The sequence below is a fragment of the Corvus brachyrhynchos genome, unplaced genomic scaffold (assembly GCF_000691975.1).
Source record: "Corvus brachyrhynchos isolate BGI_N302 unplaced genomic scaffold, ASM69197v1 scaffold416, whole genome shotgun sequence".
Classification (NCBI taxonomy): domain Eukaryota; kingdom Metazoa; phylum Chordata; class Aves; order Passeriformes; family Corvidae; genus Corvus; species Corvus brachyrhynchos.
The window spans coordinates 375,559-447,647 of NW_008238439.1; the positions used below are offsets into that span (position 1 = coordinate 375,559).

Genomic DNA, 72,089 nt, shown 5'->3' on the forward strand with positions numbered 1-72,089 from the left:
GCAGCTTTGGCTCCAGCAGTAGTAGACCTCTGTAAAAACCCTTATCCTGCCAAATCTGACAATGATTAGCATCTTAGGCCCTAATTTAACTTTCCAAAAAGTACCAGACAGCCCCTACCTCATCTTGAGCCACATGCCTTCCTTTGGCGCTCTCATTCCTGCATCTCAGCATTCATATGCTACTGCTGCCCTGGTAGAACACCAAGCCCCTCACTGCTTAAACCAGGGTCCCCCCTATACAAGGGACATGCCAGCCTTTCCAGGGCCAACACTGCTGAGCTGCTGTTCTTGGGGTGCTGGAGTGAGATGAAGGCAGACAGCAGGCGTGGCTCAGCAGGACCACACACTTCAGCGTCTCTCACAGCGGTGCTCCAGCAAGCAACAGGTGCTGAGCTTCTGTGGGATTTGGAAATGCAGCGTTCCCCTGCCTGTCCTGCCTGTGTAACCCGATCCTGCAGGCATTCTCAAAACACAGTCTGTAGGCTATAAAACACACCTGCGTGGTTATGGTGCTCTCTGGTAGCTCACAGCTCACACCTGGGACGCCGTGGCAGACGCTGGTTTAGAACTGTTGGCTTCGCAGCGAGCTACAAAGCCCGGATATCTACCGCACCAGAAAAGCCCCCTCTAGCATAACCACCAAACACGAGAAGCAGAATTTCTGCCCTTTCCAGAGCCTGGGACTAATGATTTTAATCAGAAAAGCATAATTTGGATTAGGAATGAAAATTCAGTGAGTGCAGCGACACCCAGGCAGTTTCTGGGGAGCAGCTGATGCACTCTTGTCCACATTCTTGCAGTTACAGGGGTGTGTATATTTTTGGGTTGCCATTGATTGCAGAGCTATTAGCTGGATGTCTTACATATTCAAACTGACTTTTCCCCTACTTTCCCAAAAAGCATAATGCAAGTTTCTGCTGTTAAATGTGGGGGGTACTAACTTGGGAGGTAGGTTGATCCCTTGTAAACCAGAATGCTTGCTATTCCTGGAGGTTTTCTTAAGGAGTGGAGTGGGTCAGAAGGAAGTGACTCCTTATTTTTTTAATTACCCACCCCCCCGACATTGTAACACAGTTGTTGCTTTCAAGAATATGCATGGTCTGTTTTCTTCAGACTATTGGCTCATCTGGTAAAATAATTAGCTGTTAGGCAGACAGAGGGAAAGGATCACATCTGCACAAGACAGGAAGACTGAGACAGTAGAAAGAGGAAAAAAAATTCCCTGCTTGAATCACAGCTGCCCACCATGCATAGTAACAGAGCTTGCCAAGAATATTCAAATTGATTTAGGAAGAAAAGCTGAGGAAACTGTTTAACCCCAGCCTGCTTGGATCTGTGACAGTATCTCCATGGGCTTCTCTGCTCCCACTTTGGGCTGAAAGAAAAGTTTTCAAGCTGCCTGTTTCCCCAACCAGCCTTCCTGTGTCCCCCTCCCTCTTCTGCAACAGGAACACAAAACACAGACTCATTGCTGGGCATGAGGCTGTGAGCAGCTTTCCACACCAAGAAAATAACCAAAGGTGGGAACATATATTTCATATTGATGGGATTAAGTCGTAATTGGATCATGTGATTAAAACCAAGAGGCAGGCAAGTTTTTCGTGACTAATTTGGGGCAATGGGAACCTTTTTGCTGCCTGCTGTATACTCTGAATTAGGCCCCTTCTCAACAGAAGTGGTCAGCATGTGCATCATCTATAAACAACTTCTTCAAGTGTTCAAAGCCGAAGTCACTTGCTCAAGAGTTTTTGAGCACACAAATCCTTTGCAGATAATTTGCAAGCAGTTGAGAGAGTTTTACATCAAAAAATGGGTAGCAATACTTTAGACATGAGTCATACAGCAAATCCCTTTCCCTACTTAAATCAATCTACATCTCTAAGGATATACTCATTTAATGATTAAAAAATGGGGCATTCGGAGTATTTGTTCTCAGAACCTGTTATCTCTGGGATTGTCTTTTTCTGCAAGAATCCCAGGCTCACTCCCAGCCCTATCTTTGGGATAAATCCACAAAAAAAGATAATCGTAGAACTGCACAGAATTGTATCCAGATAAAATAAAAGTGCTATAATGCAGGTGTTTCAATGCTTGGTTTCAGGTGCTGTTCCCACCTAAGCTGTGGGTGGGCTTTCCTTGCCAGCTGGATCAGCCAACTCCAGCATTAAGCCCCTCCAAACCTCTGCTCAGCTGCAACCTCCCCTACAACAGAAGGCCTTGGCACATAAGCTTTTTTCCAGTTAAAACACAAGTTCCCTCGGTATCTAAATGTCTGTTGTGAGGTGAATGCAGATCTGTTGAGACCCTGACAGCACTGAACAGCTATGTGCTGTGTCCATGCCTAAACCACAACCAGCAAAGCATTCTCCATCAAGCTCGCCTGCGGAGGAGCCAGGCTGGAAGATGTGTGCTCAAGATGTTTTTGGATCAGGTCTCTCACAAAAAACAGCTGTGGGAGGAAATGGGCCCAGTAGTCAGACCACATTCACCATTAATATTCATTTATGCACAAATACTAACACAATCATAGATGACTTCTAAAGAAATGAGCCTAAATATCTCCAGGAAGAGACAGCTCTGTGCTCTGGACAAATGATTTAGAGGCCACTGAAAGGAAACCCAAACCCTCTTCCTCTATTCATGAGAAGGGCCTCTCTTGCAAAGAGTTCCTGCCTGTGCATCCTGATGAGGAGGAGACATCTCCTTGTAACACAGGATGAAGCACCTGGCTGGCTTCAAGGGGCCACACTGGTGTCTTCAACCTCTCCGATTTGCCACGGTTTGGCAGCTCCTTGCCCACAGCTGACCAACTCCTAGGGACACATTACACACCCTCCCACATGCACCAGCATGGAAGAGGTACTTGAGAGCCCCTAGAACTGGCAGCTCCCTCAGGCTGCAGAAAAGCCACATCCTTGCATAGACTCAGATCTCCAGTTGCTCTGTAGCTGCTGCTGGAGAGACATGATCCTCCCCTCCTGCAGCACCAAATCACTAAGCAGGGTTTGGATATAAATGTGTGTTGCAGGAAGGCTCAGATACAGAAGTAAATCAGGCTGTACCTGTACTCAGGTGGGTATGTTTGAGGGGACATGTTTAGTTATAAAAGGAGCAAAGAGAAGTAAAACAGAAGAGGGACAAGAGATGATGAGGAACTGAGGGAGGGAAGGCAATGAGATGGATACCACTGGCTTACTACCCATAATTTACACAGTCAAGACACTGTGACAGAAACATTTGCTGGCCCTTGCTGGTGACCACGCAATCAAGCATAGCCCAAGTATGCACTACAGAGTACGTGGTTTGTCACCCCTTGTTTTGTGTGAGGTGACAACAGTCAATGTGCAAATGTGTGGCACTTCTCTCAAGGTTTAGAGTACAGTAGATGCTCATCCCTGGTCAGATTCCTCCTGAAATTGATGAAATAAGCCCTGAATGGGACCAGAGGGGCATTGAACAGAGCTCTAGGGGTCCAAGAAAAATTTTCACTTGTTCTAGCATTGCATTTTTAGTTAAAGTACTTGATGCTTCAATTACTCCCTGTTGGAACCAGCTATGTCACAGGGAAAATTGAAGTTTGGGTTTTCCTCAAGGTTGCTGCTCCATTTTGAAGGGCAAAGCCTAGAAAACTGCACAAGAGGGAGGAGACATAGAAACTTCCTTCTCAAGATTTGCTCAAGTTCTCTGCTCATGCAGAGAAGATATTAAAGGGTAGGAAGTGTAAACACACTTAACAGCAGAAATACTTTTTCTTTCAAACCAAATTCCTCTGTAAATCAATGTGAAGGAGCAAACACCCAAGACCAAATCCAAACCCCACATCATTGCCTCATATAGACAGTTAAGCATCACTTGTAGTGTAAGATAGTCCATCTTGACTTTCAATATCTGCAAGCACAGGGCAATGCCTGCCAATTTCAAGGGAGATGTTCATGAGCATGACACACAGGATGAAGTTTTAAAACCACTGGTAGTTACACTTTTACTGCCTGAAGCAACATTTTAATCTAAGTATTGGCTCCTGACAAAGGCTGTATTCTGAAGTGCTCTAACATCTTTGCTCCATCTGAGTAATTGCAAATGCCTGTCTTTAATCTATTTTCAAGAATTGTTGGGTTTGGGGTTTTTTTAAAGTACAAAAGAAAATGTTTCTGTGTGTACATTCATGGCAACAGCTACACAGAGACATAAACTAGTGGAAGGTCCATATGTTGAGAGAATATCATGTGTAATGAGAACTGCTGCATTTTTGTAAAATGTAATGGGACAGATACACAGCAGCTGTGGGTTACTCAAGAAGCAGCTAATTTAGCAAGCTGAATTCAAGGATATTTCCCAGATCTCCCAAACAATGAATAGCAGTGTTGTTTAAGATTACCATTATGCCTTACATCCTCCTTTGACTGGAAGCAGGGGGAGGAAGCCTCTATCTGTGCTTCTGGGGCAGAAGTACATGATTAGTGCCTAGCTATCATACAAAGTCCCAGGGGAGCAAGGGGGTCTGGACTTGAAGGAAGGAAGGAAATTGTGTAGGATAAACAGAAAAAAGCCTCAGGAAAGCCGTCGAGATGGGCAAGACTTGGTGAAAAAGAGAAATAGAAATTAAAAAGGAAATATTGAAGGGATTGACTTGAGTTGTAACTAATATTAAACTTTAAAACAAACACACTGTCTTCTGAAACAGCATTAGAAATTTAATGGGTTTGTATTTTTATATATTTAGGTTTGCTCTAAGGCAAGGCATTACTCATTTCAAACATATTAATAGAAGTTTTGAGGCTTGATTGCCCTTAGATTTCACTTTTCCAGGATTTTACCTACCCTTCCCCTATAAAAAACCAGAAGATACAGACAACCTTGATGGAGTCACAGCTCCGTTTTGCTGTTCACTGAGGAGACGGGGTTGGTATGCTCTGTTCTCCTAAGCTGGCCAGTTTGCCAGCAGCCCAGGTACCCTGCAGCCACCCCAGAGAGTCAAAAATAGCCCCACAGTACAGCCCACTAGACCCAGATGCCCTCAATTCCCACTGCAGCTGGAGCCAAGTGCCTCATAGTGAAGAGGGAGATACACCACTGGACCCACTCCAGGTTCTGCTTATTCACATATTCAAACAGGTTATACACACTGCTTAAAAATAAAAAAAAGAAAACAAAAATTAAAAAAAAAAAAGAAAAAAGGGAGGAAAAATTAAAAATGGGTCTACTTCAAACTCTGGCTCCCTACATAATCTTTATTTTTGTGGGGAAGGTCTCTGCAGTGACAATGTCAATGGCAGCTTGCGGCCACCCTTCTGCAGCTGGGACACAGAGAGGATAGGGAACTCACTAACCTGGAATAATTTGTGGGAGGATTTACACATGTAAACAAAAGTGACCAGGCCTTCACCAAAGTAGGAGATTACCTGAGTGAATAGACTTTCTAAAGAATTTTCAGATATAGTAACTTGCTAGTAGTAAACTGCAAAGGACATTGTTGCATTAAGATATATTGTGTTTATCTGTTTCCTGGATCTGATATTAGAATTTCCTCTTGCTGTACTACTGAGATAACCAAAACCTCTGCTTCTCTATAGAAGAAAAATGCTTGATTTCCAAACAAATGGGACGAGCTTACACAACAGAAGTATGAGGAAAATCCACTTCTCCTGGCCAAGCTCATCTGTCTGCTCCATTGGTGGAAATCAGGAGCAAATGCCTAAAGCTCCAAAACTTGATGTGAACTCCTGGGGGTAGAGCAGAGCAGAGGTTCATGCTTAACTGATGGAGTCATTCCCACAAGTCCAGCTTTAGAAATTCATTATAGCAACAAGCTCAAGCTAAACCTTTTGCTTGGTTACACAGAGAAGGGATTGCTCCTGATGAAATGAATGTCAAAACCACTGAGTGGCTTATGTAATGTAGCGCTGGGCCTCCAAAGTGTTTTATGGCAGAGGAACACATCTGGAGTCAGCAAAAGGCTTTCTTGGGCTAAGGACTTTCCTCTTTGCCATATAAGAGCTACATGTGCAAGTCTGTGTGTAATTCTGTTCTGGAACCACAGCTGAAGTTAGATAACACAGCTAAAAGTTTGGGAACTACCTGAAATAAATACATTTTAAAATATACATTTTTTTCTTCTTAGAAGTTTTTGAACAGACCCTTTATACTTAGTGATACACAAATACCACTACTCTCACATCAGAATGCAATTCCCAGAGCAGTTCATTCCTTTGCACAAGGACAAAAGCCCAGCCCATCAGCAAGAGGAGCTAGAGTTTATTCAGGAGTCCATAGGAAACAGCTGTTGCTTTCAACCCAGCCTCTCCTTTATCTCCTTTATTGTTTATTCATGTCTCAGCTCATACTAGCCACTGTGAGCAGGTCAGGACTCTGCACTCCAAAAAGCTCCTCAGAAGCTGATGGAACTCAGCCCAGTGCCAGTAGGCTGGAGGAGCTGGGTTTTATATTATTCAGTTCCCAGGTGGTGACAGAGGTAAATTCCTGACTTCATCAGCTAATAGTGCAGACAACAGCCAGGCCATTGCCTTGGATTTTTGCAGAGGGGGGCAAACATTCAGTGAGTTGCATGAAAGAAACCAAATGCAATAAGACAAAAATGGAGGGTGCCTTTGGATATTCCTCCCCTTCTCTGAGTTTGTTGACAATTCCTTTGTACTGCAAAGGATGTTTACTCCCCATCTCTTCTGTAATGATGTAGTGAGTAGGTCTGTGCTTACAGACCTGCAAATGTTTATCTGTAAAGACTGTGCTGTGGTGTAACAGCATGCAGAAGTGGTCCAGAGCCCAAATAGACCAGGGTTATTTTCTGCAGAGAAGCAGGGAGTGGTGACCCCAATACATTTGCTGGAAATTTGCTACCAGGCAGGGGGAAAGACAGCAGTAATGAGCCCAGTGTGAAGAACAGAAATAGAAGGCAAGGCTCCCACCTCCTCCTTCTAACTGCCTTCATTTGTCTCTGTTTCCCAGTCAAAACGTGGGTGTAATTGTTCAGGCATAGCATGAAGCTTTAAAGACTCACAGTGGATATGGCATAGCGGGAGGACAGCATGATGTCAGCAAGAAGTGAGTTATTCTCCTCAGCAGTGAAAGAATGAGTGAACTAGAAATCCAGGGATGTCAGGACTTTAGTCCAAACTGGAAAGAACATTTTAGCTCACCAGATTGGCAAGAGACAGAGGGACAACCCTACATCTCCCCTCGCAGAAAAGCTTTCCTGAGTCACAAACCACCCAGAGCTGTATGTACCACTCACACCCTTCAAAGTGCTGCAAAACCCAAAGCAGTGTCCTCATGGAGAGAGAAACAAGAGTTTGCCACTTGGAAGGGGAGAGGAGAGGTGAATGCCTGCTTGTGAGCAGACCTCTTTTCATTTAACAGCAGATGACAGTGTCACTTATTTTCACAAACAGCTATTTAACATAAAGAAGCATCATGAATAGAGAACAGGAGATAAGGCATAAATTATACAGCTAACTCAAGAATATGGCTCCGACTCGACTTTAAAAGGCAGGCCAGATGTCTTCAGATACGGTCGGCTGTGAGTCGGTGTCGCAAAACCCTTTCAAGCTCAGCTAACTCAAGTCACAATGTGCACTTGATTTGCTTGGCTGAACGGGGAACTTCCCGGGCTGTGAGCAGGATCTATGCACAGCTGAAAATACGGTGGGAATGAGTCAGTTCCTTGGAGCTTGCGTGGGAGGCAAAGACAGAACTGTGGGTGGCTTCAAAGTGTTAAACAGCCTTTTAAATTCAGGCCCAGTTTCTCAGAGGAATAAGGAAACAGAGATATTCACCCAGTCTGGATATAGTTCCATGTCTTAGGTCAGCCTTGAGAAAATTGTTCTTTGATAGTAACAGCCACTTCCCAGGCACACAGATCCACTTGCTCCCAAGCCAGTTCAGCTTCGGATGTAATTCTGTGGAGTTTAACAGCAACCCAATTAGTCCCAAGGCAGCAAGCAGCTGGCCATTCTCTCTTAACATCTGCAAGCTGCCTCCGAGGCAAGGCAGAGCCCCACCAGCTCCAGGACGGGCATTTCTCTGTCCATCTCTGCTCCCTGCATTTCACCCCTTTTGCTCGAGCTGCCTGGGACAATAACTCTTCCGACACAGGCATCTCAGGTACCCAGTCCCTGTGATGACAGAGAGCTACTTCAGTCTTTCCAGCTCTGTCTTGGCAAGGAGTTTCCGCATCCTGAAGTCTATTATTCCACCAAGAACTTTGGGATATGGTCCTACCCACAACTGGTTTGCGCATATAAGGGAAAGGGGATGCTGTGGGTTAAATTACCTGGTGAATTGGAAATTCAGGCCCCATCCAGTTACCTCCTGCCAACTGTTTGCCATTCATTCTGGTTCTCCTATAGTGCAACTCGAGTCTGGTCAGCTCTAAAGAGGATTTATTGCTTTTACTGGATCAGTCTCACCCTTCCATTTAAGTGGATTAATGTGGGTTAGCTCCACACAGCATTAGCCAAGTCAACAGAAAGTTCCCTACTACTGGCAATGTTGTTGTTTTTTCTCTGTCACGATGAATTTTTAATGGTCTTTTTGTGCAAGAGCAGCTTTGCAAAATCTTAGACTCCTGCTTTCCAACTTAGATGATTTGGCATGTGAAGAATGCAATGAATATTTAAACCTGTAGCTTGGCATAGCCTCCACAGAGCAGCTAGAAACCTAGTCCTGGCCTTTTGGGGACTAGCCAGCAACAATGCAAAACCCCAAGCCTGGAAGAACAGCATGGGGAGCTTGTGAGGTTACATCAATCTTCGGTGCTCAACCAAAATCACTCTAACCCTATCATTCTTTAGATTCTTTTAATTAACCTCAGGATTCATATGGAGGAGCTGTATGTGGGTGGAGCTGTGGGTTATTTGATAGATGACTCAGATCAGTCTGCTGGTCATATTTTATTCACATGAGAGTAACTGCTGAGGGCTGTTATTTACCACTGGAACCAGGGTCCCCAACACAGCAGACAATGTGCAACCATGTGGCAAAAATCTCTGCCTGGAAGATCTTACAATCAAACCAGATTAAATAAAAGGATCAAAAAGGAAGGCACCCCTCTTTTGCCTTCCTTGTACACATGGGTGAACTGGGGGCTCACACACACATTCAAGCAGCCACCAATTAAGAGGTTACTGTAACCCCTTTGTACGCAACTTAGCTCACGGCAAAATCAAGGCAAATCAACTTAGCTTTATTGGCTGTAAAAGGGCACCCGGTTCAGGAGGCACCACCAGAAATCCTCCATCATCCGCTCGAACACACAAGGATAGATGCTGGAATTCAGCCAAGACAATGTGGCTTTCATCTTTTACATGAAAGGGGGCTCCCTTAGACATTCTGAGGCCCACTTTTTTAAGAGCTGTTATGCAAACTTCAGCTCACATGAGCTCGAACAATACAGAGGCACATACGACCGAAACCTTCAAGGCAAGCAAAGTTTCCGTGTGCTCTGCAATGATGTACGTGGGAACAATCCCATTGGCTGAACAACTCCAACAGGTATCAGTTTGCAACCACCAGCCATAAAGGATGGCAGTAGAAATAAATTTCTGGTGTCAGTGTCCCCTGAACCATGGTTTCAGTAGAGATATTAACACGGAAAGATGCACATTTCTTCAGAAGTCGCTGTTGCTCTCCTTCTCTCTGTGGCCTTCCTGAAATCCCAGATCTAAATATTGGCAGTTCTGTGCTATTTAACTCGTGAAGCCCTCCTGTAGTCAGTGGCCTTCTTCACACATGATTATATTTAGAAGGCTCCATAGGCTGGCATGTCATTATCTCAGTGTGTTAATTGATTAAGTCTGGCCCACATACAGTCAGCTGGACTATTCCCTTTTGGGTTGTTATTATTAGCAAGGTATTTTAAGTTATTTAAAGCCTTTTGGAGCACTGGAATCTCTCTCATCATGCAAGCAGAAGCCCACGGAAATCTCTTGGAATCACTGGCTTTCCAGCTACAATAATTTAGCTGCATGATGGAAAGATACTCATATTGATGCAAAAGAAAGTGGTAAAAAAAGGTGAAAGCAGACTTTAATCTGACAACAACAACAAAAAAATCATCCACCTACAGTCCTTCAAAGATGCAGCCAACACTCGCAGCTGAATTGACAAATTGTGAAGCAGACCCTCTAGCAGCTAAGAGTCAGACTGAAAAAACCCAGGACATTACTCGACATATTTATTTGCTCTGATTGGGAAAACATGTCACTTCCCTCCGAGATATCACTGGTATATGTTAAAACAAGTATTCCGCAAGCGATGAAATAAACAGGGCTTGGTTTCTAAAGGATGTGTCTGAGCACGACTGGCTGTTTAAGTGAGACCAGGTATGGTGTGAAAGCAAAGCTGCTCTTGTGGGGTGGCTGTTTAGTGTCCAGCAGGGCATGACTGCCAGCTGAGTTTAACCACAGGTAAGGCACTTGTAACAAGGGTTTTCCCACACTGTTTGCCCAGTGTCTAATCAGGGATGAGCTCAGCAAGAGTACTAAGAGCTCTCTGTTTTACTCAGCCGCCTACTTTTATTAAGCCTGTAGGAAATTAATGTCTCTGAGACCTCAGTCTGGCTTTCCCTGGACATGTGGCTCAAGAAGCATTACTGGAGCAGGACAAGCAGAAGATTAATGGTGCAAATACAAATCTGTAAGAAACCAAGCCAAAGATGAATTCGTGTGTGTCTTTTTACTCCAAGCTGTAATTAAATTCAATGAGGCGCAGAGCCTTAGGACCCACATCTTAGAAAGCTCTGTACCTACTATTTTCAGTGATCTGTGGCCTGGTTTCCGGAGGTGCTGCTCATCTGTACTTCATGTTGAAGTAATTAAAATTCACTAAACAACCAAATTAGAAGTCTCACATTAGAGTCCAAACATCAACCAGTGAGTTTCTGCATCAGAACCACCAAGTTTCTACTATTTGGCTGAATTGCACAACTGTCCAGGCCTTGTATTAAGCAAAGCAGTTCTTTGTGTTGTTTGTGACTAAGACCGAATAAATGAGCCTTAAATGCATTGTGATGGCAACTTAGGCTGCAGAATTTTCCTGTATTTCTTTATAGGTTTTGGGAAAATGCACAGACCTTTGCACAAAGAAATAAAGCACACAGAGGCATTCTGGTATTGTTCTGAGCATTAGCCAGGCTCTTAGAGAAATAGCTGCCAATAATTAGAGTGTTCTAACCCTGTATTTTGCCGGTGATTATACTTTACTAAAGTCAGTGGGAAGTTTGCCATTGACCTCAGTGGGGCCAATGTTTTACACCTACCAAGCTTATGGGTTTCAGAAAAAATTAAGACATTCAACACCTCTCAGAGCAAAGCCCATCGAGCCTAAATACAGACTTTACACCTTCCTGTCAGACACCCCGTTCATCCTAGTTTACATTCACAGCTACAGCACAGCTGCTTTGGAAAGTATCTGAGTTCTAGAAAACAAATATTATAAATCCAGCTCAATGTCAGCAATCTGACAAATAAACAAACCAATAAATTGCTGTGTTTTCACCACCTGCCTCACACCCTCAATCTGTTTTGGGTCTTTGATATACAGGAGGCTCCAGAGAAACTGTACAACAATAAGAACGCAGTATCATCCCAACAATAAGGAAATGACAATTACAGGATCCATAAAAGGGGATTAAATCTCTTGCCAGGAGAAGGATTTGGAGGAGGAGACACTGTCATTTGCAAAATAGCTGCCATAGGGCTGCAGCTCCTGAACATTGTCACATTTCAAGGGTGATCTGTACAAAAGAGTGACTGGAAAAAAGCCTCAAACTGTCACTTCAGCACTAGGAAAACAACCAGAGAAAATGGTAGAAGGGTTGCTATGTTATTTTAGAGAAATCAAACATATTTCAAATAAAATTTTGTTAGGGTTAATGAATAAACTCACATCACACTTACATTCAGCTGGATTTTTTTTAAGAGGCACATAAACTTTCCTGTTTGAGGGGATAAATCAATGACAAATTGTCTGATGTTGAGAAGAAATTTCCTCTGCTAGCAGACGATTCCAATACAGAGTTTCTTGTATTCTTTTCCTTTGAAGTATCTGGTACAAGCTGTGGTTAGAGACAGGATATCAGCCTGATGAACCCCAAAGACATTTTCTTGTAGCTCAAAGTTCAGATGGTCACAAACAGCAGTTGTTCTGGTTAGAAAAAAGCATCACGCATTTGCTCTAATTTCAAAAGCTCTCTGCTCAGCACCTGGATTTGCTGCTCTTCATGCCACATCTTTACAACCACTTCCTTCAGGAACTGGCCATAAAACGTGCTCTGATGGTGACAGCTCTTAAAATGTTATGTATGTGAGTGGGTTTGAAAACACAGTCCTTTCAGAGGTACTTCTTTGTTGCAGGACCTTTTGGTCATGAATGTTAGTACATAGGCATCCTTTCAGCCTTTTTTAAAATCTTTGATTGGAATTTCAACTTAATATCAGAAATAATTGCTGCCAGCTTGAAACCCTGCAAGCTGTCAAAAATGAGTGAAATGTGGCTGAGCGAATCTCCCTGCCAATTTGTCACTTTTAAAGTCAAAACTGCTTACTCCTCCTAGCTACATTTCTTTTGTGAAGGTCCAAGTAAATGACAAGTTCTGGTAATCAGACACAGGAAAAAATGGGTGACAAGCCAAGGTGCTAAGTTTAAAATCAATGATCCTAGGGTCCCACAAAACCCTTCCTCAGCTGTCACTAGGACAGTAGCTCCTTTACAGGAGCAGAAAGCGGCTCCCATTTCAAACAGTCCTTTTAAGACAGAGCTGGGGAGCTGGTGCACTGTGTAGTATAAGAAATCCCTTTTTGTGGATGTAGACTGCCATTGTACCTAGTGTCCCTGAGAAGGATGGGGGAAGGAGAACAATGGAATATCCTCAGTTGGAAGGGATCCACAAGGATCATCAAAGTCCAACTCCTGGCCCTGCACAGGACACCCCAACAACCACACCCTGTGCCTTAGAGTCTTGTCCAAAATGCTTCTTGAACTGTCAGTCTTGGTGCTGTGACCACTTCCCTGAGGAGCCTGCTCCAGTGTCAAAACACCCTCTGGATGAACAAACTTTTCTTAATATCCAACCTAAACCTTCCCTGACACAACTCCAGGCCATTCCCTTGGGTCCTTTCACTGGTAACCAGAGAGAAGAGGTCAGTGCCTGCCCCTCTGCTTCCCCTCCACAGGAAGTTGTAACCGCAGTGAGGTCTCCCCTCAGTCTCCTCCAGGCTGAACAAGAAGTTCAGCATGGGAAGTTCACCTCAGAGAGCTGCCAGTCGAGAAGGTATTTTGGGTGCCAAACCTTAAGATACTGGCATCCAAACCCTTCAGATCCCAGGAGAGAAATCCTGGCTTCATTTTAGCATATGGGTCTTTCGCCATTGACTTAAGTAGAGTCAGGATTTTACCGCAGGGAACTGGAGAACAGTCTCCAGTTGTCTCCTGCCTGTTGCTGGAAGCAGTCCATTTATTCAAAGTCTAGGGAAGCACAAATGCAGCAGATAGCATTGCATTGGTGATGGCTGCTAGAGTTTTGAAATTAAACATATGTGGTATTTTTTGCTACCTCTCTGGGACATTGCAGCCCTTCAAATCTCTCTGCAAAGATGGGTTAAGTGTGAGGACTCCTATCACCCTCCAGCCTGCTCCAGGCCCGTGGCATTTCTGGCCACATGTGGAAGTACAACTATGTCTCAGCCTTGTGGCAGAAACTGTATTTAAACTGTAGAACTGGCACTGTTGCAATGGCTGCCTTGCTCTGGCCAAATGGCTTGCCACAAACCCCTCCATTTCAGAGATGAATGAATGCACAGGCTTTCCTGCTTGCCAAAATGCCCATGGTTTCCCCAGAGCCCAGTCAATGGCCCCCAAGAAACAGCGTCCTTGACCATCCAGCACGTGACCCTTGAGCCACAGCAAAGCAGAAAACTCCTCTGAGCAGAATATATCTCTCTGCTTCATCCTATTGCTATTTTGCTTGCTATTTGGAAGCCTTCTCATTTCTGTGGCTGGCTCAACCACTTAATAGGGTTCTGGGGTTTTGCTCAAGATGAGGATGTTCAATGAGATCTATTCACTGAGCGAACAGAGAAATCCTGCAGCCATCCTCAAGACTTGGGGTCACTGCACAGAAAATCCCATTCATTGTTGCCAAGCCACCAAGGTCAGCCACACAGCTGGAGTTTTACCTCTTTATTTAGTTATTTAAAGGGTAGCTATCACTCAGGCTTTTAGATCATGTTGGTAGTTTTGGATTTCTGTTCCAAAAGGATATTCACATACATATCCGTATGTACATATTCATTACCAGTTCGACAGCCTGAGCCCCGGTGTTGGTCTGAACACTCCTCTTGGAGGCATGGACCATGCGCCCTTCCTGATAGGAATACATGGAAACTGCTGGGGGCACTTCAGCTTGAACATCAGGCCCCATACCCCATACATTACTGTGACAATGGGAGCTTCCTTTTAGGTATCCCTCAAAAGAAATTTAAAAAAAAGATTGTATTTCTTCTTATGTTCATATCTAGGATGAACCATATATCCTACATCTGCATTCAGTCCTAACTTACATTTCCTTTTTTTTTTTCAGCTGTTCAGAGTTTTCTGAAACAAGTTTATTGGGATTTGAATTTTGCAATATTCAGACTCCCGAACAAAACCAGCGGAGTACTGCTTCTTTTGGCTGCCCACACCAAAATACTCTCTGCTGTAAGTTGTGGCCAGCACTTTTGCAAAATGTGGTTGAAAGTTATACGCTGTAACCTGGCTTTTTTCATTGTTCTCAGGAAGTTGTAAAGAGTAAGCACTTTTGAAGTGAAATCACTTGGGTTCAGTTGTTCTGGAATTGGGCTTTTAAAGCTGGAAATTACTCTCTGGGGCACAAGGATGATAATACTTCAAATTTTAGAAGTGTCCTAGCTTTTAGTTTCTGAATCAGGTCGGAGCTAAATGTAATCTGCACACTGTAAATCTCAGATTTGAAGATAGGGTACATTTGGAAACATATCAGACTTGATACTTCAAGGGTCTCCCTGTATTGACAAGTTCCCTATCCCTATTCTTCTTTTCTACAACTGAAATGTCACATTAAGAGCTATATCAGTTAATAAGATAACATTGGCACAACACTGAAGTGGGGAAATTAGGAGTGTGAAAATCAGCAAAGTGCTTGCTCAAAGCACTAAGCCTGATAGTACTCCTGTCACTTGCCTTAAAATAGATGTTGGCCAATTCAGTAGTTCATCGTGACATAACCCCAGAAAATGCAAAAAAGGGAATGCCAGTTCGTGTGACATTTTCTATATAATTAATAAAAATTAAGTAATCTAGATAAGAATTAAGGCTGTGTATGACTTGGCAATGTCTTATCCATCCCAAAGTATGCATTAATTCTCACTCCCTCAGGCAATGATACTTACTCCTAACATCAGTGACTTCTTAGGTGATTACATGAATTACATTAAGTCTGAAAATCACTTTGTACTTTCCTCGCCACCTCAGATGGCTCACGCAGAGAGATGGGACGCGTTACAGTCCTCACAAACCTTTCTCTTTACAACCACCCAGAGCGCTGCCGTGAGATCCCGTCTCACGCGGCGTTAGGCAGCAGGCTTGGAATCTAACAGAAGCCAAACCAAAGTCTGTCAACTCTTCCTAAATGAATTTACAAGTGGGGAATGAGGGAATGAGATGAATGGCATGGGATGGTTGTGCATTAATGCAGGGAAGCAACTAAAAATATTTGTGGGGATCTAAGTATACGACCCCAAAAATACACACATACTTTCCACCATTGAAATATCTTGTCTCTGGGCGGAAGCCAAACATTTTTCTATTTATTTCCACGTATGTCATCAAGATTCTAAGGAATTTAATTGCCTAAGTACAAATGTTAAGAAAATACCAATAGACTGAACATCCTGGAAAAGGACAAGGAGTTAGGACGATGTTAACTCTCCTAACATCGTGCGCTGAACAAAGGAAAGCATCTCCTCATTGCTCTCACAGAAAAAGGCTGCATTTCTTTTATTACAAAAGACAAGTTCTTTCTGTGGTAAGAACTGAGAACACATGCAAAACCTCTTTGTTTCCAGGCATCCTGACAGCTACTTCAAATTTGCATTTTTAAGTGGAATTAGTAGAGCAAGGAGATTTACACACTCCTTGCTGGCAGCTTGGTTTATGCTCCATGCAGCAAGGCTCCTGACAAAGCCTGAACTTCCTGATTAATCTCCAGGATGACAGGAGAAATCACCTTTGGATGAAGATGGCGGTGAACTTGTGCTCAGGATACTCCAGGCCAGACTGTGTCACAAAACCCCCAGATGACTTTATGGAAGTCATTCAAACTCTTGGACGTGTTTTCTCAACAGGAATAAGTCTTTTTTGCCTATTTGAATTACAAGCTCTCCAAGCAGAGTGAGAAAAACTTCCTAATGAGTGATTAAAGGAGGCCAGGTGAATTCCTCTCATGCACCCTGCCCCTGAAGGCAACGCTAGGCAGCTGCATTCCTGAGAAACGCTTGTTACCTTGGTCCCCGTACAGAAGAACAGAGCTGGAGGGATCCAGACTGGTTTTCCCTTGCAGTTGCCCTCCACTCACTCTGCCATTCCTGACCTGATGCTGCTTCTATGAGGAGAGGCTTCTTAGAAGCATTTGTAGGCTTCCTGAGGGAGCAGTCAAGAAAATCCTCTCCTTACCCTCTGACTCCTCAGTTTCACAAGCTACAAGGAGAACAATTCACACAGGTGGAACTGTGTTTGTCTGAACCCAAGGATGCCTCTCCACAGGAGAAGCCTGGGTGTGAACGGGGTCAGCACAGCTGCTGCTTAAGCAGGGTAAAGAGATGCCTAGAGAGCCACTCTGACCCAGGCAATGGTAGCAGCACATTCGGTGTCAAGTCCCTGCTAGAAAATGCCAAGCTGCATTTGACAGGCCCTAAAACTCAGTCTGGGTAAGGACATTATTCTAAAATGTATTTTTTAATAAATTTACTAGTGAACTAGATTTATTAAACCATAAAATATTCAACATATGGTTGCAAGCTTACAGTATCTGTGATTGCATCCTACCAAGAGGCCGGTACCTGTCCCAGACAGACAGCAGGAGTAAATTACGTTGCAGAAAGTTGGTTGATGTTCATGGTGCCTCCTATCTTGATGACACTTGCATTTTCCACAGATCCAGTGCCCAAATGTAATATTTTCTGGTTCAGTTTAGAAACCTCCAGGCATAAGCAACACCTTTGATTCATGGATGAAAGGAAGAGGACATTGCAGGCTGCAAGAAACATGGTTTAGCCAGGCATTTTGTGGGACAAGCTAAATCCAAATGGCCAGGGAATAGGGTTGGAGTTCTTCTCCATTAGTCAAGAGAGTGTGATGGACTGTGAGCAACACTTTGCAGCTTTGCTGTGGATGGAGCCAAACACCAACACAAACGGAGTGATTTTGTGTGCACCAAGTCCTGAACACAGCACCATACCCACAGTGAGCACTTCTCATGAGGGCGGCAAGTCTTTTTAAAATCATGTAACATATACATACCATTAGTTGTATAATAAATGTACACAGAAATATTTGTTTATATGAGCATATAATGTTTCTAGGATTATGTAAACACAAATATAAAGGAATAAGAAGTGTGCTCTTTGCCTCCTCCCTTACATACTGCTTGAGGCAGCTTTGTTGTTCAACAGCAAAACAAGCAGCAGCACATAAAAAAGGAGCAACAGCTCAGTTAGCACTTACCTACAGAAAAATAAACCTGGGCTCTACAGATGTGGTCAGTGTTGGCCTGACCAAGCTGTTGGAAATAATTACAAAAATTCAGGTATACTCACTGGTTTCCCCCTGGTTTTCCCAGTCGATTGGCAGCTGCCTGGTATCCGTTTCAACTGGGTCCTTCTCTTTCCGTGCTAAACCTCTCTGAGCAGGGATGGCAGTGCCAGGCACCTCAGACATCTCTCCTTCCCAGCGGCTGCAAACCTGCTCCGTGGGCCCTCAGCAACTAGGACAGCCCTTGCTCGGCAGCCACATCTGCAGCCTTTCCCTGTTCCCCCCTTCTCCTTGGAGCCCTGCTGAGATGAAACAAGGTAAAATAACAATAGCCCTGCTGCGTCTCTAACTCAGCCCAAAGCTGTGTGTGGGGTGAGGCCTCAGGGGAGACGAGCAGGGAGAGCAGGAGGGAGCCTTGGCCGCTGCCATGGCTGCCAGGGCCTGGTGCCACCAGGCTGCATCCTCCTGCCAAATGTGCCAAACATCTGAAAAACACCTAAAAATCACCTGAAAAAACCCACCTGTCCTTGGCCTCCCTTGCTGTGTCCGCATGAGAATGGCCTGTGCCCAACGCTTAGCAGCCTTTGCCACCCAAAATCGTAAAATAAAGCAATTTTTTCCTTAGAAACCCCAAGCTCTGGAAATGCCCCCATTCTGTTTCCCCCTCACTTCCCAGCCACCTCAACAAGAATAAACAGCATCATTTTGACAATAAATGGCATCGTTTTGATATGATGTATTTATATTTACATGGTACATTTTAAAGCAATAGCTACACTGATCATACATATTAGAAACAATAAAAAAAGAAGTTAAGAACTAAAATGTACATCATACACTTGTATATATATTTTTTTTTACACAGAGGTAAAAAGGCTTATAAAAATCAATACAACAGGGTTTTAACTTTTAGTATATAGATACATAATGATGAGGCTTCAGGCACTTTAATTTGTTAACGTGAGCAATAGCTTGGAAAAAAAAAAACAAACAAAAAACCAAAACCTTTCCACAACAGGAAAAAAAAATTGGTTAATGTTTTTGTTACCACAGATACAAAAATAAAATCTGAATAATTTCTCTCAAATGATTGATGTCAGTATTGCAAAGCTGACTGGGAGAATGCTACACACTGTTCAGCAGCAGTGTGGAAATTAAGGAGAAATATTTACAAAAAACCACCCATTTCTATCCTTGTGCCCTTACACCACTGCCATCATGAACCAAATAACGTACGCAGCAAAATCTACAAGTATTACAAAAACCCAAGAGAAGAGGGAGGAAGGAGGAGGGAAAGAAAAAAAAATAAAAAAGAGGGACTTTTTTTTTATAACTTTTATTTTCAGACATACAGAAAGGCTTGGAGTATGTCTATTTTACTTAAATAAATAGGGGCACTTCAAGACCGGACAAAAAACTGCAAGATCTTTTTGTAGTGTTGTGCTTTATAGAGAGAAGATCTTACAGATGTTTGTTTACATGAAACAACTTTTGAGAACAGAAATAAAAGGAAAAGGTTGTTTCATTAATTATTTTTTTACGAGGCTGGCTTGATGTTTACTAGACACCATTGAGAGATTTGTCAACTGCTATTAGGCACAAAATATTTGTATTTCATTCAGCAAACCCAGACACATCACCCAGAGTGTAACACTCCATCCCTTTTCCACTATCATTCATTTTTTTTTTCTCCAACCAAAAAAATCCCCAGTAACTGCTATGAATTAAACCTACCCAACTCTATAGTGTATAATAAGCACATTGCATACTTAATTAATGGTTGACTAAAAAGCTGTGATTAACTCTCAGAGGAACCGTTGGGACATTCCACCAAGAAAGAATGGCAAGCGTTCCTTTTACATTTATTTGGCAAATTAATTCTTAAAAAAAAAATTCCTCTCTTTTAAGACTGATGTCAATGTGCAATAGAGGGAGGGAAAGGACATGCGTCCACTGGCAATTTACTGCAGAAAGAAATTATGGCAGGAACAGCAGTGCCAGCTTTGACAAGCCAATCCCTAGCTGCCTCAAAGTATTCGGATTGTACTATGCTAGTTAGAGCTCACTGCGCTAAATCATTTTTTTTATTTTTTAATAAAAATTATTTGGCTATTCCTTGTAATATATTAGAAAAATACTCTTTTTCCAAGCTAATTACAAGCCTTGTACACAAGACAACATGACATTAAAAAAAAAAAAATTAAAAAAAAATTAAAGTAGTATTATCCTGCTGTATGCACCTTATGCATCCACTTGATAAACCTGGGTGGTGAACTGGGGAGGGGGAAAGCCAGGCAGATGCCTCGGTCTGGCTCCTGCAAAGACTCACATGCTCCATCCCACACACAGGCTCACAGCAACGCCGGCCGCGTGCGCAACACGCTGGGACACGTGGAAGTATCTGGAGGATTGGGACCGCAGGTCACAGACTGGAAGTGGTAGTTAACATCCTGGCTTTGGATTTTTAAATACCTGCTTAGATTGCTAAATGTTGTTACTACAGTGGACGCGAATGTTCTCGTGCTCATGTATACAGAAAACAAACACACACGATTTTCCATACAATCCATCACTTAATGCAGCATTTCCCCAGAATTGCCATAATAGTGCTTTTGACATTGCATTGTTAGTAATTCTTTGCATATCAACAATCTTCCTCATCTGGAACCTTAGTGTTTTATTCACAGATCACTATGTTGCTGGCTAATGAAGACGTTCCCTTTCTTTTTGGGCAGAGCTCTGAAAACACAGTTTTATTTTTCCAATGTTATTTAGGGAAAAGAGAAAAGCCTAAATTTTAAGTTTCCCTTTCAAGTAGTGGTCTGAAATGATTACAGGTAAGGAGGACTACCAGATTCTCAATGGTTATGTGACTATGGTAACTGAGCCTTACTTTCTGTTCACAGAGGTTTACGAACAGAGAAATAATTTAAGATGTTTGCTGAAGGAAATGACGATGGACCCTAGAAGAGAAACTGCAGCTTAGATGGCTATTTTAGCTTTGGAAAACAGAACAAAAAACCCAAAGAAAACCAGTGACAGAAATACTGTTGTTGTGGTACAAGTTTGTTACTAGCACACCTTCTATACACGCACAATAGCTTGACGGTAAGTTAAAATACCTTCCAAGTGAGATTTCATTCACTACACCGCCCCATTTCTAGAAATGCCAAAGCTTGCTAACACACTGATGGTACCACACAAGCGGAGGCAAGACAGACACAACCTGGAGATGTTCTACAATCCACCACCATTTAAAGCAGTTCTTCTCTCAAACTCATTTTAAATGAAAAAAAATATATAAACATGTACAAGACAGTCTGTTTTGATTACAGATTAATAATACAAAAGTCTATGCTGTAGGTTAGTTAGTTAGAACAGTTGATGAGCAAATCAATGCAGTGTGAGCCCCAGATGACCCAATGTAAAGTGATCCAAACTGGTGGTTTCCGGATGCTGTCGGGCACAGTGGCTGCATTAAAGTGAGTGACCTCAGTGCTCCAAAACCAACGTGTTCCTTGAACTACAGGAAAAACCTAACACTTTGAATGCATCTGTAGTCATCCAGCAGCTTTGTGTTTTCCACCACAGCACCTGCACATGACCCCACAGTGGTAACAAGCCCGAAGCGGCAAGTAACAGCACATACATGGAGCAATGAAAGACAAGGCGATAAGGGCCATCCACCGGAGGCAAAACATTTCATCACTGGTGTCGCACGAGCAAGGATCTGTATAGTCTCCTTCTGGGTCGGACATACAGTGATAGAGCATAGTGTCTGCGCACCACATACAGCTCACTCGATGGATGCAAGTCTTGACGCGGTCTGGAGCATCCTGGCATTGACCCCGCTTGTTCTCCTCGTGGTTGAACATGTCCCTGCAGTACACGCACCGCGACCTCTCACCATCTTCCTTCCGCCTGGGCTTGAATTTGACAGGTTGAGTCTTTATCACAGCACCCTTGGTATCTTCACCCAGGTCAAAGTCTGAGTTGTCTACGTAAGGATAAGTGTATTCGTGTTTCGAGGCCTCGCTTTTGGCAAAACGTACGTAGGAGTCCATGTCATCAGGATCAAAGTTCTTTCCTCGTGCTGGGGCATGGCGATAATCCTCATATCCAGTCATCCAAATCTTTTCCCGAGGATTGATGCGCACTATCTCCTCATCATCGTCTGGAAAGTTGACGTGCCGGTAGGATCGTGGTACTGACTGTGGAAGTAGGAAGGAGGGAGAAAAAAGAAATAAGCTCACTTTGCTACTGGTAATCACTGTCCCCTTGCTTCATGAAGAGCCAATATTTAACAACTGTGTCTTTCCTTCTTTATATGCCCCTCACCGTGATCCATCACAGTTTCAGCCTTTGGCTCAGGAGGGAGCACAACGGTCACAGTCCTACACTGGCCTGTGTGTTCGTGGTACAACACAACATGCTAAACCTTAGTGTTATCCCTCCTCTCCTCCCCTTTTTTTTAATAACAGGAAGCCATTTAAAACTAACTGAGAAAGAAACAGGGAGAGCAGAAGGAGGGAGTTATCTCTCAGGCATGTGGAAGAAAACCAACCACCAGCCTTAGCTCTGGCAGACAGAGGTTGCAACACTGGGAAGAAACCTTACTTGTTCTAGATGGTAGTGGTCAGAGCTGTAATGGTCGTGAAGGTGGCCACGAGTGCAAATTCTTCGATGTTCGCAGGATGCAGGAGAAGCCAGAGTTCGCACAGGCTGTTCCCTCTTCTGAGAGGAGTTGGAGGAGCTATCTGTAGCATTCTGTTTTAAGCGGAAAGGGCGGAAAAAAATCGTCATACATTCAGCTGTTACCGCACAGGGCATTAAGAGATGTTTTGCTACTCACTGACTTTGCGCACACCTGCAATATTGGCAACACCTGACCGCTGGAGGCTTCATGAAGTTTCACATAAAATACTTGAAAGAGGCAGATCTGTTGCCAGGCCATAAAAGCTGTCGCCACACACATGGAAAAATAATATGCCATAGCCTGCCCGTGACATATTCACCAACACCACTCGTATTTGCTTGGCATGTTATTTGTTATCCTGGGCATGGTGGGATGATGAGTTTACACCAGGAGCTACCTCTGAAGAGCAAAGTTAAACCCTGGGAAATGACACAATCCTGCAGGTCCTGCAGGCTCAGACAGAGCATCTGTGTGTCCACACTGTACCCCACCAGTTACCCAGGCTACAAAAATACTGGCAATTTTGTTAACCTTTACACATTCTCCAAACACTCACTGAATTCCAGTTCATCACAAGCTACTTGAATAATCAGCTTTCCTTTAAAAACTTCAGGATTTTTTTTTTCTTGTTTTGTCACTTTTTAGCCACTCGCAATTAATGTGCAATAAATGTTACTTGTGTTTTTATACATTCCTGGCTTCCCTGTGAGCACTTTCTTTAGGTTAATTAACCACATCATTATGCAACAATGATCACAAAAGGTTGAAATATCACACAAGAACATGCTGTTGCCAATACCTGCTGCTTCTTAACAATCATATTTATCTTCCTGCAGAAACACACAGTGGGGTAATAATGTCAGCCATCATCTCTCCATAGCCCTTCCTTGGTTAAAACAGTTGCCATACAATATTCAGGATTTTGCCCATTAATTCTATTTGTAGGTTTTGGGCTTTTTCATATTACCATGAATATCAATGGACAGTTGTTAAATGCACCAGCAAACCAAGAGCAGGAAAAGGAGAGCCTCCATGCACAACAAACAAAACAGCTGTAGCACTGTACATGCCTGAAACACTGGTGCTTGAAAAAAAAAACATCTCCACCCCATCCCCATCTCAACAAACAAGATGTGCAGCAGCTACAAGTCCATGGAAAAGGTTCCCGATTGCCACTGCAGTCAGTTGAGACACAACCTCAAGAGCAGAGAAGAACTGTATCAGCAGTAGCAGAAGACTGGTTTTACCTGAAAAGCTTCTCTCCTTGTCAAGAATGCACTCTCTAAATACTATTTTCCAATAAATCATACTAGACACATTTCTTGCTCCAAGAATAAAAGAACCCTCATTGTGAATATTTGTTTATTCTGAAAACAGCACTCTGAAAGACTCTGTCCAAAGGTGAGAACACCTTGAAGCATTGCAACACAGAAATAGATGTTGGTTCTCTTTAACTCTTATAGCACTTTAAAAGCACCGAGCTCCCAACTTATTTTGTTGAAAGCAAATACACAGTTGTTTGCAGTGTGATGTAAAGCCAGGCTGGGTTATCTGAGAGGTACAACAAGCAGGATGAGTTTTGAATGGCTGACTCCCATTAAGAACAGACTTTTAATGCATGTGTTTGTTTTAGGTTTTTTTTTTTTAAACAAGTACATAGAAGCAGATCAACTCTAAACATAGTTAACAACACCTCTGAAGTGTAACTGCACCAATATTCAGGCTCTTTTAAAAAAGAGGTTTCATCAGCTCAGTCTTTGTAACTTTTATTAGACAAAAGCATTTCAAAGCTGGAGTTTAAACCTTTCCAAACTAATTCTTGTGCACTTAACTTCAGGTCCTACAGTATCTAGCACATTTTGGAGACATTTCAAAAGAAAATGAGCAGCTCCTACAAACATTTTGTAGTAACATTAAGCTTACAACCCTTTTGAAAACTCTGAGAAGAGTCAGGATTTAGTTACAACAGCCACGATGGCACTCACACAAGTACCTTTTTTCTATATGCGGTACAGACCAGGATGCTGAGCTGTGATTTAAGCTCCTCAGAAAGCCACACAACACACCCCATGGCCCAGGCAGCCCCGGCCTGGTCTCAAAGTTAAACTTTGACTGGCATGAAGCAAAAAAGAGGCAGGGCCTTAAAATGGTACCATGGCAGCAGGCAGGACCCTTCACTGTATCCACAGCTGAGCCCTGCTGGGACAAGCCTTTTGTGGATACACTTCGAAAACATTATGGGTGCTCATGGTCCAAACAACACAGCCTGGGGAAATTACCCAGCGGGAGGTCATTGCACATACTGTCCTGCAACTGCCTCCCTGTCCCAGATGAAAATAAAAATCCCACCCAAACTGGATATAACTCCTCGATAATCTCAGCAGGGCAGCTGGGAGCTATAACCAGCCCTCCAAGCACTGTGCTATTTGCTGCCTCTCCGGGAAGGCAGCATTTCTGCAATAGGCAACAGAAAAGAGCTTGTAGTGATTTTTATCTTGCCCGATTTGTATCTACCTTTGCTTTCCTCCACACCTTCTTCTCCTTTAGACCCGTCAGGGCAACCAAGCCTCTCCTCCACATGTGTTGACATGGCGACAGAACCTGTTTGCAGCATACCGGAGGCTGTGACACTGCTCTCCGCTTTCACCTTATTAAAAATTGCTGCATTTCCACATTCAATGTCCCCAGATTAGAGGGGCAGTTTGCCAACACAACTAGCACCCAGAAAGGGGAAATCAAGCTATCCAAGATTGGGTCTCTGCTCACCCGTCCACAAAGAAGTTTATGCTGACTCCTGGTTGGTGACATTAAAGGCAGTAGCTGGTTCACAAAGGCAGTATCTGCAGAGCTACCTTGCTGACCATCAGCTGGGATAAGCACTGGTACTTTCCACCAAGGTTCCCTGACTGAAGTTTCAAACTGACATAGGAGAAGAGTGCTCTCAACATACATGAATGTGTGGTCTGAGGATTGAAGAAAAAAAAAAGAGGTAGAAAATACCGGCCTTCCAAGCAGAAGGTCACCAGTGAACCCCACAGGCTCCTCACCTGTGCTGGTGGGCACACTCATCAATGATATGAGGAGAGAGATGAACAAGATGATGACACAGTTTTCTGATGGAACTAAAGTTATTCATGAGAGTCAAAATGAAAGCTGACCCTGAAAACTTATTTAAGAATCTCATGATGCTGAAAGACTTTTAACATGCTAGATATTAAAAAACCCCTGAACATAATTAACTCTAAACTGCAGTGTGACATAAACACCTTGGTCTGACACATGGAATGATGCCCTCTGAGCCAGTTACTGCTGTTCAGGAAAGAGGTCTTGGGATTAAAATAGGCAGCTCTGTGACAGTGTCCACTTGGTGGCCCAGCAACAGGTTAAAAAAACCCAGCAGCCACAAAGACAATCGCCGAGGCACTCCGTGTATCTGCTGTGCTTCTCCAAGCTCTCTGTGGTGCTGGCCGTCCTCCACACTGGTCCAATAAGGGTACTTCCACCATGGCAAGCTCACAGAGCCATGGCCAGGACCATAGAGGACATGGGATGGCTTCTCAACAACAGCTAACTAAATATCCTAGGTCTCTCCAGCCTGGGAAAGAGATCATGGAAGGGAACAAGAAGATGAGAACTCTACTGAATTGTGAGTCCCACAGAAACGTGAGCAGGAAGGGATTATTCTTCTAGCATCCTTCAGAAAGGAAGATCATGAGGCATTCACTGGAACAGGCTCAATAAGGTTCACGCAGAAGGAGGTACTTCTGATGGTGCCCACAGCTAAAACGCAGTTCAAGAAGCCAGAGGGAAGCCCTCAGAAGGAAGTAATCGACCAAAGATTAGAGGCATGATGATGCCTCAGGCCTCTGAAGCTGTACTCTTCTCTCAGTGCCACTCCACTGGGACTGAACCTGAACTTGGTGACCAGTGACAATCAGGAATGTTCTCAAAGAAAAGGCACACTCATCTTCAGCCAAGTGCCATTAAGAACAAGTGATGGCAAGACTTCGTCAGTGAGGGAAGCAGGGAACAATTTCTGTCCCCCACAACAACGCTGGGACTTGGCTGGGATTTTCTATCATCAGCATAGCACAGAAAATTTTGGGGAGGGGGGCGAAGGGTGGAGACATGAGAGGTTTGCTGCAAGTCATCCAAATACAACACACTCACCTACAGGAATACATCTAGAAAGGACATGGTCTCCAGAGCCAGGCTATTTCACTGATGGAAAAGCAGGTCCCAAACCACTGAGCCACTGGTCTTTCAGAGAAACACCATCTTCTTCTAAAACCTGTTGAAACCAATCCAGCTCCAGCATTTGGGTTTGAGAGGAAACTATTGAAAACATGCCCGGTAGTCACAAAAGAGAAAAGAACCCAAAACTAAAGTTGCTGGAACAGGGAGTCCGATAAGAAACTCTGTTTCAACATGCCCTGAAACGCTCAATTACGAGACATTTGTGCTGCTTGTACCAGAACCTTCTGACTGCTATAGCGGTCACAAACTCTTGTGGTTTCACTGCTTGGATAACAAAATCATTAATCACAACCATAAGAGTAATTTTATAAAACCTGTGCAACACATTTCCTGTTGCAAGCAAGCTGGACATATCTGAGCAAGCACATGTACTGCATGTGTGGTATGGCTGCTTTAAGAAACAACACTGGGCTTCTACTGGCAAATGGTGTCACTGTGGTAATTTAAAAAAAAAGAAAAACATGTCCTTGTTTCCCCCTCAGACTTTCAGAAGTGACTCATTAAATTAAAAAACCCCAGTCATTAGTAAAGAAGATTATGTTAATCATTTACTGCAGTTTATTTCTCATTGAAATGGATTTGTTACACAAGAAGGCTAATCAGATACCTAAGCAATAGGCATAGATGAGCATGTATGAAAAAAATATGAGAAAAAGAAGCATTCTCCTGCTTCTGAACTGGACTGATCACCTAGCCTCTAACGGCTTCACAGAATATGTTCACTCTGTGTGATGCAACATGCAAGGCTGACTACAAAAAAAAAGAAAGATTCCTCTCAGAATTATGAAGCAATACAATCTGTGGCAGCTTGTCAGAAATTGGTTGCCAGAGGGCAATTATAGAGTTCTGTCACTTAAAACTTCCAGAAGTGCTCTCTGCCAGCTAAAGGATTTACTGTCAAAAATAATTGTGGGTCAAGCAAGACAAGATGATTTTTTTCCTCTCTAGAATTTTAATGGCTGCATGAAGGGGGGGGGAACTGATGTACCATGTTGTTGAACAATTAGCTTTGCAAGTAATGGTCCTGAAGGAATCAAAAACTCATGCCAGCCTGGCCTTTATAAAGCACAAGGCAACCTGCTCTCTATTGCCCCCCTCCACTTTGCCCATCTCCCACTGCCATGCAAGCCCACACACCACAACATCCAGATCCAAGAGGGCCTCTTCACACGCAGCACAGAAAAGCAAAACTTGGTAGGGCTCACAGTCTCATCTTTACAGAAGGCATCCCTCTGCAATAGCCAAAGCTCATTGCAGCAACTCCTGGGTTCACCTGGAGAAGCCTGGACATGTTGAAGAAGAGCCCAGCATCACCTCATCTTTAGAGAAGGCATCCCCATCATTCCCAGGACAAGAAAACCAGCTCCACACCAACTCATGGCTTGAGGATGAGCCTGGAAAAGTGACAGCCAGAGAGCTGCATCCTCCTGTGCCACAGCCCGACCACCTCCGGGCCGAGACCTCTGCCGTGGGCTCCCCACTGGCAGCCGGAGCCCTTGGTGTGCTCTGCCCAGGTGCAATCCCTTCGGAGCCCCGGCACAAGGCAGCTCTTCTTCACTTGACCCTTTCCTTTCACTGGAACACGGGGAGGCACAGCTGTGCTATCAGTACGGAAAGGAAGAACGATAAAGCCAGCGAAACAGCACAGCAAGCGAGTGATACCGAGCTCTGCGCTGGCCTGGGGCTTATCTACGGAGCTGCTGTTTAGGAACTTCACAAAGAGGAAGTCTGAGAGTTATTTCGGATGCATGGCAAAGAAACATCCACCTTTCCAAAGAAATTAAGATAAAATATAGTCTCCCAGAACTCCCTCAGCTTAATCTTGCCAGACCAGGACAAGTCCTTCTGTTCTCCTCCAGCTTTTTTTTTTTTAAAGCCTAAAGAGATACAGCACTTCTGAGTTTCACGGATAGTGAACAGCACAAATCCTAAATTTTGTCTCAAAACACCTTTTTCTCTCTATTCAGGACATTTAGAAAAGGGAACAGCTGACATTTTCCATCCATCTCTAAGTGTGCCTTGTGTATTCAAGACAGCCCATTTCAAAGGGAGCTTAGATTATCCAAGTATTAAGAAAAAGATTCAGTGTAAAAAATCTTTTAAGATTTGAGACTCCTGTCTCCTAAGCACAAGCTTTTAATTTGTCATGGCAAGACAAAGCCATGGATGAAATGCTTTTGTCAAATTTCTGTTTGTTTCCTATCACTGAAGACAAGACAGAAATCATATTGCAGAAAATTGCTTCCACACATTTTGGAAACATTTGCCACTCTCATCCACTGGGGATGGCTGGAGCTGAACATAGTTCTACTCTGTTGAAAGTCTTGAAGGAAAAGCTTCATGTTAGATCATATTCCAGTTCAGTTCAAAGACTAATTGGCTGTACACAAGCATTAAAATAAGCATGAATTCAGGCTTGTCCAACACCAGAACAGGACTAGAATTTCTCAGATGTTTGGACTGTTTTCTAGTCATCCCTTAAACAAATGCCAATATAAAGTGCAGAAGGCTAGCAATTTTTCACTGCTACCTTTTTTTATGTTAAGTTTTTGTGGTTACAGCTTTTAGTGCCAGAAAGATGCTGGTGGCTGTGCTGGCTGAAGTCAGCAAAACTTAAGGAACATTTACAAGAATTCAGTGCACCAAGATCATCTCCATTAAACTCCTGCTAAACTCGACTCTGGCATCATTGGGCAGTTCTGCATGGACCACAGATGTGGCTTAACAGCTCACTTCAAGAAGTGAAAAGAATATATGAGACTCAGACACGATTAAATGACATGACAAACACTCAGATGTGGTAAGGGGGAAACCTCAGGGAGATTTTCCTGTTTCACTACTTGCCTCATACAAGCCATCAGACACGTCTGCAAAAGCAGGCATTTGAAGAGATACAAAGAGAAACTTTGTCTGCGAAAGTCAGAGGAGGACTGAAGCAAGTCAGTACCCCATTTTGCTCAGACTCAGACCTGGACCAGAGGCTCTGAGCAGGTATATACAACACTTCCTTCCCAGGATACCCCTCCCTCTCGCTGCACCACTGGGCTAGAGCACCACTTTGATGGAAAGGAAAGTCTTTGCATCAGGTACTTACAAGGGAAAACCAGAATGTTTTAAGGGGGGAAAAAACCCAAACCACAAGCCCAGCTTCTAGGGCTGCTTCCCCAGGCAGCACAGCAATCCCACAGTACAGTGGTGAGAGCAGAGTGGCTCTGTCTACCCACAAGGCGCTTGTGTCCTCATCCATGTGGAGCGCCTCTCCTTACCAGGACTCCCACGCTTCCTTCTTCATTCCTGCAACTCCTCCGTGCTGTGGCCTGATTGGATTTCTCCATGCTGAGACAAGCTACACTGCTTCAACAGGATCTTTTTACTTAAACCTGGCAACTGTTTAAGCTAACCAATTGCTTAAAAAACATCTAGGGGAGAGAGGGTGGCATTTTCTGTTTGCAGAGGCTTGAAAATGACATCCCGGTGCAGACTACAGCATTGTTGGGATGCTCCAGCATCCAACATTTGTGCTTGTACAGCTCGGCAAAGATTAGCAAAGCTCCTTTCTCTAACAATATTATCCACATTACCACAGCTGTCCTCTGCTAAGGCCAAGAGAATGGCCACCATGGTCTGAGCTGCTGAGGGGAGGCGATGGTCACTGCTTCTCCCCCCCACCAGTCCCATCACCTGCTCTGTGGGCATGCGTGGGTGCAGGACCACAGGAATGCAGCCCAAAATCATTTGTGCGTCAGCTCCCTGACCTCAGCTGACCATCCATGTGGTGGCACAGGAGGTACGGAGAGCAGAGGTAGGGGAGGCTGGAAGGGGTGCTCCTAATTTTCAGGTGCTGACAGGGAACTTAGCACATCCAATGCTGCCAAAAAGCATTCCTTTTGCAAGACGGATAAGGATGCTAGGAAATAAAGGAGGAAAGTTCACAAGGGGGTGTTACATACTGGACAGCTGAGCGCAGCTGGGAACAGATGGCTCCACAAAACTCACCACTGAATCTCAGCTCTTCTATACAGAAACTTTCAAGGAGGGGGGAAGTGCTAATGAAAATTAAATTAGCCAAGCTAAAAGAATTGATGCACCTAATCCATCATTAATGTCTCTGCTATGTACACTGCAGCCTCTAAATTCAGCAGTGGTCCTCCTGTATAATACACCAGGTCACAAACAGAGGAAGAAAAAACTAAGTTAAATGCAAACTTCCCACAGCAGACTGATACGATATTTTAAGAAGTCAGTTAGGGGTCCTTTATTCCCACAGTTATGAGCATCAATGATATTTTAGCTGGAATTTATCACCAAAATAGAATCCAACAGCTGATGAAAACTTTTAAAATACCCTCTTCATATGCACTGCAAATATGTCAGGCTCTGCTTAAAAATGTAATGGTACTTATTTACTTCTGTCTTTCCTTCTCATTTTGCAGAAAGAGCCAGAGACATATGAACTGCTTCCTACAATCACTTCTGATTTAATTTTCATGAAGTATTTATGAGATACAGGGCAAGCAGACCCTTAACAAAACACATTAGACAGGTGAGGGAAGGAAACAGGCCTATTTAGATGCAATTCTTTATAATGCATTTCTGTACTGGGCAGAGGTCCACTCTGAGCTCCCCAACTTGTGTTCTGCTGTTCATCCTCAGCTACTACCAAACACATCCTGGGGGCAGAGGGGACACCATCTTGCAATATTTTGTCAGTCAGAAGAAGGTTGTGGGGGTTCTTTACAGCTTTTCTTTTTTGCTTGGTTTTTTCTTCCTAGGGGTGGGAGGGGGAGTCTGTCAACTTAAAGGAAAACTTAAAACCTCATATAAAAGCATGTTTCATTGCTAAGCTTTACCAAACTCCTCCTTTTTTTTCCCAAACTCTCAAAAAAAAAGAAAGCCCAAACAAACAAACTAACAAATCCCAACCCTGACCATTTGAGAGGATCCAAAATTCAAGGCCACACTCCAGGCAGCCTCAACTCTCTGTTTGTTTTGGGTTTTTCTTTTCTGTCTGTTACACAAGACAACAGATTCAAATCAGACTTGCCAGTGTTTACACAGCAGGTGGGAATTACAGGTTCCTTCACGAAGGGAAGAGCAACACAGTCATTTGCCCCACAGTTCCAACTCAACTCCCTTCCCATCACTGCTCAGACAGATGCTCCAGCTCAGCACCAGGAGCCAAATGCTTTTCCCTCTCTCAGAGAGGCCACAGTCCAGCTTTGCCTGCTCGCTCCAGACCTGCATCCCTGCAGTCCCACGGCACTGCCGGGTTATGTGCCAAGCAGCCATTCCCTAATCCTTTCTGCAGCAGTACAGGAAGTTGTCAATCATCGCTCTCCCCCTGGCCAAGGCTGCCTTCTTCCAACAGTGTTTACACCCCGTGCTGGATCTGCTCTGCCTGTCACCTTCAAAGGCAGTGCCTGGGGCCAACCAAGACACCCCAAATCTAGCTGTCTCTGGTGCCTCCTCCTGCGAGTGCCCTGGGACAAGGCATTTTGTTCCAACACAGCAGCCAGTGAGACTGCAGCTTACAAATATAGCTGTGCTGAAAGCCACTTCCTCAGGTTGAATATGCAAGTAATGGAAAAGGCCATTTTCTGCCTTTGTGAAATTTTCAAGCACCCTGAAGCTGAAAGAAAGGCCTATACACTTCAAAAGATGACTGCATAGCCCAGATTAAAGAGGGAATCTAATGGAAAGCTACAGTCTTATCAACCATGTATTTTCAAGGTAAAAGCATTCATTTGGCCATAACACACCCCCATCAACACCGCCTCAGCTATCCTGGCATCTCCTTCTTGTCTCAACTGAAGGACGAACTTCAGAGTAGAAACATGAAGGAGCAACGCAGGAAATTAAGGAGGAAAATACCATAAATCCTAAACCAGACACAAGTGCAAGAACCACCTTACTTGTACCACCAGCACAGCAGAGGTCTTGCAGAAGGTGATGTATCCAGGGCCGGGGTATGCAATGAATTTCAGGTGGCACGATGAGTACTGGTGGGGTGGTAGAGGTTTTCTGCCTCCCGCTTAGCCCATCAGCTACAGTTTCCCTTGAGCCAGCACTTCTGCTTTTCCAGCCCTACAGTGAGCTGGCTCCAGAAGCTAAACCACCGGAAAAGTATTCGCTTTCTTTTATAGGGCTAGTTTTTGGTTCACTTCCCTGGGTTGGCTCAGCACAGGGTCAGCTGTGGTAGGACACATCAGTCAAGTTGCATCCGTCATCTGTGGTTTCACATAGGTGCTAAAATAACTCCTGCAACCCCAAATCCTGCTCCCCCACATCAATCATGCTCTTGGCATGATTGTGCTGCAAAAGCAAGGTGGGGGAACTGAGCTGGCTGGAAAATAACTTGCTTTTCACATGCATCTTGACTCAAATCAGGTCCCCCTTACATAATACCAAAGAAATGCCCTGGAAACCATGGCTGAACAAAAGCAAAAGTAAAATAAAGTAAAAAAAAAAATCCTTTCCCCCTCTGTTTTACTGTATGTTAAGAAAGGGCAGTTTACTCTTGGTTGTATTTTGTTTCTGACACATTTGTGCCTTAAACACACAAGTGTACTACAGCACTCAGCTCCCGATGAACTAAAAGGGAACACGCTCATAAATGGCTTCACACTTTAACTCATCACACAGTTTAAGTACATTACTTACACAGCCAAGTTATTTTTTCAGAAGACAAACATGCAGCTTGTTGACTGCAAGCATGAAATGTTGTTACAACACACTCTGATCACAAATTCACCATTTAGAAACTACAGCTAGAGAGGCACCAGTCAAGTCACCTTTGTACAAGGAATCCCACAGGCAGGTTTGCTGGTGACCCTTTTCATCTTAAAGGCTCATACTACAAGAAAACAAGGCCTTCAGTAATCTGAAGATTACTTAAATTAATGCAAGTCTGGTTACACAAAACAAAAATTAAATAGAGTATAAAATGTAAAGAGCTGGCACACTGAAATACTACAACATATCATCATCCAAGCACAGGGAAAGGGCAAAATTTGTGTTGAGAAGGAGAGGAGAGAATTAGGAGAGAAGGAAAGGAGAGAATTAGGAGAGAAGGAAATCTCTTTTGAACTGCTGGGGCAAACTGAACAAAACTGAGTACTTAACTGGTGCACAAATTACAACACAAGTTCTGGCAAGATGCAGCTATAAGGAAACTTCCACCACAGCAAAAGATCAAATTTCCGTTTCCTGTAGGATATATCCCAATCCCACTGCACAATCAACTGTGTTTGTATGTGGGAATGGTACAGAGCCAAAAAATACACTACAAAAAATGGTCTTGAGAGGAAGAATTGTGACAAGAGAAATTGCTTACCCTCAGCAAAGTAGCTCAACACATCCCAGTTGTTGCTATAATTAGCTACATAAAAACTACACAGCAGTGAGCCTTAGAATATCTGATAGCAATACAGATACTTTCCGTTTAATAATTTGTTCTTCTTATTTGTAATTCACTTAGAGTGAAACAACACCAAAGCAACTGAAATTTGGTCCATTTGGGAATTGTGTTAAAATGCCTACTCCTGATCTGCAGCAAGAAAAGCATGCTTTACCTATCAGAGAGTGACACAAAAACAAACCCCATAATAAATACAATAAAGCAATACATAAATTGTGCGAGACCCCTAGCCCCTCTCCTTTCTTTCAAAGGAAGGACATAAAGCTTCAAATTTACCCCATGAGTCTTTCTCCTATCAGCTCCCCTGAGCTCTTCACTTACATCTCATGAATCTGTTATATACACAAGAATAAATAGAGTTTATGTTCTGTGTACCTCCGCACCACAGTCATTTTTGTATTTCCTTCTGTCCAAATGACAAGTTATGAGTAAGAGTAAGCAAGGGCAATCTATAGGCTGAAGTACATGATAATTGCCCCTACATTTTTGAAGGACTTAAGGAAAAGAGCAGCTGCCTTTCCAGATGATATCACACTGTTCCAGTGACAATAATATTAAATTATCAGTTAGTACAGCTTGCTTGTATTTGCAGAAAGAGCAAGAAAATAAATGGGTTAATTTCCAGCACCACTTGAAAGAAGCAGGAGATCCTGAAAGAAAGGGAGAAATACAACACTAGAAAATAAACCTGACAGCCAGATAAAAAACTTGCCATTTGACCTTCCCTACTGAAAAATCTCTTTCAGCATTGGTATCCATTCTCATTGAGTGATGTGAATTTGTGTGGGCAAAGTTAACCTGAAGGCAGGAAAAAAACCCAAACAGATAAAGCGCAGCTAGCCTTAAAACTGCTAAAAAAAGCCAGGACCTTTTCAGTGTTTTAGTGGCATCTCTCCTGCTTTCTGACCCTTGGCAGACCAGCAGGAAGAATTCCACTGAAAACCTCCTGATACAGCCTGGGATTAATGGGATGAAGAAAAAAACCCAATTAAAACACAGATAAACCAGTAACTTCAGGCTCTGGGACTACCCTGGTAGCCAGCCTGTTGGAACAGCTCTAGGCAGCTTTTCTCGTGAGAAGAGGTGCGAAGAGCCAAAGCTGTGTTCAGACACGACAAGCACTGCCGAGCTGCTGAGGTGGGGCTGCACTGGTTGCTCAGGTGCTGGGCAGGGGTGCCCAGAGCCCTGTGCACAATGTGAGTGACCCAGCTGTATAAAAGAACATGACTAAATCTCAGTCCAGTTCATTGGTCAAAGCCAGCAATGGCTATTTTGTGTTTGCTTGTTTTTGAGGGAAGGATTTGAGCCTGCTGGTTTTTCTGTGTGTGAATTTCTCTCTTCTTGGCAAGTACTTTTTTTTTTTTCCCCTTTAAAATCTGAATTAGAATAGCTGTGGTTTACAATGCAAGCCCAAAATCCAGACATCAGAGGATGTGGCTAGCAGCAATGAACCCTTTGGCTGTTCACACAGAGCACAGCTGGCTCCTGGGCAGGAAGAAGAACAGAAGTAAGGCCATCATGTCCTGTCACTGTAACAATCCCCACGTTGCTCTGCTCAGCCTCACAGAGCAAAGAAGGTAGATTTGCTCAAGGTGACAACCCCATCATTCCCACAGAGAGCTCTGAGCCTCCAAAAGGCATTTTCCCCTTCTGTTACTCGAGGACAGCATTAAGAAAAAGGAAATTGCAAGCTCTTGTGGCTCCTCAATCCCTGAGCACAACTTCTGACTGAAACACATCTTGCAACTTGTTGTTCTACTCTCAGCAACATCATTTTCCATAGAGGGCTGGGATGAGAGATGCTCCAGCATCCCACAGAACTCACAAATATATTCCAAAGTATTTGGACAGGGTTTCTACTGTCTACTTTAAAGAAAAAAAGCCACAGTTATTCTTCAAAAGAACCAGCTGAATGTGAAATGACCAAGCCAGCAAGAAAAATTACATTTACTGTTTATCTAACTAACATAAATCTTATAAATTTTAATAGTGAGGCTGTAACATGCTTGAGGCCCAGATGGGAGATGAAAGTAGACAAAAGGTTTCAAGGAAAGGCAGCAGGGATAAATCTGTTTTTTTAATTAGGAAAGCAGAAGAGATGCAAGAGGGACTGTAATGCAAACATCTGCCCCAATATGCACCCTTCTGGTGGAGAAGAGGTAAAATTGTGTCTGTCTCTGAAATGACTGTCAGCAGTGTCCAAGCCACATAACAAACTTCCTAACTCAAACATCCCCAAGCACAGGAATCCACGTTCATGAGAATATTTCCCCCATCTTGCAGTCAGGGAACCAAGATAAGTAAGCTTTTAGCCAGGAGTCAACAAGAGAAGCAACGGACGGAGTGTGTGCACTTTGAAAAGCCACTTTTGCTCAGCCATGTGCTAGATCCTGCCTGCTCAACCTGCCAAACTCTGAAGGTCTCACATTGAACAAAAACTAGGATTTAAAAAAAATATTATTGATTATATAAAACAGCTGTGATTTTAACATGCGTATCAAACTTAATGAGGCTGAGTTTTGCTGTTTTCTCCCTTACATTCCTCTTAAAGCAAAAGGAGACTGCAGTCATTTTTAGAGTCACAAACATGGGAGCTGCTGCTCCTCCTGCCAGTGGGTGTCTTTTCTTTAGCACTAAAGCAGGCACAAGGCTGCAGATTTATCTGAAAAACACATGAGTGGTGTTTCAGCTGAACTGGTCATAAGGTTTCAGAACAAACACCTCTGCTTTTTCAGATGGGATGCTAAAAGAGACCATTTCAGGTACTCTGCAGACTCTGGAAGACATTGACCTTTTTTCCTTGGAATCAATTCACATTTTTCACTTCGTGGTCATGTGGGATTATTATCTGTAATTGAAAGTAGAAGTGTAGATTAGGGAAAAAAATTTTACACAAAAACTCAATTATATGGCAAATTCTGTGGCTGAGGAACTCCAGAATGCATTCAGTCTGTATCAAACCCTACTTCTGAAATGAATGTTAATTAAAGAAGGCTGAAGACGCAGGCTGGATGGATTAAGACAAACAGAACAGTCTCAGCCCATTGCAATGACAGTGTTTCCCCAATGGAGACAGAACGGATGGCCAGTCTTACTCAGATTGCATCTCCTGAGAGGACGATTTATAATGTACAAGACAGAAGAAATTTATTTGCTAACATATGGAAAACATTTATGGGCTCTTCAGAGGATCTGAAACTCAAGAAACACAACTACATATTGTTAAAACTCCTAAATGGAGATTTCATTCTAGAAATAAGCGTTTTTCAACTCGAGTCTGTGACATTTAGTTCCATATACTGTTGTTTCCTGCCTTGTCAGGTATGAATTTCAGAACAGGTTGTATGCTGTAGGTCTAAGCCACAGGAAAAGTGTTAGCTGGCAAAGCCCTGTTTTTAAACATATAACCCATGCTTCAGAAAGATGGATGGCGAGCATATGCCATAGGGATAGGGCAGGATCCTGCTGCCCAAGTTACCATCTTGGCTCTGCAAGTTACAGTCATGGGAGGAGACAACTACTGACACCAAGCGAATGTTCTCACAGCCACAGCTGCAGATAATTCAAAACCCCAAAAAAGTCCACCTTCTGATACAAGAAAATGGTCCTCCACTAAGCCATGCAAGGTCATAGCCTGCAGGAGAGCTCTACCTCTGGGGCAAACCTTCTCTTCTTTCCCATGGAAGTAACCTGCTGGATGCCTGGAAGGGCTGCACGCTGGCTGAGGAATAAACGAAACGGATGATGCACCAGTTGCACACACAAAACTACGCACATCCCATGGAGCCATACTGGAGCTAACAGGATCAGGGGCTTTATAAAAGCCCCGTGTCAATCAATGGCCAACAGCCGTATCGGGGTCAGGGCTTGTGTGCAATGAGGGGGGCTGCTCTAAAGCTGGGAGCATCACGTTGGTGCAAACATCTGCGCACGATGACGTCGGGGTGGCCGGCCACAAGGCAGCCTCAGAAATGTGAAGTTTTGGACTGCTGTGCTTGAACAGATTGAAACATCTTCAAGAAGAGCAGGACCTCGGGCCAAATATTTGAGGCAGCAGTGCAGCAGCAATGGCTGAGATTTTCAGAGACGGGTAAATGACTGATTAAATGACTCAATCATGCAGATGCTTTTGAAAATTCTGCCGCACGCAGTTAAGTTTATTCATGCATGTGTGGGAGAGGGGGAGGACTGTGAAGATTTTAATAACTACCTTAGGAAATAAAAAGAACAAATGTACTTTCTCTTTAAAACAGAGAAAAAACCCCAACCAAACCCAAAAAATCCACTGCTGTGGCTCGGTAAGAGTTTAGAGAAAGTTCTACAGAAGTTTAGCGTGGAAGGATGACCAAATGGACTATGATACACAAGTCAAAAATATGTGCAAAGAAAGAATGGAACAGAACGGTAAAAATAAAACATTTCACAGCCCTATCAATTTCTTCCAGTTTTAAACTGCTCCATGCTTCAGTAAGTTATTTCTGGCGTATGCAGTCTTCATACTCTACCATAACCTACCAGATAAATAGGAAGTTGAGAGCTTTGAAGAGCTTAAGGACTGCAGGAAAAGGAAAGACTTCATCCCAGAAAACCAAAGAAATATTGGGGAAGAAGATGTCCCCAAAGCCTTATTTTTGGAGTATGACAACACATCTGCCTGGTGTGCGATCTTGACAAACAGCACCATGCGAGGTCCCACCACCAGTGAGGTCCTTCTTGCACTCTGGAGATCAAGAAACCCTGCAGGGAGTGCTGCCAGGCAGGACACAACTTGTTCTCCCAGGTCCCAACGAGATGCCGATGCCGCTGAGGTTTCCCTCCTTGCTAACGCTATTGAGCAGTTTGTTCTTCCTTCTCTGTCAGGCATCCTACCCATAAATGTCTGCATGGCAGGGAGTCACCTGTCACCTCCCCAGGGTCAAGTAGGTGGGAAAAATCTCCTGCAGTTCTGGCTCTTCATTTTGAACACAGGAGTTTGAGTGATTTTGATACAACTGGAGCACCATTCATCCAAATTTTCCAATGTAAAACAACACCTACTTAAAGGCAACAAGTTCTTTCTCCTTGCAAAAAAGCATTCTTCGACTTTAAAAACCAACACAAGATTGAGCTTGTGGAGAAATTCAGAAGCACTCCCAGGTCCCTAAACATCAGCCAGTAGGATTTTAGCAAAAATACACTTTCCTGGTTCCACAGGCCACTCATCACTGTTTAAGCATTGAGTATTCCAATGTGTAACCCAGTTAGAGCTGGTACACACCCATCCAAGGAAGATTTTGACAGTCATCCCCTTTCCGATGAGCACAGAAGAGCCACACACACATCAAGAGTGACTGTCCACCCCCAGCAGAGCACAGCTCCTCCAGAAAATTTGGGAACAAAGCAGCACGTATCGGTAAAAGGCTCTGGCTCCACTGGTGCCTCCCTCGCCCCCCCCCGCCCCATCCCATCCCAGTGCCTATAAATCACTTTTGGCAGGTAGCTGGGAAGCAGCTGCTAATGATAGTTTTGCTGCAGAGTGCAGGAAGTCACCTTTTAACCCTGCCTGCTGTTGTTTGTCTCCCTGAGCGTGACAAAAGGACAGATGCGGACAACTCGCCAGCCGTTGGGAAGATCCGGTCAAAACTCAGCAGGGAACCTGACATGGTCCCATGCTGGCCAAACATCACCCTCAAAAACACCTTTTGGCTTTGGATGCTTCCTGGGACTTCTTTTCAAGCAGCATGATGCTTGTACTGATTTTTTCCTCCTTCACCCTAAAAATCCAGGGAAGTATCCCAAAGACAATTTTGAGTTTGCTGGTGCTGCACGGAGGATATCCCACCTTCCCCTTTCCTGCCCTCTGGGCCCCAGGGGACAAGGAGGGCACTTGTAAGGTAACTAAAGCATTTATATAAGTGCACACGGGGGGTTGAATTAAGGTTAGCAAAAAAATTTATTAAAAAAATGTATAAAATGTGAGCAACTTGTTTCCAGCCCATGGAATAGCCCTAATCAGTCACATTTTCACCTGACAAGTTTATTTTGCTTTTTAACTTTCCTTTTGAAGTGTGCAAGGTTAGCAGCTTTAGTTCCAGTAAAGCTCCAAAATGCGTTTTACACAACAGCACGAAAAACCTCCAACAGCTCATTCCTGTTTAAGTCACTGCTGCTTAGACAAACGCCACACTTCTGTGCCTTCCTCCACCCGAAGAACACCTGTCTGAACTTTCTATGTTTCCATGTACAGGTGAAACATCTTTTGAGTTGGCTTTTGTTTAAAACTGTGACTTTGATTTAAACTGTGTTTAAAACCTTATTTCCTTGAGTATGTACCTGAGTAGCAGTCACCTTGCTAAGTACCTGAGTTTGCAGGAAGCTTCTTAAGGACAGAGAGAAGTATTAGCAGGGGTGTGCACCACTCAGTCTAAGCCAAAAGAAATTCAAGGGTGATTATTTCTTCACTTCTAGCCCCTGACATCACCTGCTCTGACATGCCTTTCACGTGGTGACGGGACGCCAACAGGAGGCCTCACATTCTGTAGAGGATATACTTCCATCAAATAAAACACACCCAGTGGCCAAACATGATGGTGGCTGAACGCCAACCCTGAGGCATAAAAAAAAAAAAACCCTTCTAACCTGACCATGTAAACCCGAACATAAAAGAGAAGGACCTTGGGTGACAGGTACTTACAGTGAAGACATCATCATCGCCGACCTCGGCCTCGTTGTGAAGGGTGGACGAGGAAGTCGTAGATCCTAGAAAAAACCAAACCAACAGCATTTTAAACACACGACATTGCCATGAGACTTTTTTTTTTTTTTTGAGGCTGTTAAACATTTGGATTCTCACAGGTTTGTGTATTGTAGATACATGAAAGTGGCTCAAATTAAGGAAGAACAACCCATCTGCTGGTAGCTGGGTTGGAGAGGTAAAATCTGAAAGTATTTCTTGAAACGGAACGGTGTGGCTGCCAATGCTAATTAACAATGGTAAAAATAGCAGTTACAATTTCCAATTACAGAAGACTAATTTCTGAAGAATGGTAAAGCTATGTACTAATCATTGCTCCAGGCTGATTCTCAGCTGTCAAGAAACCATGTATGAGTTTTTCTTCACTTACTCCCTAAATCTGGGGGGGAGGGGGAAATAACCTTTAATTTAAAAAAAAATGAACCTCACATTGACAATGAAGAGTGAGATTGGGTTTTTTCCTTCTAATTTTGGAAGCTGTTATATCTCTGTTATCACCTACTTCTCAGAGAATCACCTTGCCCCACGTAAACAAAGTATTAGAAAGGAGCTGATATGTGTAAAACCACAGACAAGAGAAAAATATTGGGGTGCAATTTTCATTAGGTACATTCGACAATCTTCTGGAAAAGTAGGAAAGCATATCAAAAAGCTTTCCTCACCCCGCAGGTGTTCCTGTGGAGCCGCTCCAGAGCCTGGTGAGCACCCGTGCCACAGAAAGGCCTCAGGGAAGGGGGCACTCGCCATCGCTGGACTTGACACCAAGTTTATGCTGTACCTAAAAAGGAGTGACTCCTCTCCCTGTACCCAATCAAGATCCCAGACCCCCTTCCTGGCTGCCTAAGGCTGCCAAGGAGGAAGGATGCAGCAAGAGGATGTGCTGGGGGGGAGAACCCTCAAGTCAAAGGTCTATTTTTTTGATGGAAGCCCACTGCTAGACTGAATTATGGCCACATCACATCCCTGACCAACAGGGCAGAACAATTTGTACTGCCTTCATTCTGGAAATTTGTTAAAATAACGTGTTTTATATAATGCTATTGGCACCACCCTTGGCTGCTCTCAGTTGCATCACCACGAAGATGTGCAGAGCTAAGTGTGAAAGCCCACTTAAAACACTGAGTAATGTGGAAACATTTGTGCCATTTGCTACATTAGCTTTAAAATTAAAAAAGCTGAAGCTCTACGGAGCTGCATAGGGTTCTTGTACCTGTGTCCCAAACTTCTGATGCTACAAGGAATGAACTACTGGTTGAATATTCACAATAAAGCAGTGATTAAGTGAAGTTCTGAAAGCACACTTAGTTGTGCTTAATATTACCTGATGAATTTGATCAAGTATGTGAACAAAAAATGAATGATAAATGAAATCCGCTGCCCGACGCTGTGCGTGCATGAGCCAGTTATTGTTTTTCATTCAGAAAGCCTCATTTGGAATTTAAGGAGGAACACATTCATGAGGATCAGCCTGGACTGTTAATGGGATAAATATAGATTTGCTGATTTTGAAGTATCTGAGATACAGCAGAACTTGATTTTAAATACCTCCACTGTAAAATGGATCAAGAAGAGCAAAACAGGAGTTGCCAAGTATTGGCATCTCCAAAATACTACTCAATACAGCTGAGTTATTATCTCCTTGAAACTCTGCACAATCCCATGCCACTTACATAAAACATCACTTTTATGACTCAGAATGCTTCACAGTTTTAACCAGAAGAAGAAAGTCTGCTTGTAACTTCTCAGTGTTAATGGCACAGAAAAAAGCAAATGAATTGAGAAGATCCTTCCTCTAACTGACGAGGTATTTACCAGCAAGGAGCCCTGGGGGATTAATTCTCTCCCAGCATCTACCGTGTTCATGTTAAAGCAAGGACAGACCATCCAGAACATTAGGTTGTCTTATGGAGCTGATGTACTCAAAAAGAATATACATCTATACATACATCTGAGTTAGTATCTTCAGAAAATGTACCATCTGTGTATAAAAATACCCTGGTCACACTGGAAGAGAAGGCAAAAGGCTTTGGATTACTAAGCCCCTACATAAAATAGTATGGCTAAAAAAAAAAAAAAAAATCAAGAAAAAAATGTATGAAGAATCAAATTTCATTAAAATAACATACAACTGAATTATAGCTGTATTGTGATTGCCTGATTGCAATGAAATGTGAAAAGGAAAAATTTATGACAACTTCAAAGCAGACAATTCAAACGCATTTTTTACAGAATTAAAAAAACAACACCCCAAAACACAACAAAGTCTTCAAGAACTACCATTCAGCTTAAGAGGATGCAGACAAAACTAATTACTACAAAATAAAACCAAAAACAAACCGAAGTTTTATTCAACTCCAGGCAGGAATTAAATCCTATGATTTAACAAAGACTCAGTAAGATGAGATTTGACTGCAAATAAAGAGCCTGGGCTGTTTGAATTGCCATCACTAGTGTGAAACCCAAGCCTATCAAAAAAAGCAGTAACAACAAACTTGATAAAAAATGGGGAGAAGTCTGGACAGAGGATTGAAAAATACTTGAGTGAAACACCTTATCTCCTCTAAGGGATGAGGAAACTCAATTCTTAAAAGCTGGGGTTTGCTCACTGTGGGATAAGGGCTCCCCAGCTACACTTGGACACATGCACAAGAGACTCCAAGCCCAAGAACTGATTTTAAACACATCCCTGACTCAAACCCCCTGCCCACTCTTCCAAGGGTGGAAGTGTCCACCCCCACGCTACCTTCGATGAGGTCCTCGATGGCTTTCCTCACTCCTCTGTCGAAGGCTCGAGCGTCAGCGGGGCTTTGAAAAGTGAGCCCAAACTTTCTGTTGTCAACTTTCCAGTGGTGGAAGGTGGGGTTTGCCTTCGTGTACACCAGGTCCTTCTTCACAAAGCACTCCAGCACCACCTGGGAGGGCGTGAGCCCCAAAAGAGGAGCAAAGTCACTTTTCCCACCCCAAGGACACAGCCAGCACCGTCTCAGGCTGGACCCAAAAGCAAGCCAAGTCATGCCTCGCATAGGGGAACATCCTTCCCTACCAAATGATGACTAATAAACACCAGACACAGTAATTGTTCTCAAAACCATTGCACATTCATCTTTTGCTTGTGCTTTGAGTAGGCGCTCATTCCCTACCCCAGGAGCATGTTTTGGACCCAGTGTGGCACAGGTTAAGCTAGCGGGGGGTTCAGGAGGAAGGACAACCTCTTCCCTCAATAATTTTGCTCAACAGAAGTTTTATCCACCAGCAGCAGATTTAGGAGGTGCTGCAACACTCCCCTCACTGTTTTTAAATTGTTCACCCCAGCCAGACACTCATCTCAAGTGTGCCAAAAACCATCTCTAGAGTGATGCTCAGGGACAACAGGAATAGCTTGTCATGTCTTACTCCACCTCTCAAAACCATAAGCATGGCTCCCAAATAATGTCAAAAGAATCATCCTAAGCAAAACAGCATTGCAAAAGACAAACCATAATTGAAACAGCTTTAAAACACCAGTCTTTTTGAAAGCAAGATCATTTCTGACTCAAATAAGGTATTTTTTGAGCCTGTGGAGGGAGTGCTGTTTTTAAGCTAACCCATATCTTCACAGGAGTGCATTTCAGAAGAATCAAATATATAAAAACAAGATAGCAAACTATAACATTTCAAGTGGCCCCTGGAAATCAGGAAAAGGCTTTATTAATTTGATTTGTGCAGGGATAGAAGAGAGCTCCTTTTTAGATAAACAGCTACCAGGAGAAACCAAGTGTGTCAATTCATAAGAGACAACTTGTCTTCATATTCTCACTCAGCTTGTTCAAACCTTGAACAGCACACAGCATAAATAATTCATGGCCCTTTTAAAAGGCTTGCACTGCATTACTCAGTGCAATGTGACTGGCTTCATGGGCTCTTTACACTTCAATTCACTTCTCACTTACCCCCGCGCTAGGTCTAAGAAAAAAAAGGAAAAAGCCACAGGCCCTCTTTCATTCAAAGGGGATCTTTGCACGTGGATGTCAAAAATTTACCTGCTCCTTCCAGGTGGCATTATGCCAGCCTAGGTAGCAAAAGATGGCAATTCTAGATGAGGATGGGTTTGTTTTGTCCAATCTGGTATTATTTGCTTATGGCTGGTTTTTTTTTTTTTTTTTTTTTTTTTAACTTTATAGCAATAGAGTTTAACAGAAACTTACAAAGTTCATAAGGAGAAATAGTAACTGTAAATGTAACAGAAAGGTAATTTTAGGTGGGCCTGAAAATCCTCCCAACTGTGGCACAAGAATACAATAGCAACAGATTTGGGATAATTCTCATTATAAGAACAGACAAAAGTTGAATTAGGGTCTATTACCAGTTTGTCTTTCTGCCTTTCACCATGGATTAGAAATCCACTTCTTCCATTGCCCTCCGGGTACGTGACCTTGCAGACGCCAACTCTACTGAGACCGCCTCCTTCTTGCGGCAACCATCCCCCACTGGAGTCATCTCGGGTCATAACCACAGCTTTGACTCGCACAATATAGCTGTCACTGCAATGGCAACAAAACAAAAACAGAACCTTTTGTGAGCATCACAGTCACATCGCAGTGGTTTTTCTTGAGGGTGGTATTTAGATGGTGCTGTGCTGACCCCAGCGAAGAGTTTCTGCCCAGGATGGAAGTCCACCTCTGTCATGGATGGCCTGGAACACTCAAGCTACCGTAGGAAAGAGACCCACCAACCTGCTGGGTTTCCAGATGTCAACACACAGATCAAACAACCCATGGTCCCTGACACTCTTTGCCTCATGAAGCTACACACAGGGACCAAGAGAGCGGGGTGAACCAGGCACCACCCCAGGCCCAACTCCCACTTTGGGACATTAGGTTTTCAAAGTGCTGGAAGAACACATGGAGCTCAAATAACCCATGAACAAAGCGTTTCAAGGTTTCTGTGATCAAATTTGTGAAGTGGGCTTTGGAAGATGATGCTCAAATTCCTCCACATCTGGGACAGTTTTATGGGGAAAACCCCACAAATGTGGCTCCAGCTGGTACCTCAGATGAAAAGAGATGGGAATCAGCTCAGCTCAGGTCATCAGGACCATACCATGTCCCTGAAATAATTTCACCAGCATTTCAAGGGGCTGAGAAAGGCAGAGCGTCATAACCTCACAAGAAACTATTCTGGAAGCACCTAAAATCTGGGGATAATTCAGATGCTCACCACAAGGGCTCAGAAGAGCCCCCACAGTGGGAGACTCCAGGCCTCCTCCTGTACCCTTTCCACAAAGCAGTCACTCCATTATCTGCTGGGGACATCACCAGGGTCATTTGGAAGCAGAAAAGCCCCTACGGAACACAAGCAAAAGCCACACACCTTGCATGGAATATGCAACAGACTGCAAGCTAAAATGGGTTGTCCCCAGCACAGAACTGTTGGGAAATACCCAAATTAGCTTTTCTGTCCTCATGCTGACGCTGCATCAGTGCTGCCCATCACGTGCTGGACACTGATTAACACAGAGATGCTGAGGACAGCGTTGCCAGCTGTGATGCCCTGGCAGGGAGGTCACCACGACGTGCTTGGATGGCAGCCATGCACAACCATGGCACTGTCAGCTGCAGAGCTGCTGAGGCACCCAAAGGTGCCCACAAAGCTGCTGCAGGGCCCTCAAACCTGGGAACATCAACAGGGGTGAGAAAAAGGGATGTGCAAAGAAAAGTGCCCAAGGACTGTCCGTCTCCAGGCTACCAGGTGACCTCCCCAGGAGAAGCAGGATCAACACACAGAGGGCTCCAAGAGGCAGCCTTTCAAAACGACAGGTATCATCCTTTATGGAAAGAAATTCCTTCCTGAGAAAAGCTCTGTATCCAGGTATTTTCCCAGCATCCTGTACAGCATGACAAGCAGTAGTAGCTTTCTTCATTCTGCACCAGGTAGAACTGCTTCATTTTCAGACATTATTTTTGCAGCAATTCAGGGGCTAGCTCTTCAGTTCCAAGCTTCCCTCTCTCTAACATGACCAGATTTAGCATCTAAGCAAGCAGTCTCATGGATCCTACCTGAAGGCAGTCTGAGGACAAACCAAGGGAAGCAGTGAGCATCTTCTGGGACCAGCTTATCTCTTCTGCAGCTACACAGATCTCACAAAACACATGCTGCAATTTTCTCTTCACAGCCTTTATTTTATGGATGTGCCAACTTTCTCGCTGGACCTACATAATGACAGCAGTGCACAGATGCTAGAAGTTCATCCCCTGCTGCCTGAGTACTTTGCACTGGCTGATAAAAAGCTTTCCAACACACTCTGATACACAGCCACAGCTGAAACACACAAAGTATTCACAGAACTGGGAAACTATGTTTTTAAGAATATTTTTGCTTGAGTCCTTAAAGCAGCTTCCTGGTACAGTAAACAGGGCAAATGTGTCCATAAATAGATCGTTACCTTTTTATATTTTAATGAAAACCTGTTTCTAGATTTTACAGTAGCAACGTTAATCTCCTGACTTCCTGATACTCAGAAATAAGCAAAATACTTCAGCTAATTTCCTACTGTGCAAAAATTGAGCTGCTTCCATCCAAGACAGTTTTTGTTTTCTTCTCTGTACCTCTCCCATATGGTCTATAAGGATTAGCAATTAGCAGATGAAGTAAAAAGAAAGCCAACTATACATTTCTGTATCTTTCTACTTATTCCCCAAGGATACTTTCTGGACTTATTTTTAGCTCTCTTCTGAAGTCGGAGCCACTCAATACGACCTTCCCTCCCATCCTCCCACAAAAGTCATCCGCAGAAACTGCTGCTTCTCCTTCCACACTTGAAAATTGCCACTGGCATTATAGCTTCCTGCTGGATTTACCATTCACTTTTATGGCAGCAGTTGGAGCCTTTGGCTGCCCCAAAAGTAATGCTGTTTTCAGTTACTTTGCTGCAGAAACTGTCCACTTAAAGGAAAATTAAGCAAGTAGCAGCTACTCAGTACTTTGTGACTCCTGCCAGTTATTTACACATTTCTATCACCTCTCAGTTAATTCTCTAGGCTCACAATTACACTTGAGTATTACTGGATACCTATTCATTAAACTTAGGAGCCCTGACCATCCCTGCCCATTATAACGACAACCTGGTGGGGCACACAGCCACACGGTTTTCCTCTTCATATCCACATCTATCCATGACCTGTGGCCCTTACAAACTCTGCCACTGCACGCTGAGAGAACACCATTTAAACTGTGCTCTTCCCATCCCGAAGAGCAACCTCCTTAAGTTTATTAAGCCAGAAAATCTAGTTTCCACTCCCCTGCCATGGCAAGACGACCTCTGTTCCCCTATTAGACAAGAGCCTTGTCCAGCAGAAGGGTTCACCTTTGGCAGGGCAGGCAGAGCTCTGGCTCCATTAACGTAATCCCTTGGCACGCTTTCCTGCACGATCAAAAGTCACCAGTGACGCTGGGCTCCCTGCAGAGCCCCGTCCCCACTCCTGCTCTGCTCCAGCCACAGGCATGTTTCCCAAAGCGCAACCTGTGCCAAGGGACTCGGAAAAAAGAAAGGAAAGGTAGAAGGAAAGGAGGTTGTTAAGGGTTCTTAGGGCTTGACATCTTGGTTTAATCACTGGATTAGGACTCAGAAGCTGCATGTTGAATTTTCAAGCCTACACACAGCTTCCTCCAGTCTTCTATGTCTAAATCCTGCCTGCTGTTTCCATCCACGAGCCTGGAATAGGCAATGCTTCTTTCTCTCATGCCAGTGTTGATAAATACTTGGGAGGTACTCAAATATTTCAGTTCCATATAAGGATCTCGCTTCCTTAGTGTAAAAGCTGTTTATTTTCTTTGCTATTTAATTTTACACGACTGCATCAAGGCTCTGGCTGGTTCCAAGTGTTCCAAATCCTGAAGAGCAAAGGAGCGATCTGCAAATCCCATGTGCGTGCCACTGATGAAACGTTGGTGCACTGGAGTAGCAGAATAACCATATTCAAGCCATCCACCTGCATTTTTGGCATGGCAGCTGTGCAATTTGACTCTTTCACAAGAAATGGTTAATGAGGTATGTGAAAATATTTGGTCCATTACAACTAATGAGATACTGATAGCTAAAAATGAAACAGTTAGAGAAAACCCCACAGTAGCCTTAGTTCCCCTTGTTTTATTGGATCCTTGAAACTTTTAAGACTGCTCTAATTGTTGGATTTATTTCATGCAAACTATTCTTAATTATGGTCTTAAATGCTATCTTAACCCTACAGATTTATCTTCAACAGCCTTAAAAGCTTGGGAAGAAAGTATCTGAAGGGATTACCCAGCTGCAATGGCAGGCAGCCAGTATGTTCCAGGGCTGCTCCAGGTTGTCTGCCTGCCCCGCCCTGAGTAAAAAAAAAAACCAGAAAGAACTTGGGGAGTAAAGGTAGCACCGAAAAGCACGTGTTGTTTTCATTGGAAGGAAAAAGAGAACTCTTTAAAAATTATAGCTCGTGGGTATGCATATATATCTACAAAAGTAGAAAAGAGTGTGTGCATGTATAAGTGCTCTTCCGGAGGACATAGAATTTTCGTAAACAAGAAGGGAACTGAGTATTACCTCTGTCATCACTGAACCCTGGTTGCAGTAGCTGTAAGTCCAACTCGCAGAGCGTCTGTGTGCCTAAGAGACAGGTGACATTTAAAGCTGATAGAAGTGCTGCCCCCAGCATGCACACAGTGGCTGCCATCATCCTGTGCTCTCGGACATGAGCCACATCACCTCCAGCAACACCAGCGGGGGACAAACATGAGCCCCTTGGATGGCCAATGGGGGCTTATGGCTGCAATCCTTCATCCAGGACTAAACACCAAGCAATTCACTCCTTAGTTAAGGCTTTATTTTCACCACTGTCTTTGTAAAAGGAGGGTCAAAGTAGACAACTCCCTTCCACCAGCTGCTCTTCTTTTCCACTTTGCTTCCAAAGCAGCAACTGCAAATACCATCCAAGATGTCTAAAAATCCCAAGGGGAAAAAAAAAAGTAGTCCAACCCACCAAATTTACTACTTTTTTTTGAGTCACATCTAGCATCTAAAACACTTCACAGACACCTTCCATAACTCAGTAATGTTTTTCCCTCTAGCCAAGCTACTTGATCAAAATATAAGCTTATAAACTTCCACGCTATTGCTGCCATAAGGCACTTTGGTATTTTCCTCCCTTCCCAACTCAACAGCTTACAAGGCCAGGAGAGATTCAGGTCTCAGAAAAAAAGGTAATTGCATATAATGGGTTTCAACATTATGGATTTCTGTCTTTTAATGCACGCATCTACATTCCCAGATCCCAGGTTTCAGGGAAGAGCCAAAAGGACAGCAGGAGGCTGCTAATGGAACAGCAGCAAAAGTCAAGCTGTTCAGCTGAACCAGGCACATAAACACAATTTAAACTATCTAGATCCAAACAAATGTAACTTTACAACTACTGGGGCATAACCTGTCTCTGGCTGACCTGGATGTATTTCACAGCGCCAGGTATTTTCCCTGCCCCAGCAGCTCTGACAGCTGGAGTTAAAGCCATCCCATCCTGCCCAGGTGATTGCTGCAGGTTATATTGTAAGGATCCTCTCTGCAGTTCATCCCACAGCCAGAAAGCAGGGACATTTTGGTGGAAGACATGAAAAGCTGCCATTTTTGGAGTCCCACTTCCTTTATCTGTTGGTTGGTTCGTGAACCTTCTAGCAAGGGTGATTATCTGCAGATGATAACCAGCATTTTCTTCTTCAAATCCTAACTTACCAATTTCTTTGAAAGAAACTTTCTGAGTGCATGCAGCTACAGCAAATTAAGTTGATATTTCCATACCATTTAGATTTCCAGCAGGTTTGAAACTTTTTCATTAAATATCACCAAGAAAAAAAGACATCTGCGTCTCTCTGGCCAGATCAAATGTTAGAATGGAATCTGAAGAAAACCATGGAAAACCTCCCAAAAGTCTTCCTTGCCCTCACCTCTGCATCATGTCAGGAACAAAGAACCACTCTACCTGTAACCCAACTCTTGTATAACCAATTTGCAACCTGTATTTTTCTGCCTTTCAAATCCAATACCAGCAGAATAAAAGAGCATCTGGGAAATTTTAGTTTCCACACAGTCAGAGTAAGTACAAACAATTCAGTCTCCACATTTCTTGCTCCAGAGATGCTGGTTGAGTCTAGAGCAGCCCCAAGGGCAAAATGAAGAGGGGTCAGGTCTCCACAGCCAGTGCTCAGCAAGACTGGGTTTGCTTCCAGCACTGCAGTGCATCCAAAAATCCTCCATAGGAAAAACTAATAGCAGTTTTGGTTGGTTTGTTTTTTTTTTTTTCCAGAAGAAAAAGGACTTCTCAAAAAACCAAGACACCTGCAACAACCCAGCCGCCCGCCTCCACATCTCCCTTAAATGCCGAGGCAGTGAGGAACAAAGGAATCCTTTCACCAAAACGTTTGTTCAACATTTGAGGCTGATTTTATTGAGTTTACGAGAAACAGCTCTATCCTAACTAGCTCAAATGGGATTTCATAATCCCGTAATTAGTTCAGGTCCTTCCAGGAAGCACATGAGAATTCATTCCTGAAATACATATATACATATATATATTCAAAAATATATGTATTATGTAGTCCTGCATGGATTAAATCAATTTTTTTCTGACCAGCATAACATCTTTTCCTGTGCCAGACTTGCCCAGTGATCCCCACAAAGTGCTGTACATGTGGAGAAAACCTCAAGTGAATTGGAAGCAGCTTTTTAGGGAAAAAAGCTGGCCTACAAGCCAGCTGATAGGCAAGCAAAGATTCACTGATGCAGCTCAAGCGCACAGAATTTTTTAAAGTCTCTCCCCAGAAATTAGCTTATTACACAAACAATATTGAATTAAAATTAAAGGCTAATGGCATTGGGGCAGATTAACTTATGACTTGTGTCTGTATTGAAGCATTTATGTAACATTGTTGAAACTGTGCTAGAGCTACCAAAAGCCACAGCCAATTTTGTTACAAAAAGACCCAAAACAGTATTTTGATTTTTTTTCTGCTAAAAGGTAGCCATGACATCACTGGGACATGCACACTAATGACAAAACTTTTAATGAGCAACCATTCAAGGGAAGCTCTCAAAAAAGACTTTCCTTCAAATTTGTTGCAACAAATGGTTATAGCTGCACATGGTGGCACGTCTTGAAAAGTTAAAAGGGGCAGCATAATAAATTTGAATAATTTGCCCTGCACCTCATGCAGTACAGGCAAGAGTTGCAGCCTCAAGTCCTCCTATTTTCGTGCAAGAGTACAAAATATTAAGATTACAAGGAAGCTAATTAGCACTATCATTTACAGTAATGACTAATAAATTGTTGTTGCATGACAGATGGTATTTGTTTTATATCACGTGTAAGATAAGCAAAAATCACACTGAAGTTTAGCCAGCCAAACAGGTAGATTCATAAGATCTGCATCCTGAATTGATTCCCCCCACCTCAAAAAAAAGCCACAACCAAGTTCTGCCCTAATTTTTTTCCTAGCATAAACTGACCATAAGCACTCCATTACTGCTATCCTATTAGCTAATAAATAGCAATATTTAGCAAAATAACACCCCAACACACAACCACAGAAACTGCATTCCAGAAAAATGATTATGTCTGCACACAAACATATACAGAGTATTCCTGTAAACTCAAAGTTTACAAAGAAAAGAAAGAAAATCGCTCACCCAAAGGAAGTTGAATTTTCCCCCACTCTCCTCCATTTTGATCAGTGGAGACTACAACAATATTTACCCCTCTGTAAACATCCTCAATGACACGTATGTTATAACTATGAAGAGTAGATAATATTTTGCAAATATTAAAGAAATAAAATAATTCTGTGACTCAATTCCAGCTGGGTCTGTATCAGAGGAGAGGTGAGGGAGTAAGCCTCTAAATCTAAAGGGTTTTCATCTTTTGCCAGAGAAATAAACATAAAAAAGAAGACATTCTTGGCTATATCAAAACCAGCATGCACATTGTTTTTGCCTTCAACCTCTCTTTAAATCCCCTACTCCATCAAATGTCCATGGAGAGGGACAATAAGGGAAGCAGCTTCCCAGGCAGCATCTATTTTTCCTGTTGGTATTTAAAGAAAGGGTGAATGTTGAACCATTAGTTCTGAAAAAAACCTGATATGTAACCATAAATGAAAGGCTGTGTTTCACAGAAGAATTCATACATATTCACTGATAAATCATATGCTGATTTAGACAACATTCAGAAGGGCTGTGGGGGCAGATGGGGGAAGGCGGAGGAAAAAAAACCCCAGGAGTAAAAAATATGGAATCATATGCATCCAGAGCACACTTACCTGCTGGGGGATGCCATTTCCTCTACATGTTAAACCTTTACTGCTCCATTTTACCACCATTGCCACCGCCAGCCTCCCTGCCTGCACTGGTTACCCCGTGTCCCAGCTGGCTGCTGCCGGGCAGGCAAGCGGCTTCCCCCCATTCGTGATTCAGTCTCCTTGAGGGATGTGCTGCATTGTGCGGGGTGAGTCATCCCAGAGGTATTCTGCACATTACAGCCCCAGCCGGACCATTACTCATTCGCAATATCCTCCTGGCTCGGAAGAACACATCGACCAAAGATCCTTGTTTCCCCACCCCGGTTATAGGCTGGGAAAAAAATAAAATAATTATGATACAGCTGCCATAAACTCATGATGGGGGTGTTTAGCAGCAGCTGATGGGGCAAACGTGCTGCTGACAGGCTGCCCCAGCCCAGCAGGCATGTCACCCACGCACCCAGGGCTGCAAACAGGTCCAAAGTTGAACGCAGGTGTCATTTCCTCTGGTAGCCTGTCAGCACTTTATTCCCAAAAGCTGCCAACACAGCACTGGGACCAAGGGTCCAAACCACTCAAAAGGTTTGGAGGAAGCACTCAGCCTCCCAATGTGTCTGCCTCCATCACAACTTTTAATGGGGTTTTAAATACTTCCAGTGGGCAACGAGCTGGTATCAGCTATAGATCCTCATACACCCCACCTTTGCTGGCAGCCCACACAACTGAAGTGCCAACAGTGACATCCCTGCACACAAGCTTCGTTTTGGACACTTGGTCTCAAATGCTCCCTTGCTGCTCAGAAACCTTCACAACTGCTGGAACCCCTCACTCAGCCAGGGTGCCATGCATGTCCCCAAAAGTTCTATGATGATCCCCAACGTATTCTCATTAAAGCAGAAATGTTGCTCAAGAAATGCCTCAGCACCAACAAGAAGAATAAAAATTGTGACACTGGGGCTCTGAAAGCAGCTTCTAAAAATACCTGTCCAGTTTCTGAACTAATCTATGCTGATGATTAGGCATGAGGGCAGAAGAAAGCTAACTAAGTGTTTCCAGGCTCAGCTGCTTCTGTCTGCCTCAAACCCAAACGGTTTCAATCCTGATTTGGGACAAAAATCCCTTTTTCCTCAAGGTGGAGAATGGTGACCAAGGTGATGCTGCCTGCAAGCATCCTTTAGAGGACAGCCACATCCCTACTTTACAGACACTGGCAACCTAAAATCACATGTGCTCCTGAAAACCTCATGCTTGGACCATGGAAATGTTGAGCTAAGGACCAACGAGGCTTGAACCCAGCTTCAGTGAGCAGGCACCAGGCTGCATGGAGGATGCTGGGACATCAGAGGGGGTTGGACTAGATGGCCTTTAGAGGTTCCTTCCCATCCAAACTATTTTGATTCCATGACATTCCAAGTCACCAACATTTGTTCACTGCTTCTCTCCAGCACCCAGTGAGCACTTGTGCAGGTGCAGCTGCAGGCACCTATTTGCAGCTTGGCTGGATTTTGTCATGACAGTGGAATCAAGCCACAGCCCAAAGCCCTTGATGACCCTGATGCTCAAAGGCAACAAGCAGCATGTCAAATTTGTTACAGTGGTATCAATGGACAGCTGCATTTACTGAATTTCAATATACAGCATAAAAAGATTTTTAATTTGATGGCCAAAGGGCAGTCTGTGTTGGTAGAAGTGCATTTGCAACCAGTGGGTTAACTCATCAGTCAGAGTATCATGCTATGCAAGTAATTAAAACAATAGGTGGGGTTTTTTTTTAGATTTTAATTGCACATCCCCAGTCCACATCTCATCCTATCCAGATGTGCCGGAATCTGCCACCTCACTTTCCTCTTCAAGCTCTGCAGCAACACTGCTTTTACCTTCAAATGCTTAATGCAGCACCCATCAGCTCAATCCTCATCTGTCTCCAGCAAGAACTCAGCACACAAGTCCAAAGCAACGTCAGCCAGAAAAATTCAAGAAAGCTGTCTGGCACTTTTTGCTCCAAGTCCAGTTTCTAAAGCTTTTCTCCCAAGGGATGGGGGAAGATGAAATTAGCCTCCCTGTGTAAGACAAAACTATCCTTGAATAAGCTGTGTTGTAATAATGTTTTTGAAACAACATCTTGAGCAGTTACATCTCCCCAAAGCTTGTCTGTTTTCTTGCCTTCCTACTGGTCCGCAGACCATCCTGCCACTGGTCCTCCTAAAAACTCAAGGCTCAGCACACAGAGAGACTTGGGACTGTCAGAAGGTTCTTACCAATGAGCAACATTAACAAACAGTTCCAGCACGACCAATTACATAGGAAAGCCATCACACTGTACAGGTACCACAGTCTCGCAGCTGCTGTGGGGCAGCTCTCAGCTCATGGGACTGGGCTGAGCCACCACCTGGGTAACCTGTGCAAAGCTGCTGGTCAGCACAGGGTCAGGGGCAGGTGGGGACAAACACCGCGTGTGAAAATGCAAGACGGAAAAAAGCTCTCTGTTAAAATGTTACAGCATGCTCAATCCATAGGGATGGAAATAATGCCCTTGCCTTTCGTCTACACCCAGAAGCTGTTGCATCTGTCAAGAAGAACCACCAATTCGTTCAGCTGGCTTCAAGCCCTGCTCCCAACAGTTTTCTCCAAAGGGAAGCAGATATCAAGCCACTGGATCAGCATCAACTGAATCACTCACTGGTTGGGTTCTCACCTTTGCACACATTCTTTAACCTTAAGGCTAAGCTAACAAACCTCAGCTCCAAGACAGGCAATGATGCTGCACTTAAAAAAACATTAATATTAAAATAATTGTTATTTTTCCCCTTAAATACTGCCCTGTCCAGTAGATTGCACACCCAACCCTACTAGCTCAGTGCTACAGTGAAATATCCTCTAAAGCTTTCTTGCAGTTCCTAGTGTGGATCGAAGAGTGGCTGTGCCAACACATGAATATTTTCCCCACTTCCCAGCAAGATTCATGCCGCTACAGGGCTCTGCTGTTAGAAATCTTAAGTAAACATTGCACCTGGGGAGCCAGCAAGGTGGTGGATCTGCCTTTTGCTGCCCGCCAGCCAACTGCAAGCATGGTTCAAAGAGCTGAGACAGTGGCTGGAGCAAGGGGAGCCCATTTTTACTGCAGCTGCTGGAGTACTTGTGGTGAGAAGAATGAAATTCGGTCACCTTGTTAATAGCAGTCATGTCAATGGGCTGAACTTCTGCAGCAAAACATTAACAGAGTGCCCGGGACCAAGCCCTGGCAGTGGTGAACTGGGCACAAAGATGTCTCTGCACTCATTTCCAGTGCAGTGTGAGGTGTTTAAGTATCTGTAGGCCCAGGTCCACTTTGGGAATACTGAAACTTGTTATGCCTCATCCTCTGGGAATACCAGGCTACCCACCTTAGGTGTAGCATTCAAGATTAACCACAGCACTACTGCCTGAGCACTGCTTGCTGTGCCTTGTAAGAGGTAAAGAAGGTCACTTTTCTCCATTTTTGTTTAAATTTAAAAAAATAACAAAACCCAAAATAGAACAAACAAAAAAAACCCCAACAAATCAAAATCCCCCCATAACAAACAACAAACCCAAACAAAAGACTTCATAAACATGGTCAGTGTAGTTTTATGCCCAGCACTTGAGAGACACCCGTTTCACTCATGCTGTCCCTGTTGTCTACAAAGCTTTCTTGAATACCGGGTTTATTAAGCTGTGTTGTAGGGAAGAGCAGGAAGTATGGCAAAAAAATAGGAAAAAGAGCACAAAAGTAGATCCCTAGGAAGGACTTCAGACATTTTACGATACGGTTTAGGCTGCTGAACATTCTGGGAGCACCAAAATGCTCCTCCCTACATATCATGACCATGTTTTCCCTATTTTGAATGTCATTCTCATAGATGAATGGACCTTTGTACATATGTATGACAACAAAAAAATGACCCCAGCATAGATGGGTATTCCCAGCCAGGATCTGGGGGGAGGCCATATGGATTTCATTTCCCTGCAGACAGATCAAAGGAAAACGCCAAGAGCGTCTTACTTGACTCCAAATAAACATCCACGACCAGAAAAGAGGTTACACAAATGACATGCACCGAGCTCCTCCACGCCGGAAAAGCCTCATGTGCTTTTCTTCTAATTAAACCCTTCCTCCATGGCTCCTAATTGATACCTGGACAAACAGCTGTAATATACTCCAGGAAAGCTAACCCTGTACTTTGCCTTACTTGTGTGACATGGCCTCAATCATCACACAGCACGCTGCAAACTTTCATTTTCTTGATAGGAAACTGGTTTAAAAAACAAGCTACTGAAAAACCAAGGCCTTGCTCCTCTCTTTTTTTTTTTGCACTTTAATACTTAGCTCAAAGTAGAGGTACTTAAGTGTGAATCTTTTATCCACTGCATCTTTGCTTTCCCTTTCTTTAGGATAAAATTTTTTTACCATGCGAGTACTCTCAGACTAATTATGCACATCCTAAACCAGATATATCATCTTGTGTCTTCTCCAATTTCTTCCCTCTAGATTTCAAATCATCTTTACTGCTCTCTCAGGGCCAGCACTATCTTCTGGAAAGCCCCCACGCCACGACTCAATACTCCACGGTAAAACCACCTGCAGACCAAGTGGCAGACACAAGGATACAATAATCTTTATCCACCTACATTCCTAAAATCACTGAAAACTCCCATAAAACCGTGCTGAGCAGCTCCAATTTCATCCTCTCAATCTGATGTTGACTGTGCTTCCTGTCAGCCAGCTCCCTGTTTTGCTGGGGACTGACTTGAACTAACCCACTTAAGTTTTCAGGATCACTCTGCTTCTCCTGTCAGTGTTAGTAAAACATTATCTTGCCCTTAAAATGTACCTTGTCCAGCTCTTCTTTTCAGTACTCTTGGGAACAAGCTGCTATTTTATAGACTTAAAGGAAGATGGTTAACGCTTATGACTCCACTTACATTTTTAGTAATGTGGGAATTATTTTATTGCTCATTTATGACAGTGATCCTCACAATCTGCCTCCTTCGGAGCACAGAAACAACACAGAGCAGGCTTCCCCTCCTGTAAAGGGTACTGCAAGTGTCACCATGCCTGCCCTGGATCAGGACATCCAGCATTAAACTATTTTCATAAGGGCATGCAGTGGCAGGACAAGGAGGAATGGCCTTAAGATGAAAGAAGGCAGGTTAAATATTAAAAAAAATTTCTTTATTCAGAAGATGGTGAGGCACTGTCACAGGTTGCCCAGAGAAGCAGTGGATGCCCCATTCCTGAAGTGTTCAAGGTCAGGTTGGATGGGGCTTTGAGCAACCTGGTCTACTGGGAAATGTCCCTGCCCATGGCAGGGGCTTTAGAGCAAGATGAGTTTTAAGGTCCGTTCCAAACCAAACCACTCTATGATTCTATGATTCTCTTTCTTAGTTTACTGATTTTATTATTAAAGTCCTATAGCAGGCAGAGATTTCTCACCAGTACCTTTCAGTTTCCTCTGGCCAACTGTGTGCATCTCCTAACCCCTACTTTGTTCTCCCTGCAGCCAGCTTTCCTGTTTACATCTCTGCTGTCGCTTCCCGTGCACAGCCGAAGGGCTTTGGAAAAAGGACAAACAAACAAGCGTTTCCTCAAGATGCCGGCAGTTGCGTGCCTGTGCCTCTCTCCCTACCACTGTCCTTCGCCTGGTCACAACACTGTCACATGCGTTTAATGGCTTGCATTTCCTGTGCTCTGCTTTAATAGGCAGAATCTTTTAAATGCTGAAAGATAGGGTGGTGCCAAGTGCCCGCTGAATGTGTCCCTGGCAAGAGGGATTTTGCTTGCACACAGCAGAGAAATCAATCAGGGGAAACATCTTGGGGTCATCCTCTTTTCTCATTCTGCAGGTAAGGATGAGTTGTTCAACACACTGCATGTTCATGCTCTCACACCCATTCCTTCCAAAAAGGTTCAGCATAGGGACAGCTGGAGTCCCCGGATATATATGAAGGAGATCAAAGACTCCCATGGTCTTTCCTTTTAGCAGCAAAGATGGTGAAGCAGCTTCTCATCCTGTACCCATCAGGGTTTTTGGTACACTCACTATTAGCTGGGAGCTGCCACCTCAAATCTTCTGGATTCATTAGGGAATACCAGAGCATCAGACCAAAAAAACCTGCTAACAGCTTATGCCAGTTTATTAATTTAAATGGCCACAGCACTGCTTAAAAACATCAAAAAATGAACACTGAAGAGAAGCAACATCATCTTCTTGCAAAAGATTTGTGGGAAAAAAGCATCCACCTTTTATCTTTGGGTAAAGCCCAATATATACTATCGACTTCCAATAAATTATTGAAGTATCTACAAAGGAGGAAGAAGATATACCCTGATTTTTTTTCCCTAACTTCACACTGGTTTTTCTCTGTCTCAAGCTGTGTAACAACCACTCTACGCATGTTCAGCGCATGATAATGAAACCGCGAATGTTTATCTCAATCCAAAATGGCTTCTTTTTTTTTTCCTCCCCTTAAACTCAGATTTAACCAGGATTTTAACTACAAGGGCAGAAGGTTGACAGGACGTGCATGCTTACCCTTTGATGCTCCACCTACAAACTTGTTTTTTTTTCCTTAAGGCAGTTTCATCCAGCTATAAGTCTGACTTTAGGATTTATCTGTCTCTGCCACTATGTCCATTAGTACCTTGGAGCAAGAGAAATTATAGCAAGGAAGAGCCTTGGTCTGAAGATGGGTTTCTGCTGTAGTTGTGCAAAGGGAGGGCAGCTCCATGCCCAGCACTCCACTGTGATGTTTTGGCTCCCAGACAAGATGGCAGTGGAAGAGTGATGTGTCAAGACTGCCCTGCAAGGCCTCCTTTTCCACTAGAAATTAATATTCAGAGAAAACAGCAATGGCCTTCTAAGGGAGAGATGTATGCACTCACTGCCCAAAAGCAAGGTGAGTACAAACTCTGCTAAACAGTTTGCACCATGATGGGAAATCACAAGTCAACAAAACGTCTGAAAAAACCCCAAACCCAAACCAAAGAAAACTCCCTTGGGCCTCTCCGAGTCTGATAAAGGGCTATTTCCACCGTTAATCTGAAAGGTGGAGCAAGGACCTGCAAAATCCAGGGATGCTTTTTTATTAATTTTAGCACCATGAGGAGGCTGGTGCCCAACCTGTGCTTCCTCCACCATGGGGACAGCCCTGGGAGCCACCAGGCCAATGCCAGGAGGATGCTGTGGACATCAACACAAGTCAGTGCATTCCGCTGTGGAAACGCGAGGCAGTGCCAGAATGAGCTCTGAGTTACAGGCCCAGCTCCAGCGGATTCAGAGATGGAGTCAGATGACGACAGCTCCATTCAAAACAGAAAGCTGAGGGGGAAAGTTGGCTACTCATCCAAATCCAATGCTCTCCCTTGGAAATGCATGGATGATGCATACCATCAATTTTGAGAGGGTAGAAATCACATTTCTCCTGTCTTCACCCTGTCCAGATGTGCTTGGGCTGCAATGAGTCCAGGGAGGACATGGGAGTTAAGTCCCCATCCAACACACACACACACACACGCATGTTTTAGGAGGAATATATTTACACATTTAATGCATGTATTTACAAACTGTGTTGGGATTAGCTAAAAGTAACAAAAGTTAGTAGCATAGCAGCTGAGAAGATTGTTTCCATCCCATTATAACAAGGCAATGCAACATGTGGATGTGGAAAACAGGCACTTCCCTGTTGACTAATGGCCAACGCTCACCTTGCTAAATGATTAGGTGGAAATCTGTGGCTGTCTCAAGAGAAAGCCTAGGATGTAGCAGCATGCCTCTTCTGGAATTCCCGCTAACACTTGGACAGGAGTCTTCCAGACGCACTCACAACCAAGTAAATGAAGTTTAGCTGAAACAATGCTTCGCCAAAACTAACACAGTGACCTCTGGAATTTGGTGCTACTTGCAGATGTCCTAAAGGATGCCATCAATAAAATCATAAAAAAGGTACTTTTAACCCCTGGCAGTGATTTATCTAGATATCTTTTTCTAACAAAAAGCCTTATTACTGAGGAGAGCATTTCCTATTATTTGCAGGAAAATTCAGAGGAGAACAAGCAGATACTAATTTGTTAAAAAGACAGATAAACATGTACAGGAAATACTTCTATGAAGGTCCTGATCCTCTGAAGATTAATGATCTACAGTACTGGAGACAAAACCATGACACTGAGGAAACAAGCAAACTATAAAAACAGGAAGAAGTGGAAGTTTATTTTTTTAATGTTATTTTGAGGGAATATTTGTTTTTCTGAAGCTTAAGATACCAGCAAAAACGTCCATCTGCAAGTCACACTATTCTCTATACAAAAGCAGCTGCAGTGAGTTTCCTCACCCAGGTCCCCAGAGCTGTCAGATGGGGAGGCCATCCTGCACATTACTGATCTACTGTTTCCCTAACCAACACCATTGCTCGGCTCTCACCTCATCTAAAGCCATTATGAATTGATGCATGGACAATACTCTGTAGCTGACACCAATAAATCAAGTTATTTTGCTGTTGCATTTCCCCCACAGCCACAGGGCTAGGCGTTCCCTCCAGATATGTGTTTTGGTGCATTTACTGTAACAATATTAAGGTAGCACTTGTTGGAAATGAAGGGCTTTGCCACAAACAGAAAAGCTGTTCTCGACTTTCCTGCCTTAAGTTTTTGTTCAAATGAAAATAAAACCAACACTGCTGTGAATGACAAGGATGCAGCTGGGACGTGCTTGAGGCCAACCACCACTTCTGCACCAACCTGGTGGTGCAACTATTTTCAGACCATCACAAGTCACCAAAGCTGAACAGACCCCATCACTTTGTCTGGAGGCACCAACTTTACTTCTCTCAGAAACATCTTGTGCTTGCTCATGGCAGCACCACAAGGAGCCCTCAGACTCCTGTTTTATCATACATAACTGATCTTCCTTAAGTGAGTCAGGCTGAGGCACAGCACTGTCCAGAGGTCTTCTGCTATTAAAGGAGGTGGGGAGAGTAAGAGACAGGGACCCCACATCAATTTGTCTTCACTTAGGATCTTTTTCAAGCAACTTCTCCACCTTCTTCTTGCACAAGCCTGCAAGAAATTTAGATAATTCCCATTGGAACCAAAGCTATGCACGTGTACTCAATGCCAACCTAAGAGCAGAATTCAAATCCGTCTGCAGAATTCCCAGAGCACTGAAAGCCATCAATGCAGAAAATAAGTTTAACTTAACCTGAAAAAAAGGTTTAAATATTTATGCTCCTAATATGTCCTCATCACTTCGCTCTTCGGTACCATTTATAGCTGAATTATTTTTGTCCACTGAAAGTCATCCCTTTGAACTAGGGCATTCACTGTTTAAGAAATACAATTAAATTTCCGTGTTAGTTAGTGGATGTTAGTTAACTATCAGGCAGGAAATTATCTACATTAAAAATACCATCAATACCATCAGCCCTGCTTTCCACTTGGATTTGACCTCTACCACAACTGTGACAATGATGCAGATGTTATTTGTATGGTTATTGCATACAAATATATACATATCTATATATCGGATCAAATATTAAGCAGTTGCTATTTGTCTGACACGCACTACACCAAGCCACACGCCTTCTGGTTTTGTATCAAGCAGGACAGTGACTGCCTGTAACAGTATGGTGATCAGTGGGCACCTGCCTTTTGCCAATTCACATTCCCTTTCCACATTCAAATCCTGCTGAGCTGCAGCAAACTCAATAGACCAGTTGTTACCTTTGCTACCTTTTGGGTTTGTTTGCCACACGTGTGCTCGTGTGCCAGGGTTTTATGGGACCAAATGTTCTACACCACATCGTAGCTCCTCCTGTCAAGTACTGGTATTGGTAATTAAACAACTCACATCAGTTACAAGCAGAAATTTTAATAATAATAATAACAACAACAACAACAGACGGAGCCCACAAACACCAGCTTCTAGGAAATCACTATCGGGAGCACTGTCAAGGTTCATGCTCTCTGGCTAATTAAGTACTTGAGGTGGTGGTAAGGAGCTGCGCCCATATACAGCGCTTGCCAAGGCTTCCTGTGTTTTGCACCCTGATGTGTCACCCAGGAAAGTCATTTCAACTCTGAAATGACACCCAGATATTCTGACTTCACCCATTCTTTGCTCCAGATGAAGGAATGAGCCACCAAAAACCCCTGTGCAATGTTTCCACAGAAGTACCGAACTCCGGCTCCTGCCATTGAGGCAGATCATCAGGAGAGAGCCAACTAGCAAAATACAACAGTGTTTTCCTCCACTGTCTGCCAATACCCAAGAGACACTTTCAGAAGTCATGGACTGGCTCTTTTCAAGTCCTTTTCTTCAAAGCATATAAAAATAGTAGGAAGTAACAGCAAAGCACAATAAAATGAGGGGTGCCTCATCCAGCTTCTGAGCTCTGGCAGCTCTGGTGATAGGACACAGTGTCCAGGACAGTTGTAAGCCAGATGATGCTGAAAACGTTGTTTGTTCTGGGACATCTCATGGCTTCTTCGCTTTGCACACTCCTGGCTGCATGAGGCATTTCTGCTTTATCCATTAAATCAACCAGTGTTTGAGGTCCACCAGTACCTGGCACACCAATGACATCAAACAAAATCACAGCAACAACAACAATAAAATTCAAGCAGCTTCAAAAATCTTCATGGCACTTACAGACTCTGGACTGTCCTGCCAACCAAGTGATGGGGAACCAAGTCCTGCCAAGGTAGTGATGGGGAAGGCTGAGCTCTGGTGCCAGGGACCCCAGACACCTGTCATGCCTATAATACCAGCTGTTGCCAGTATGGAGGATGGCACAGGCACTATTTCAAAAATCCCACTCCTGGATAGCACCTGGGGCTTCCTCACAACCCTCTGCCAAGCATGTGGCACTGCAAGCTCCAAGAGGCACCTCGCTTGCTTTCCTGAAACGCTGCTGTGGAATAGGCCCAGATGGCTCTGATGAGCCCAGAGGTGCTCACACCATCTCCAAATAGCTGGCTTTATTAACTTTAACCTGCATCCATGGGCTGCTGAAGGTGCTACATCCTGTTTAGATTTGTAGGGATAAAATTAAGCTTCTCCTTTGATAGGGAGTAATTTTTGCTCAGTGCCACAACGCTTGTTTGGGCAGGCTTTCTATTCACCTGGGGCAAGCACGCTCTTCAAGCTTAATTAGATCACATCCCTAGCTAAAAAACTTAATAGTCAATTGAAACTTCATGCCAACCTATGGTCTGCTCTGCATGTCTCTCATGCCTTTTGTAATGGAAGTCCAAGGGTGGGAGAGCAGCGTGGGGTGGGGAGAAGGTTTAATTTTAGCCAAAAGGAAGAACAGAGTCAGCACGCTGCCTAGCTAAAGAAACAAAAATAAAACAAAAATCCACTCTGTTTCATGACATGAGCTGACTAGTATATGCATGACCCATAAGGCAGAGCAGCGCTGAATGTCAAGAAGTGTTCACAAAACTAGAGGTACAGCCATGGACAACACAAGCCAAGAGTGCTGTGCTATGCAACGTGGGGACACAGCCTGCACAAGCCTTGGAGCTGCCAACAAGGCACTCTTGACAAAACTAAGGCTTATCCTGCAGAGGGGAAGTCATCACATACAGAAGCAAGGATCTTTTTTAAGCACAGAAGAGGTTAGTATATTTAACATCTTAATTAGCTCATGCATGACAAAGCTACAGTGCTGCAGAAGAAGTTCCTATATTTAAAATGTTCCAAAATAAAATGAATATACAGAGACTGGATTTTAGCCTTTTAGCTATTTCCTTATTTAAGGTTTAGTTTTCAGAATAAGTTAAATATAAAATAGCAAGAACATATACAAGCTGTAAACAAGAACAAACCTTTCAACTTGTCTTTATCCAATTAACTGAAGAAACTCATTCATGTTCCCTGGAACACAGCACCTTCCAACAAGCCACACTTCGCCCTCTCTCCAGTCATATGTTTCTTCCTGGGTTTCAAAGCCTTCCCTCTGGTGTCAAAGGAGTTTCTAAATCCCCTTTATGAATTATACAGCAAGAGATGCCTGAAACAGGTGCTCAACCAAGGGCAATCCCATTGAAGCCATCCAAGGAAAACCCTCCTTGGTTTTCTGCCATCTCACTAACCTAGGGAGCTCTAAGGACAGCTCTGGCAATTTACAGGTAGGACTTCCCTGGACCTTAAATAATGCAACTTCGAAAAAAAGATAAACTTTCCAAGTTTTTTGCTGTCCAGAATTTCAAGCTAAACATCAAATCAGCAAAACACCCCAAAGGGGTTACTTCTTTCATCAGTGAATACTTGTAATTTTCAAGTGTCTTGAAACAGGAAAATTTTCCTATGGATTTAAAAAAAAAAAAAAAAAAAAAAATTCAACAAACTTTTCAGCATTTTCTGTACTTGCTGCATGTGATCTTGAGGAGAGGTTTTGGCACTGGACAGTTTTCTCCTAACACCACCACCATTTCTGTAGAACACAGCACGGGTCCCTGCATTGTTTGCTTTGCACCGCAGACTTCCACACCGCACGTCCCTGCTCTCCAACCACCGCCACCCGTCATGCTTCAGTTGCCTCTCCCTGGCTATTTACTTAGGGCTGGGTAAGGCCAGGAATTCCTTCGTGTAACAAAATGTACAAACGTGCTTTTATGCGGGGCATTTCGACGCTGGAGAGTGCTCTCAAAGGAGTTTGTTTCCCTTTTCTGTCCTGAGAAGCCGGCTTTACTCAGAAGTTTAGGGAGCAGCACAAGTTTCTTCCTGGCAGAAGTCGAGGAAAGGGGTTCAACATTTATTCCGTCCACCTAAGGAAACAAGAGCTTAAAAGAGTGCAGAATGCAGAACATAAGACATGATACGGCTTAACAGGTAAGAAAACAGCCAGGTGCTTTGTATCTGGTAAGGAATGCACCCCTCAACAATAAGCTAACAAAGATTCTCACCATCTAACACTGGAAGACACCATCTGCAGACACAAAGAAGATTCACTTCTACTGGTCTAAGAAAAATAGTCACCACCTCCTTGTGCCCTCTGTAGCAAAGGGTGACCCAGCTGGCCCAAATTCACATCATGGCAGTTAATAAAACCATGATATGAAATTAATCAGTACCAAAAAAATAGTACTTCTTCTGCTGACCCATCACCAATTAAGATAAAATTCTCTGCCATTCCATTCTTGCCTCTTCTCCCCACTGCCCTCATTACACACAGGGATGTTTACTTCAACATCCACTGTAAAATAAATCCAGTGCTAACCACACCCAGAAGTAACATCAGTTGCTATTTACCAAGTATTTTTTAACGCATGCTAAGATTTGGAGAGTCACTTTCATATTAAGATAAGAGAGGATGTGAAAGATCTGTCTTTGATGCTCAGTTCTCAACTGAAGGAGAGTTAATGCTGACCATTTCAAGAGACAACCTCTTCCAAACACGGGCATCTTCTCTGCAACCACCAGCAGCAGCTTTCAGCAAGATCTCTGGGGCCCATTAGTGAGTTCTTTACAGCATTAATCAAAACAAAAAGCTTATGCTATGTATTGCCTCTAACTGTTCCATAGACAACTGGTCAGAGATGACAGAGCCAGATGCCTCTTGCAAAGCAGTTGGGTTTTCCAACCCTTGCTTACCCCTGTAAGGGCAGGGGTTTCTTTAATACTGGACAAAGGCAGCACCTGGCTGTTTTAAACACCCACACTATGAGCAGGTATAGCCAGGGTTCACTGCTTGTGACCCAAAGTGAAGATCATCTGAAGAATGTCCAACCAGGAATGCTCATTTTCAGTCCCACCTCTACCATTCGTACCCCAAGCACAGAAATCCGAGCAACTTTTTCCTTCTTAAAATATGTACAGGCAAGCACTACTTGCAGTTGACAATGTTCAGGAGGGTACTAAACTCATGCAGAACCACAAAACCTGTCTCCCTAGAAAATATTCCTCCCATTCCTGCAGCAGAGAGCAAGCAAAAGAGGAAAACAGTCTAATAATATTTAATTACTTTTTTTTTCTTTATATGAAATTTGCACAAAAGGTATGCCTTTTAAAATCTCAACATTCAAGTGCTGGAACAAAAGACATATTTTCTCCTCTGTATCACCTTACACCAAATCAACACAGAAACCTTAGCTGCACTCACAATCCAAAGAGAAGGGATTAGCAAAAGCACCCTGTGATTTTATTGCTTCAATCACTGCAGAACATGGAGTGCATTTGGCCAAGAGAGGCAAACCCAAAGCAGCAAAGTGCTCTCCTGCTCACTGCTATTCCCCTTTGGTTTTGTTTAAGTCAGCACTGAGAATGCAAATTAAGCTTCCAACTCTCAACTCCTATAATCGCACGAGATACGCGGCACTGACTCCAGAAGTTTATATATTTTTCTCTTTAAAACATGAATGGGAAAGTGTACACAAACACCCTTCTTTCCTCATCCCTTCCTTCACTTATGAAGGGCTGTTTGTTTTTTTATTTGACCTTATGAAAGGTTGGGGAAGCTATTCCAGCAATACTCTGATAAAGGTAGCTCACACTTCCTTAGGGATATAGAAAAGGGAAGGAGGAAAAAAAAAACAAACCACCAAACATCCCAACCAGCAACAAAGCTGCTAGATGTATTATTTAATAACTTTTGGGCAGAACAGCAAATTTTATCAACAAATTAACCCAGTCTGCAGTTCACCCAGAGCTCTCCTAACTAGAAAATATAGAGTACACGGATGTAGAAGCACTAAGCACTGCAGAATTTCAGTGCTCCATAGTCAAACCAGGCTAAAAATGCCTCAGATGGGGGCTTTTTGTGTTTTAATTTATGGATCTTCAGGACCATTTCTAAAATAGTCCATGTGGCTGCTAACTCTAGGGAACAGTTGCTCTTGCTGCTTATGGGGATTTGGAATGAAGAGGGGGCTTTTCTGCAGGCACTGGAAATTTATTTCAGGACTCTTTTTTAAAGGCACGCATGCAGAACCAAACCAAATGAATGGTTGGTGGCAGACTTTGTTAAGCTGTAATTCTTTTCATTCATAGGCTGTGATTTTAAAGGGCTACTCAGCTACTCACTGGGGGAGGATCAGCACAGCTGAGGTCACCGGCACACCAACTATTATCTCCACACCCAAACACTGGGAGACCCTGGCTAGATCCTGATCCTGGCCTCTGGGCACACAATTATTCCTAGGACCCAGTAATAAGCCTGGGAGAGAAGCAAGAAGATTTTTAATGGGCAAGCACAGGAGAGAAGTTGGGTAAAAACATCAGAGTAAGGCAAGCACACATATTTTAACATCATCCAGCCCAGCATCATGCGAGATGGCCATGGCAATCCCACGATCAACAAACTCTTTTGCAGTTCAATCCAAAGCATCAAAATAAGCCTATTTCTGTCTCCCCTGTATCTGCTGTCTGCTAACAATTTCTACACGTACCACATTCCTATAATCATAACTTTGAGGTGGGGGAAGATCATCCTCCCCCATGTACACATCAAGTCGAACAGATAAAATCCCTCACCTTCCTCCTGACTCTGCCCATCCGCACAACTCTGAGTCTGTAAGGATATTAACCAAAAATGGTCACTTATCCAGGCAGACTGACCTGGGAAGGTTTAGGACTTCTGGGTAAGGGGGACGGAGACAGACTTTAATAATTGATAAAAGCACAAACAAACCTGATAAACAGCTAAAAAAAAAAGTTGATATTTATCATGTAACTTGTCTTAGGAACTACTGTAAAAAGGCACATCACTGACCTGATAAGATCTTCCAAACCAGTGGAGTTTATGTATACATAGGCACAGGGGAAATGGTTTATTTGGGCTTTTAGGTTCTTCCTGTAGGATGCAGTGTTTATAAAGGGTATTTCTAGAACTTCCTGACTGCATTTGTGAGATCACGCTCTCTGTGCACCTCCAGTTCCCTCTCCACACCAGCCTGCCCCTCTCTCCTATCAATACCCCTTAAATTTTTCCATTTTATTTATTGTTTTTAACCAATCTGGTTAACTCTACATTTCACTTCCTTCAGATAACAAGCGGAAGCTCATCTCCAGCACTGCTTAGTAATTTTCCAGCCATTCAATACACTCATGAAGTATTAGTATACCAAAATGCCAAATACTTGCACAGAAAAGAAAGAAGGAAATTTTTCTCTTAAGCAGCTCTAATGGCTTAATTGTACTGCAGCCTTTTATTCTTGCTTTTAAACACAGAACACAAGCTCTGCACTCTGTTTTCCTCCTAGTCCAGCTAAACACCAGGTGCCTTTTTAAAAACACAAGGTCATTCAAGCAATTCAAGTATCAGAATTACTGTTTTATAAAACTCTATACCATTTCCTAACCCTTTTCATGTTTACAGCCACCAAACTGCATACATACAGTAATAACATGTAAAGCAATGATGGGTTGCAACCAGCTTAACACCTCCCATGCCAAATTTCAGTCACAGATGAATTATGCTGGCAGCATTATAAACCTCTAGTGATAAAGTTTTTGCTGTAATTTCACCAGTATTTAAAATAAAAAAGCACACCACTGAAGTATCAGTGGCTTTTCTGTAATTTATAAACACACACACTTTAAATACATGGAGCATAACAAGCTCTTGAAATACAGAGATTTACTCTGAGGTCTAACAGGGCCTCCTGTACGCTGGCCCTCCATTGCCACCAAGGCAAGCAGGGCTTTTAATACAATGTAAAATATGAAAATAAAGATTTTAAAAAGAAATCAGCACTAAGGAATCAGGCACCTTGGGTTTTAGAAATATGATCATGTAAGGTGGCGGTGTTGTTGAAATTGTGGAGAAAACTGGAGAAGGCAGGTCTAGGTTTGGCTCCCACTTTCAGCAATGTGCTCTCCCTTGCAGCTCTTCCACAGCCAACCTGGCAGCAGAGGAGGGTGAATTTCTCAGCTTGTCAACTTCATCAAGAGCCACTGCATGGGACATCAGGCAAAATTAGGCATTCATCATCCCACTGAACCACTGGACTTCTGACCTCAAACCCTCACCTACACAGTATGGATGAATGATGGAGAGGTGCAAAGATCCAAGCATCACAGCTATCGCACAAATAAATGAAACAAAAGTGAGTAATTGAACAAAAACTAAGCTACACATCTAAAAACCTCCAAGCATGCTTTAAATTAACCCAGGTAATACATTCAGATCTCTACATAATTTTTAAGAACGAGACAGTTTGTAAATAACTGCAAGCCCAGAGCCAGATGCCCGCAGCAGCAGCCGACTGTACTCGCCAGGTCTGCTGATGCCTTCCAGCAGCTCTTTTATGGCATCCCTTGGATCACTGGAAAACAAAAGAAGCAGCTCTCCAGTATTAAAACCTGGACACTTTTCCCCTTCACAGCACTCAAGGTTTTACAAAGATGGATGCGGTGATGAGCCGCCCAGAACGCCGATCGCTACCAAGGCATGATCCCAGCTATTCACCCGCCCCTCGCCTCGTTCTGTCCCAACTTGAGGCAAGGCACACGCTTCCCTCTATGCTGCAACTTGAATCATTAGTTAGTAACCTTCTCTCAGCTCCAGGGCATACCTTTCCACTCATAAAACCAGGTAAACAGCCAGCATGCCTTCCAAGCACTTGGAAGCCCAGGTGGGAGTGTTTGGACATGTCAGCAAAGAAATGCAGTGAGCAGAGGTAAGCTGAGCTCCCTGCTTTTAGCCAGGGGGCTGAACATGATGGGTATCTTTTTGGGCAGCATCCCCCTCAAAACAGGGACCTGCTCAAGGTGCTATGGGTTAGGGGAGTCATTACAGCTGCAGAAAAGCAAGTGCTGCCAATATTTAAAAGGGAGGAAACCAGATATACACAAGGTTGTGGGAGACCCTTCTTTCACCTCATGTCTGTCCCCCAGAAAAATGCTTTCCACCACCAGTATGGGAATTAATAAATAAATAAAAAGCATGAACAGTCTAGAGACTCGAACAAAAAAAGTAAATTACACAGGTGTGCTTTAGCTCAGATACTAATTGCTGCTAGTGGCATCAACTAATCCTAAACATGGACTTAATTCCTACAAAACTACATCATTTAAGAAATCTTGTTTTTCTCTAGGTGAGGGGAGGACCAGGAAGGAGCTGGTAGGCAAACTGCAGTGCTGCAAAAGGCTCCAGTGTTTAGGGAAGAAGCTTTGTTGAAACTGACTGCTGTACAAATGCCTTCAGTGTATTTCAAATACTGCAGTGGAAACTAATCTTGCTCTCAACTACTCAAACAGGCAAGCAATGCTCTACATTTTAACGTACAGGAGGGAAGCTGCCACTTTTAGCTAGAAAGAAAAGAAGTAAGGGGACTATCCAAACAGGATGTATGTATAATGCAGTTAAAAAAACCAACAACCTAAGTGTTTCCAGACCTCCTCTGGACTTGAGTGCATGTGCAGAACATGCTCCTGTCCTTGCACAGCAGCACAGGTCCTTACAAGCTGGGAGATGTGTTTCCCATACGCAGGATCAAAAGACGCTATCAGGTTTTACAACACATCTCCCAGCACCATCACTGCCAGCCTGGCAAAGAGCAGCAGCAGAGGTGGAACAGTGACCAACTCAACCTTTCTACTTAAAAACAGGGGGAAATGGTTACTCTCAACAGGAGACAAACACTTTTGCTCCTAAGGAGAGATGTACACAGGTAACGAGCCCTGATGTTACTTTCAAAAGCCCATTTATTCTTTGGGTAGTTCACTGAAGATGTTATTTCTGGCTTGCATTTTGCCTCATTTCTGTAGTACCTCAGACAAAAAGCTCTACCTAGCAAGGAACGAGCTCCATCACCACCGCAGTCTTCAGGTCATGAAACGCTTTTCTCCTTGCCAGGCACTGCTGTCCAAGTCCAAGCACTTCGGGCAACTCTGCAATCCCACTTTTGAACACACCACAGATGGGGAAATCAACTTCTGTTGTTAGAA

At 43.5% G+C, this 72,089-nt stretch overlaps 1 protein-coding gene and 1 long non-coding RNA gene across 2 annotated transcripts; both read right to left on the reverse strand.

The window, feature by feature from the left end:
• Positions 1-18,504: 18,504 nt before the first annotated feature.
• SPRED2 (sprouty related EVH1 domain containing 2) lies at positions 18,505-53,234 on the reverse strand. The gene is made up of 6 exons (XM_008635449.2): positions 53,203-53,234; positions 45,230-45,407; positions 43,631-43,799; positions 40,828-40,892; positions 22,402-22,551; positions 18,505-21,995 (listed from the first exon to the last, which is right to left on the reverse strand). The coding sequence occupies exons 1-6, from the start codon at positions 53,217-53,219 to the stop codon at positions 21,345-21,347; spliced, it is 1,230 nt and encodes a 409-aa protein (XP_008633671.1). The 5' UTR covers positions 53,220-53,234; the 3' UTR covers positions 18,505-21,344.
• A 7,480-nt stretch (positions 53,235-60,714) lies between these two features.
• On the reverse strand, positions 60,715-66,591 carry LOC108447219. Its single transcript, XR_001862647.1, has 2 exons — positions 65,027-66,591; positions 60,715-62,254 (listed from the first exon to the last, which is right to left on the reverse strand). It is a non-coding gene; the product is annotated as an uncharacterized LOC108447219 (long non-coding RNA).
• Between the last annotated feature and the right edge of the window lie 5,498 nt (positions 66,592-72,089).

Excerpts from the sequence above, each read along its gene's own strand:
- SPRED2 (XM_008635449.2), bottom strand. Across the intron at positions 40,893-43,630 it reads CATCGAGGACCTCATCGAAG|GATCTACGACTTCCTCGTCC; the intron begins GTAGCGTGGGGG and ends GGTTTTTTCTAG. Across the intron at positions 21,996-22,401 it reads ACCACTACCATCTAGAACAA|TCAGTACCACGATCCTACCG; the intron begins GTAAGGTTTCTT and ends CTACTTCCACAG.